The 72,089-nt window shown below is 33.5% G+C and overlaps 5 protein-coding genes across 7 annotated transcripts in view; 4 read left to right on the forward strand and 1 right to left on the reverse strand.

Moving 5' to 3' along the window:
• Window positions 1-3,336: 3,336 nt before the first annotated feature.
• LOC113717152 (probable aspartyl aminopeptidase) lies at window positions 3,337-10,406 on the reverse strand. Its single transcript, XM_027241820.2, has 11 exons — window positions 10,251-10,406; window positions 9,912-10,047; window positions 8,230-8,308; window positions 7,909-8,111; window positions 7,737-7,806; window positions 6,444-6,566; window positions 6,132-6,287; window positions 5,288-5,461; window positions 4,429-4,503; window positions 4,206-4,346; window positions 3,337-3,745 (listed from the first exon to the last, which is right to left on the reverse strand). The coding sequence occupies exons 1-11, from the start codon at window positions 10,318-10,320 to the stop codon at window positions 3,524-3,526; spliced, it is 1,449 nt and encodes a 482-aa protein (XP_027097621.1). The 5' UTR covers window positions 10,321-10,406; the 3' UTR covers window positions 3,337-3,523.
• Window positions 10,407-23,073: 12,667 nt separating this feature from the next.
• On the forward strand, window positions 23,074-27,275 carry LOC113715653 (glutamate decarboxylase 4). Its single transcript, XM_027239919.2, has 7 exons — window positions 23,074-23,461; window positions 23,755-23,959; window positions 24,715-24,915; window positions 25,580-25,794; window positions 25,913-26,166; window positions 26,272-26,324; window positions 26,499-27,275. Exons 1-7 carry the CDS (start codon window positions 23,283-23,285, stop codon window positions 26,976-26,978), a joined length of 1,587 nt encoding a protein of 528 aa, XP_027095720.2. The 5' UTR covers window positions 23,074-23,282; the 3' UTR covers window positions 26,979-27,275.
• Window positions 27,276-31,228: 3,953 nt separating this feature from the next.
• Window positions 31,229-32,082, forward strand: LOC113717312 (non-specific lipid transfer protein GPI-anchored 15). The gene is made up of 2 exons (XM_027242108.2): window positions 31,229-31,614; window positions 31,796-32,082. Exons 1-2 carry the CDS (start codon window positions 31,269-31,271, stop codon window positions 31,810-31,812), a joined length of 363 nt encoding a protein of 120 aa, XP_027097909.2. The 5' UTR covers window positions 31,229-31,268; the 3' UTR covers window positions 31,813-32,082.
• Window positions 32,083-40,602: 8,520 nt separating this feature from the next.
• Window positions 40,603-42,661, forward strand: LOC113716387 (uncharacterized). Its single transcript, XM_027240693.2, has 5 exons — window positions 40,603-40,768; window positions 40,863-41,032; window positions 41,124-41,211; window positions 41,308-41,487; window positions 42,165-42,661. The coding sequence occupies exons 1-5, from the start codon at window positions 40,669-40,671 to the stop codon at window positions 42,452-42,454; spliced, it is 828 nt and encodes a 275-aa protein (XP_027096494.2). The 5' UTR covers window positions 40,603-40,668; the 3' UTR covers window positions 42,455-42,661.
• Window positions 42,662-62,314: 19,653 nt separating this feature from the next.
• Window positions 62,315-72,089, forward strand: part of LOC113716050 (probable potassium transporter 17) — a 10,337-nt gene continuing 562 nt past the window's right edge. Inside the window, exons 1-8 of one of the 3 annotated variants that reach the window (XM_072070242.1) lie at window positions 62,316-62,574; window positions 66,959-67,169; window positions 68,745-68,963; window positions 69,082-69,132; window positions 69,534-69,794; window positions 70,417-70,469; window positions 70,556-70,925; window positions 71,392-72,089. The exon at window positions 71,392-72,089 is cut by the window's right edge and continues 562 nt beyond it. In XM_072070242.1, coding sequence (XP_071926343.1) covers window positions 62,470-62,574; window positions 66,959-67,169; window positions 68,745-68,963; window positions 69,082-69,132; window positions 69,534-69,794; window positions 70,417-70,469; window positions 70,556-70,925; window positions 71,392-72,089 — 1,968 coding nt within the window. In that variant the 5' untranslated portion in view covers window positions 62,316-62,469. Of the gene's footprint in view, window positions 62,575-65,323; window positions 66,880-66,958; window positions 67,170-68,744; window positions 68,964-69,081; window positions 69,133-69,533; window positions 69,795-70,416; window positions 70,470-70,555; window positions 70,926-71,391 lie in introns of those variants that run through there. The other 2 variants (XM_072070244.1, XM_072070243.1) reach the window with 2 other exon arrangements.

The raw sequence follows: 72,089 nt of genomic DNA on the forward strand, positions 1-72,089 counted from the left end.
TCACCATTGAGAAAGGTTACTCCTACGGACTCAACCTGCAGAGGAACAAAATTATTTTGTAATCAAGTTTAACATTCCTAAAACGTGTCGAAAAACACAATTCCTACAACATAATCTCCAAAAAAAAAAAACAAAGATTTCTTACTTTGCAGGCGATTGAACAAAACTTGTATGCTGGATCCATGATATGTCCTTCACATATCTCACACTTTTGGCCATTCTGCACCGACTTGTTAGCTTTTGCATGCAAAAAGAAAATTGGCCTGGAGTTAACTATATATGAAGGGCTGTATGCCATCAGTATCCATATCTTCCATTATATCATCTTTTGGCACTGCTACCTGTTTAGATGCTTTGTAAACCTGCAACATGATGATAGGTAAAAGATTACTCAAACCTGAAAGATGGTGAAGTACACATCTTCAAAACAATCAATATGTTGAAATAAGGACGAAACATACTTGCAAAACATCATGATTTTCATGCAAATCTCTGCAACATTTTCCGCAAATCGGTCCATCCATACAGCTTTTGCAAAAAACTGTTTTCCAACGATGGCCTTCTATGTCACAAGTATCATTGTCTCCATAGAAATTTGCTTGAAGCAAATTTTTCATCCATAGTGGTCGAGCTCCATGAGGTGGTGGCATGATGACGACCCTTTTTCAAAAATTTTGCAGAAGGAAAAGAAATAATCACAAACTAACTGATTGTGAGTTCTCAGAATCTTGAGTTCAATGAAAGTGTAAGAGAAGAAGTAGAAAATTTTCTGTTCTTTTATAACTGGTTTATGCTATAAGTTTTTGGGAAGTTAAGAAGAAATTGGAAGTCTTACTATTAGTTTACGATTATTGACTTGTGTCCATAGTGTAATATAATTGGAATTTTACATATTACCAAAACTGATTTTTGAGTGTAATATAGAAATTGCTAATTGGTTTCCACTATGTATAATTTCATTCTCAGAAGGCGATAATACTATAATTGCACTCTTTTTTTTTTTTGGAATAATAATTCGGCTACTGAATATGGCAAGCTTACCTTGCATGGCGTTGGACTGATTCGTTTTTAGGCATCCTCCAAAAAAAAAGGTAAAAGAAACCATTGTTAGGACCTTAGTAATCAAGCCTGATCTAATTAGGAATCTTTAATATAAGAAGTCCTTGTTGGGACCAATACGTCTACTTGTGGTATTTTTTTCAAAAAAAAAAAAAAATTTCCTTAAAAATTTTTTTCAAAAAAAACTTTTTTTTCTACAAAAAGAAAAAAGAAAGTGTGCACATAGGCACCAATACACCATTAGGAAGCTTTTTTTTCTAAAATTTTTTTTTCTTAAAACAAACTTTTTCCTAATGGTGCATTGGTGCCTATGGGGACACTTTCTTTTTCCCCTTAGTTTAGGCTTTTAAGAACTTCTTCAACCCAAACGTTGCCAAATAATTAAAGGTTACAAACCCATAAGAAAAAAGTAACAATCACAATCATATTGTATTAAGTATCCTATATCGCTCTAAGTAATAATTAAGAAAATGTTCTTGGAAAATAAATCGTTACTTTGTCTTGGTTATCAACTTATTTCTTTAAATGTTCTTGGAAAATAAACTTATTACTTTGTCTTGGAAAATGTTCTTGGAAAATAAATCATTACTTTGTCTTGGTTATCAACTTATTTCTTTAAATGTCTTGGTTATCAACTTATTACTTTGTCTTGGAAAATAAATCATTACTTTGGTTATCAACTTATTTCTTTAAATTAACAAATAAAAGACTTAAGATTGTAAAATTTGTAAAATTAGTCTAAATGTTTACAGGATTTGGGTTTTTTTTTTTGTTCCCGTAACGACACATCTAATCTAGCCTAATCTATTCCCAACTGAGTCGAAAGAACCTGACGGGAACTTGAAACACCATCAAACCAGACAGGTACACCATGCACTCGTATGGATTTAGAACAATCATCATATAAAGACACATTGATGGGAGACAAGATTAAAACCCTTGATTCCTAACCACAAATAATGTGGTAGCCAACTTCTATAAGGGGAATTGGCTAAAGGGTTTGGTTTTTGTTGGTTTAAAAAAAAAACAACAACAACAAATACCATCACATTTAAAGTCATAAACTATCCCATTTATTGCTTGCTTTCTTGATAAACGGAAATACATATAAGAGATCATACACCATGATACCATCTCACAATACAATTAGAGACCAAAAAAAACGAGAGAAACCATGGCCAAGAATGCTATGAAACTTGTAGCAACTTTCACATTGCCTGCAAGAGTTATCTGCACTGTAAAATGTTATCTTGAATGTAAAGATCGGCCAGGAAGAGTTGTGTGGGAGAAAGAATGCTTCAAAAAGTGCATTAATCAAGGTTTAGAAGCCGTCTCTAATTGTGCATCTGTCTGAACAAATTCAAATTGCAAAGAAGTTTTCATCAACCTCGGGTATAATTTTTTTACTCTTTACACTAATTATGCTTGTAGTACATGCAATGAAAGCCTTGCCCGAGAATGAGTGTGTTTTGCTTCCAAAGAAAAAGAGAAATCCTATTGCCAAAATGTTTTACGTAAGATTTCACCATCTATGCAGATTTATCCAAATTGGAAGGATGAGGAATTTCCTGCCATGAAAACTGCAGTGATCATCAGAAAAATGTTTAGCAGCCATGTAAGGAATATTTAAGGATATCTATGGTGAAATATATGGGTATGGATTGAATGTATTCCAGTTGAAGAGAAAAATAAAGAAGGTGACAACTTGGGTTTTCCTGATCAATGATCACGTAGATGCGGGGCAGGGCCTGGTGCAATTGCGCGTAAAACTACACCATGCATTTCGCGATCCAAATCGGATTACATCAGCTCGATCCGATCTAGACAGTTCATTTGAAATGGACGATTCAAATCGGACTTAGCTGATGTGATCCGATCTGAATCGTGAAAAGCACGCTGCAGCTGCACCCAATCACCCAGAAACCTAAATAACCTATCTGCTTGTCAGATTCCAATACAAATTTCAATCAGATTCACTTTAAACAATATCAAGTCAAATGACCACGAGGAAACATGCTCAAGTATTTCTCAAGAAATGATGACAACTCTACATTGACATTCGATCTTGATGATTACTGGAGCAAAAATGCAAGAGATGTTTCCAGTATTGCACATCTACTCGAACAAAAGAACTTACTAACTACCAGGGCAATGAATTCATATACCAACTTCGAACCATCACACGCTCTGGAACATATTAATGCAAGAAAACGTAAAGCATGGAAATTCAGCATAATCAGTGTCTTAAAAGGTTAGAGATGCTATGAATCAATGGGATGTTTCTCAAAGGACTTTAGATACTAATTTCAATCAGATGGTTTTGCAAGTCATTCATACAGCCATAACTTTCAGGCCCTCAAAAAACCCCCCTGGGGCAAAGGTTTAACTAGAGCAAAATATTTTACCATAACAGACGTCCACCCAAAGTTAACATGTCTTGAACAAGAGGGCCAAGCTGTGATTTTTAAGCATCCACGGCAATTTTTGTGTCAAGATATGAGAATTCTTCAAAGAAGGACTTGAAGTGCTCGTATGAATGTCTCACGTCATCAACCGCACACATTTCCCTTATGCTGTGCATTGAAAGTTGAGGTGCTCCAACATCAACTGTTCGAATCCCCAATCCACTAGCCAAAATGGGACCAATGGTTGAACCACAAGGCATATCGTTGCGAACCACGAAATCCTGCATTGAATGTTTTTTAGAAACTTATAATTATGGCAATATAATCAGACTACTTGTTTCAGATGCCACCTAGTAGCAATGCTCAATATTTTCACATTGAAATTTGTTACTAGAGTTGTAACTACATACTTGAGATCAAAAAATCATGTTCAATAGCGAAACAGCTTGCAATATATCCACTTAATACTTTAAATTGTAGAAATAGGGTTGCCTATATATCTTCTCATGTCCATTAGGATGCCCTTATTGCTTGGTAACTCAATCTGAAGATTCAATTAAGGTTCTTTCCATAACTACCTAGCAGCTTCTACTAACATGATCTTTCAGAAATGTTAGTTCTCTCAAAGTTCATGTGCATAATACAAACTTAAAAAAGGCTTTCATAAATTGGATGACTTCTTAAAGTGATCCCTACTGCTACTTCATCTGCTGAACCACTGACAAGTATTTGTATGATTACCTGAATAGGTAGTTTGTGCCTGGCTGCTATTTCCCTGAATATAAAAGAAGTGACTGCATTTGTTGCATAACGTTGATTTGCATTATGCTTGATGACAAGGCCACCGTGCAATTTAGGCTGGTGGTTTTCTTCATGCTTATCCTGAAAAAAGAAACTAGTCACATAAAAGGGCAACAACTACCTAGATAATGGAATTTAACCAGGACTACAGAAGCAAGCATACCATATAATTAGGATGCAGAGCATGTGCCATGTCAGCAGACACCAAGAAACTCCTCTGGATTGCTTTTGTTACTAACTGAATTGCAGTCATGTTGTTGCAAAATATGAAAAGGTCAGCAATACAGAAAAAAAAGAAAAAAACCTTCTTCAAGCAATTTTTACAATAAATAAAAGGTAATGAAGGCATGCAACTTTCACAACATCAAAGGAGGAGAGCAAAAAAGTCAAACATCTATGCTGTAGCTACGACAATTAGCAGCTAGAGTTAGCATTTTAGAATTTCCCAGTAAACAGATTCTTGCTGGAAAAACTTGATTTACCACATAGCCTCAGCTAAGATGAGGGCACAAACACATGAATTACCAATGAATTAGTTCATCTTTTGACAATTTTGTGTTGTGCCTCCGACCCTTTTTAAGCATTGCAGTGGATGTAGAGAAATGGCAAGACCAAGCTACAAGAAAATTCATAACGAGAAAAAGTAATTTGGTCATTCTCCTGGTTGAAAATTCAAACAAAAATGGAAATATTTGTCCTTAAGATATGCTCACAGCTTGAAAAGTGAATATCCTTTTTCTATTTTTTCACACCAAAATTCTATGAGAAAAGACAGAAATATGGACTACTGAAAACAAATATAAGTACACAAAAAAAAAAGAGACGACTATTTGAAACAGCAAAAATTGCAAATACATTATGCTGCAACTTGGAAACTATTCTGTGTATCAGCATGGTGATGACATCGAAATCATAACTAGAAGGCTTCTGAATCATGAACCAAAGCTGACATGGAATTAAAGAATACTCCAAATTCAGAGTAAAACCAGAAGACGAACCAAAAGGATATGAACTCATTTTACCTTCAAATCTGAGCTGAAAGTACCAGTAATTCGTGATAAAGCATCAAACATAACAGGAGATCCAGCTCCTTGTGCTGAGTCTGACCCAACCTCCTCATGATCAAATAGGGCCACCATTCTTACACCAGTCTCATTGTCAAGAGAACTTTCAGAAGATGTAGCATCAACCAGTGCCTGAAATTTGATGTCAAAGGACAAGATAGGAGAAAGCCTACGTAATTAAAAAGGTCAAAAAGTATTCATCTTACATCTCCATATATTTATATATCCATACTATTAATGAAAAGAACCTAATGACTTTGAGTGACACTATAATTCAGAAACTAGATTTTTTTTTTTGAAGCACCACCCACGCATAGTGTTGCATGGAGTTTCTTTTGTTCTGAAACTGTATGTCAAATGACATGCAACATTTGAAAACTTGTGCAATTCCAAAATATGGATATGCAAACAAATATTGCTTTCACAGTGAATAAGTTCAACAAATCAATAATATAAGAAAAATCAAAGCCGAACTTCCAAGCATCCCTTTTTTTTAAGTTATAAATACTTCAACATTTTTTATAGTTTGACGTACTAAAATATTCTAGCAAGACTAGTGAACAGAAGAAATTCTGAATTCAACCTTTTCCCCATCTCAGATGAAGAAAAATTGGTAGAATCATTTGATATGAATAAAACCACTTTCTGTGAGATATCAGCCAAAAGAGTGATGAGAGCAACAGGCATTAAAAGCTGAACGCGTTTCAGATGCCAATGTAGGCTCCTTTGGAAGTATTCATGTATCCCAAGGGTCCTCGAAGCTAACTATCTCTTTTAAGATAACATCAAAAAACCATCATACCTTTAAAGAGCAGAATGACATGCAGAGATTATCTAGTCTTCCAGAAAAAACAAACTCCTTCATAGCCCCCGCAATAATGCTTGGTTGAGTATCACATGCTTGCAGCTCGAAATCACATATATCATCTGGCTCACACCCAACTTCATTTGCGAGAAGCTAAGCAACAATGGCAAAAGAAACAAGGAATATAAATTGGAGAATAAAAGAGTAAAAAGCTTTCAGTAATTAAAAAATTGCAAACAAAAGCTACAAACCAGATTTGCAAGTGGGAAAAAAACGAACGAAAGGAAAGTTGGATGTGATGTGGCTCACCTGCAGAAGAACAGAATGGTGCTTTTGGTGACCACTAGATGTCCTTCCAGTGGACTTCTTTGCATCAGTTGTAATTCCACCATCGACAAAACCATTCTCCGCAGCCACTTTATTCAGTTCTGCCTGCAATAATCAAAAAGATTGGATGATAATTTGAAATCAGGAGCACGTTCATTTATTTTTCATAGGTGTCTTCATAGCCCCATATTATTAATGCCACAGCTAAATGGAAGAAAACAAAGATGTATGAACTTGAAAACCAATATGACTAATTAATGATGCAACACAAAAAATATGCTGTCTGGACATCTAATATTGCTCTTTTCTAGCATACACATGATATTATGTGATGCAAGAAGAAGATTCACATAGGTGGTATAGTGATTTTCTTAACAAATGAATGGGTCATTTGGGACAAAACTGACAGCTTTATGTGAAGAACTCAGAGAAGAAGCAATTTGTACAAATAATGAACCGAGATTAATGATACAAACTTCACAAAAATATTTGTATTCTAATAATAGACTGGAATTCCTACTCAAGATAAAGATTCTATTTCTCCTAGACACTAGACAAAATAAGAACATTGGGATCCTAAATAACTAGAAAAAGGGATACCAAGAAAATCCTAATAAAACTAAAAAAATGCTGCAACAGTAAACTGCACAACAGTAATCGTACAAACATAGTTCCTGTTGTTATTTTAATTGATCTTGCCACTATGTCATGCAATTTTGTTGCCTTGAGAACACAGAGGCCATTATAATGTAGCAAGTGAAACATGTTTACTGCAAGCAGATAAGGAGGAAATGGATTAGGAACCCCTTTTTGGTGGCTCAACTTTCTGAACTGTTGCAGCTGATTATCAGAGCATATAACTATTAATGATGAACATGCATAGAGTGCATGTGCATGCCCCTGTCACTGAGTTTATTTTTGGGTTTGGGAGCGGGCCGGGGGGGAGCAGGGCGGTTGGTCTGTTTATGCACATAAAAAGGGTCTCAAACCTATTGATGGACATTGGCATCAGCCTGTTTTAATTTCTCAAGTGACACTAGATACTGTCCACCATGATAGTTTCCCGAGTTACAGGTGTTAATGTTAAAAGCTTCTATCAATGTTTTACAAGCCAAAAGCCTGAATGAATATTCCAGCTTTAATATTAAAATAATGTATTATTACCTTGGCCAACTTCGTTGCCAATAGCCAAGGGCACTTGAGATACAAATGATTGAAATTTACAAGATTATTGATGCATGGAAAAATATATTTACTTGTAAGTCAAATACATACCTTGATCACTGTAGCCAATACTGGAACAAGATGAACATGTTTGTTCACCTTAAATCCATCATTGACCTCCCTGCCCAAAAAAAAAAGAGAGAGTACAAAAGTATTCCAAGAGCACCAAGAAGAAGCTGAGAATATCTAGCAGTTATTGAGAATTGCATTATAATAAAGGTACCTATCCAAGTGAATTGCCAGAGTAGGAATTCGCATTATAGGCTCCCCAATTTTAACAAGCTTATGTGAATAAGACTCAGAACCCTCTTTCTGTTCTCTTATAATCATCCTGCCGGCAACAGTTAAATCACGATCAAACCATGTGTGCCACAAACCACCTCCATATGTTTGTACACCAACTTCCAAATACCCACCTTTGGACACCTAAAGCCATCAGAACCCAGACTAAGGGTTAAACTCAAAACTCTAATTCTAGATTTCAACTCAATTCATGGGGCAATTAAATACATGTGCAAATCAAAAAACAAAAAAAAATGATAACCTTTGAGACAGGCTTTAGTTTCAGACACGGACTGTCAGTATGAGCACCAACAATCTGAAATCCATTACCAGCAATGTATCTGCAAAATTGCAGCAAGTTAAACACAACTCACTTGAAGTCCCAAATGTACCATGTCATCGGCTAAGTTTAGTTCAACCACCCTTTAAATAGATTCAGAAACAAATGTAATCACTGTTAGGTACCAGCCCCGACTAATACATAGAAAGTATATCTAGTCCAACTGTTCAAACAACTAGTATGGTTTAGAAGAAGCTACAAAGTTCATGTACAACCCAAATCCATGAGGCTGTAGAAGTCTAGAATGTTTAGGAACTTACCTTTTAACAATGACGCTTAACTTCTTTCCCTAACATAATAGAGACTCAACCCAACATAGTAAAGAGTCAATAAAGACTTGAAGACACAATTCTAGAGATTTTCAGTAACTAAAAGACCAAAATACCCCTTAAGACCTAAATGATAGAAACTTTAAAACTATGATGAACATAACAAAAGACACTATTCTTGTACCTAGCTGAAGCATGAGGAAGATATTAGAAGCTTTAATCTCAGATTTCTTGCAACTCTTTGTTGACTGCATTACTATGAATGTGTTTGGATAGCAAAATTATTCTAAATATTATTTTGCTTGCATCACGAACACAATTTCCAATCAATTTTTTATCTTTGCAATCACCTTTTTATCTCACATACATCACATCACAAAATGTGCTACAGTAATTATTCCAAATTATATTTCAAATAATATCCTATCCAACAGCCAACAAACCCAAGCATGCATATTGCAGCATAAATTTACATTCAAGCATTGTGGTCTTAGCATGGTGAACAGGTAATTTATGAACTTATTCATTTGAGTAAACATAACCTACTCCTGATAATTCATCAGTGCAAACATTTGCATTTTCCAAGTAATGTAAACGAGGAGCAAAAACTACCAAACAGCAATTTTCAATTTAAAATGAACTCAAAGCAATTGAGAATCACCTTGACAAAGATGTCCATTGGTAAGGTGAAAACTTTAGAACAGCAGAAATAGTATGACTAGCAACATGCACACAATATGCCATGCTCGAAGACAGGAATTTGTGTCTGGTTTAAATCAACTATATAATTCATGCATCAAACCAAGAAAAGAGAAAAGAAAAACTTATATTACAGCTTTTGGCCATTTCAAAAAAAAGCATGGCATGATTGATGATGATTTACCTCTTACTTGGCCTTTTTACTTCTTTTGGTTAATTCAAATTTAAAATTTGACGTACTGTATGGCCTTAGGAACATTGTTGTGTATAGTGAAACTTCCATTAGACCTCACCTTACTGTTCTCACTTTTATTTAAGGTTTATTCCCACATTCAAATTTAATATGCATAGATACATGTGTTAATTACAGACATAGAATTAATAACAATGCTCAATTTTATCTCCCATTGGATTTCTTATTCCAGTTATTTTCTCTGTAATTATATTTCCCCTCCTTCAAGGCAGACAAAAAGATCAATTTTCTTTTCCTGACGTGGTTTCAACATCTAGTTTACCAAATGGCAAATTAAAGAGCCCAGAAAAAAGAGTAATCTTGAAACAGAACCATGTATACATAAATAGAATCATATATCTTCAAAAGAAATAAATAATTCAAGACAAGAAGAAAAAGCATACTTTTTACCAATAGCAAAAGCAACAATTGTTGAATAATTCCTAGTGAAGTAATATTTCTTTCCAGCTTCCAATTTCCAGTCCTCCCTCTCCAGTATTTGCTCATAACCTGCACTCTTCAGTCTCCTCTTTGCTTCCTCTGACAACAAAACCAAAAATCCACAAAAACCCATGAAGGAAACATCCTAAAAACGAAAAATTAAGTATTAAAAAATTCAAACTTCATTCAGAAACCCAATCTTGAAAAACTTTAGCAATCAGTACAAAAAATGACAATTTAATCTAACTTCCTATTATTCTCGTTTTCACTTTTAATTTTCAGAGGGGGTGAAGATTATTTACCAACTGCGTGAAAAGCTGTTGGTGAAGCGTTCAAGAAATCAACAAGATCGGCTGCCACCGAATTTGCCATTGAGCCTTCTCTCTGCTCTGTTTTTGGAGTGTACCTTGAGTGCGGGAATAGAGGTAATTGCTTTGTTCACCCACTAATAAATACCTTGAGTGTGGGAATAGAAATTAGTAATATTTACTGATTAACCTCAAGGGATATAGTTAATTGCAATTTATACCTCTAAACTATCACGGATTTGTAAATTGCGCTTTAAACTATAAATGGTAGCATTTACCTACCTCATATTTTCTATTTTTAGCAAATTACTCAAATTGGTTAAAAATACCAATAGAATTTTAGGGCCAAAAAGTCCAAAAGATCGTAAACATTTTTTTTCAACGAAAAATTGATAACATCCTTAATGTATAGGAACAGCAATGAGGTTGAAAAATCCACTTTCATCCTCACTTTCTTGTCCTGTCCTTTAATAACCCAAACCCACTCCTCTTGCAATTATGGATTTCATACTTATCTTTTAATCTTTTGTAATTTGGCCATTTTAGGAATCGAGTTTTGGGCATTTAGAAGTTTTAGATACTTCATACCAATTCAACTAGGGAAAAGAAAAAAACTTTTTGATTCAACTTAAGTCACATTCTTTCATGACTAGACGCAACATTTTGGGCTGCTTACTAACAAATAGATCCAAATTATCCGTAAATTGCTCATAATAGGTGTGTTCAGTATGCATGTGAAGAGAGGAGAGAAATATTAAAAAAAATTAAAAAAAAAAGTCTTTTGTGATAGGTGTGGATGTTTGGATAAATTTATCTTCCATCCCTCTCCTTCACCCTCGCTTTATTAAAGGTTGGGAGAAAAAATATTCCCTTCATTCATTTCCGTTACAAAAGATCATTTCCGTCACATTGATACTTTAGTCTAAACTATGAGAGGATTATGCGTAGTTTTTGAAACTACAAAGAAATCATATAAAAAATCACTAAGTCACGGGGGGTAAAGTATAATTTATCCTAAGTATTAAGTTATTTTCATTACAAAATAGGAAGAACAACTCATCGATTTTATCCAAAAAAAAAAAAAACAATTCATTGATTTTCAACTGTGTTGAACAAAATGCCATAAACAAATGTTTAGAAGTAACTAAATTAATGGTAGTTGAAGGGTGCATTTCATAGTTAACGAACCGTACTACATTTCCCTGGAGTACAACATTTATCTTCAAACTTTACCTTAGCATTCCTTAAATTAAAAAAAAAAAAAAAAAAAAGAACTTCACCTTAGCATGTCGTTGAAGGAGACAACAGATGGAGCGAGCTGAAATAATATGAACAGATGGAGCCAACCACTCACTAAGACTAATCTATCTTTTTCTATTTTATAAAATCTAATCTATCTTTTTTCTCTTTTATAAAATAGAAGTTTGGCTGAATTCAATTCTGATCACAACTCCGAAACCTTAAACGATTTATACGGGTCATCAATATAGTTCTTACATCGACCTCAATGGAGATTCGAACACGGAAGACTAACCTAACTTTAACTAAATTCTCGAGCGACAGGCAATGCGTCCGTCCTTGTCTGAGATATAAAGCTAATGCACCGGAAAAGAAAAGGGAATTGGGTCTATTCTATGTGGCGAAGCATCCAAATATACTCAAAGAGTCATCGTGTACCTTTTTTTTTTCTTCAAAAGAATAATACATTAATAATTATGATTATGCTTTACACTATAATTTGATAAAAGTAAGACATATGTCTCGTTCTATTCTTTGTCCACAGGCTTAATCGGACAAATCTCATGCCCCTAATAATTGATGAATATATCTCATAATAAGATAAGATATTTGTCATATTCTTTGTTCTCCATGTCTTTTCTTTAAACGTTTTCTCTCGCACCTGTAATTTCTCAGTAAAGATGTATCGCACCAAAGTAAGGACTAACTTTTTTATATATTGACAGTATAGTGATTTTTTTATGATAACAATTTTAAATGTATACCACACGTGCATGATTTGAATTTTAAATTTGAATTCATATTATTATGTAACATAATCTGAACTTGTTAGTAAAAAAAAAATTAGGGTAAAATACACTTTACTCCCCTATGATTTAGCGATTTATGACATAACCCCCATATGGTTTTAAAAATTATATATAACTTATTTATAATTTGGATTAAAGTGTCAAAATGATAGAAATGATCATTTGTAACGAAACCATGAAAATTTCGAAATTACTCTTGTTCAAAAACTAAAATGACTGAAGTGACCAAAATATATAAATAAAATATGCATGACACTCTAACCCCATATGGTCTTATATTTTGTTATATAACCCCCTTTTGATTTAATATTTTACCATATAGCCCCTTATGGTTTTCAAAATATATACATAACCCCTGTGGTTAATAAACTATTTTCAACTTTACATAAGGGTACTTTTGACATTTTAATTGACTCGATTATGAAATGTAAATTCTGTCATTTTGACACATTAATTCAAATCATGAGAGAGTTATGTATAGATTTTAAAATCATATGAGAGTTATGTGAAAAAGTGTTTTGGCCAAAAAATTACAACTAACAGCATGTAAAAAATCTATTCATATAGTAATATATTATCATGTTGTGTTAGCAATGTTGTGCCGTTCTTGGTAACCCAACTTCTTAAAACTCTAGTGAGAGTATTTTGGTTGTGTGATAATTTTTTTTTTCCTTATCTTATCTTGCACTTACAAGGTTGCAGTATAAAGTTAAAGGAAGCATAGGAATTCTATTTTCATAATGTCAAGCTTGAGTACCAATTAAGAAAATCAAGAAATCCAAAGAAAGTTATTCCTAATTACACTTAAATATATGTTTACACATAGAAAAAATAATATCCATAGATGGTTTCCTGCTTAAAGTTGTAGCACAGTCTTCCAATAAAAATTAGTACGGCCCAATCTCTTGATGACAGAAAACCAATGAGCCTTTATCTCAAGACAAAAAAAATAAAAATAAAAATAAAAATAGAAAAGGAAAAAAGTAATCTTCTTAAGAAGCTACGATTCTTCACAGGATGAATAATAATAGTTAAGGGTAAAATATCAAAAAACTCCTTGTGGTTCATTAAATGTTTAATTTAACTCCCTATGGTTTCAACTAATTTGAAAATTGGACGGCAAGCATCCAATCTAACGGTTATACGTGAAATGCCAATATTACTCCTATATAAATGAACTCCCTATAGTTTGTCGAATGTTCAATATAACTCCCTCTAGTTTGAAAAATTACACTATGACTCCCAGTGATTTCGACTAAATTGAAAATTGAATGGAAAACACCTTATATATAGTAGGGACAATATTGGCATTTCACACACAACCGTTAGATTGGATGCTTTCTGTCCAATTTTCAATTTAGTCAACACCACAGGGAGTTATAGTGTAGGTTTCCAAACTAGAGGGAGTTAAATTGAATATTTATCAAACCAGAAGGAGTTTTTTGGTATTTTACCCAATAGTGAAATATGAGCTAGCATCTTCATGACTAAACAAGGGAACACACACGGAAGATTATGAACCAAGATTGTATATAAACGTGTTTTATTCCTTACCATACAAATTCTTGAACCCAATTCCACTAGTACCATAACATGAGTTTTTTTTATGACAAAAAAGAATCCATCCAAACTTTTTCTCATAAAAAATTCTTGATTATTTGGACTTCCTTTACTTTTTTGAATCCCAAAAAAAAAAAAAACCCACTGAATAATCTCTGCTTCCGAAAAAGAACATACTATACCAACTGCCGTTCCCAACATTGTACTGCTGTGTAGCCGGCCCAAATTGTCTTCTACATAGAAAATTCAGTATTAATGCCGGGCCACATGGTACAATCACAAGGTAACAAAGGCTACTAAAAAAATTTTTTAAATAACTAAAAATAATTAAAACATCAAACCAGCTTCTTCCATGAGCATAAAGATCATTAGTTAGCACAACCATAATAATCCCTAACGAGGTTAGGGTCCACAAGATGAGGTCGAAGATAGAAGAGCTCGCCCACAAAATGAGAAGCGACTGGGGTTAAATCCTCCAATCTCATTCCCATGTTGAAGTCAGAAGTAGTTCGGGAGTCACTTGGGATGAGTTCTTTTGCGTCCCTCTCAAGTGAGTAAGGAGTTAGTATTTATATCAAGAAAGATCAACAGGGTAATGATGAGATCTATTGATAATCTGATGTTGTAGAACAATGTAGGGTGACGATATCAGATGTAGAATTGAATTGTAGGACTATTGACTGTCACATCAATCCTATCGGTCGCTGATTATGTCGTATTAAGCAGTCGATATCTCCGTCACATCAATTTTATCAGTCACCGGTGATATCGTGTCAAGCAGTGGAGGTCTCCGTCACCTCAGATAGGTAATAAAGCCGAGATAAATTCTCATGAAAGGGCAAGAAGGCCGAGGTATCCGCAGGCCAAGTTGATCGAGATGTTTTTTCATCCGGAGTAGCCGAGGTATCCACAATCCCAAATATTTATCTATATTTAATCACGAATACATCGTTTCCTTATACAACAAAAGCTGTCACGTTACTTTAAACAATGGACCAAAAATATACACAATGTCATCTAAGTTCACCTAAAGTGCTCCATAGCTGCTACTGCTCTCAAGTTTGATCAAAATCCTCTTCTGAGAAATCATTTACTGCAAAAGGGTTTATAATGCAGTGAGCAAACGTTTTGCCATGTACGTGGCTTATGTGCTTCTTTATCGATTTGAATTTGTTACAGTATCATTGCTGAGGGGTTCTTCTAGGAAGCTACTAAGAACAATAGCCTCAAGAAAAGCTTATTTGGGTTGATAATCCTTGATCCACTGTCGTGGAGCACATATGATATTGTCACTCAAACCACAAGTCTAGGAGCACATCTGATGGATATTGTGGAATGGGAAATCTTGGTCACCAAATTGTCTATAAGCAATGAAAGGAAATAAAAGGAACTCAAACCAGCTAGTAAATGTCTGAGAATGAGGATAAAAAGACACCAAAAATCTCTAAAAATATTGAGCTAATGAAGACTGCAAACATAAAATAAAATAAAATAAAAGGGAAGAATGGAGCAAGAGTGCTGGAGTGAAAAGTGAGCTAGGAGAGAGGACCATAGCTAGTTTTTAGCTTGACATTTTCTTTCCGTACAAGTGTTGATTGTCTCAAAAAAAATAATTAAAAGAAATGCTTTGGGAATTAATCTCTTCTTGGAATTTTTTTTTTGATAACAAAACATATTTCATTAACTGATTGTTGGAAATCGTCTAGCACGATTGATATATATTGTTGCTCTAGTGGCAGATAAAACATGCAATAAAATTGTAGATCTGTAATTTAACAGATGCAAAAGACTTGAGAAATTAAGAACATATCTAAAAAGTACCATCAATTTTAAAATTATCTCCTTATAGAATAAATCGTTGTAGTTCACTCTGTGCATGTTGCAATCATTAGATCTACTGATCAACAGTTGTAAGTTCCAATAAAGATAATAAGATCTGTCGATATAAATCCAAATCTGAAATAAATTCAAATCTGACAACCAGATCTAAAGTAAATTTAAATTTAAACAACAAAACAAGGAAAAATAACACAAAATCTCATTAGGAACTCATAAGAGAACAAAAATTCTCACTAGGAACCCTAGGAGAAATAGAGATCTCCCACTAAAAAAATTTAGGAGAAACTTTATTAAGAAAATAACAAAAACATAACCTATGAGGGAGACCATCCTCTGGAAGAGGAAGGGATTTAGAAAAAAGAAACAATTGAGAGAAGTTGAAAAAGAGAAACAGTAGAGAAAAGTTATCTCTTCTTAGAATTTTGGTATTGTTACTCTGTGGCATTGCCTAAGAATGAATTGAAGCAAGATAATTTGACATTTTATTTAATGGTTTCTCTTAGTTTATTGTTGTTGTTGTAATTCTTCCGTATCTTGTTCGTCTCTTGACCAATTTAGCAGTTGACTTTTAGCCAAAAAATTTTATTGGAGTGCTAATATCTCCCCCACATTTTAATTAAAGAAAGCAAGTACAAGCACACTTGTTTGGCAGAATTGGATTGTCAAAGAATTTACATTCAAACTTGTACCTGCAAAGTTTAGTTGTTTTGGCCACTCTTCGCCCAAAAGTCCCGAGGTTGACCAGAAACCAGCCATAATTGTCAATTGCAATCTGCCATTACATCAGTACTTACCCCTTTTTCTTTGGGTTAGTCGTATAACAATATCACCATTGTTGCAATATTATGATGGTTTTTCTTGCAACTTCCTTCGCCGCGTCCAGAGCTTTGGGGTCAACGCCAACGGAGGCGGCCAGCAAACGGTTTTTAATTTTGTTTCTGCTAACTCCCCTTTGGTCCCCCGAAAAGACCACAATCAAAACCGCGTGCGTTGGAACTTTGACCACGGACTTCCGACAACTATTGGCCCAAATCTGATGCTGGGAACTACAATTTCAGATCAAAGGATGCGATTAAGCGATAGATATGAATATAGAAGCTCTTAAATGTTAGGAGTTGAGCTATTTTTTAATTTATTTTTTGTCGTATAAGTCACAAGTTGTATATAGTTGAGTATAGGATTTTTCTTAAAAATATGAAAGAAGGAATAGGGGTCAAGAAAAGAATAACAAATTTGACAAATTTTGGAAGTGATCATCCAAACCAAAATAACCAATCCAATGATCTTTGCATAAATTATTTAATAACGATCTTTGGAGCTTAATTTATACTCCCACTGTTCCGATTATTTTATCATGTTTCGAAAATGGTTTGATTGCGATGTTTATGTTTTTCTTTTTAATTTTATCCTTATAAATTCAAATTTTGAATTTGAATAATAACATACATATGATTAAAGGGAGAGACTATTTTGGAAATAGAGACCAAAAAATATTTTGACTTTTTCAAAATGACAAATATTTTGGAACATTTCAAAATGAAATGTACGACACTTTCAATATGACGGAAAAAGTAGCATAAATATGTCGAATACCTATATGTATGTATATATTTATAAATATATGTATATATATCATACTGCTAATCCAAAACAATGACCCTAAATGTATTGAGTTACTTTTCCACTAAGTGTAGCTATAAGGTTTTTAATCCAATCCATGTTTCATACCGCAAATTCCACCAAAATGTTCCCAAATAAGTTGAACATGTCACTTCTTACGAGGCAGTATCGTGTAAACAAAAAATAGATTTGGATACATATAAGTTTTACAGGGATTATTTTACTTGTATCATAAACACGTTTTAAATTAAGTTTTTATGTTCCTAAGCATCCATTATTGCACGCACGTCACATAAGAAAAAGTGTTTAAGCATTATTATAAACCTTTATACGCTAACAGTATAGTGATTTTTTAACAGTAATAGTTATAAATATATGTTATATATGCATGATTTAAATTTCATATTTGAATTCATGTTATATGATATAATCTAAACATGCTAACATAAAGAAAATTATAGATTGACAATGTATAAAAAAATCTATTATATTCTTTTTTTTTTTTTTTTGATGTAAACAAACAGACCAGGTGACAGTTTTTAATGGTGGGAACAAACCGTACAAAGAAACAAAGGGCACATAGAATTCAATTTAAACGGCCGCTGGTATTTTCATGTGAAAGTGCAACATTTTGCACAAAAAATTGACAGGAGGCTCCTTTACACCTCGTAGCCCGAGCGCGTAGAATAAGACAGAACCTCATTCCGGTGGCAAAAGAGAATAAACTGGTTTAATAACCAAGTCTCGGTTAAACCAATCTGGTCTATCTGGTTTGGTTAAACACCTCAAGAATAATAATTATTAGGTTTGTTAAAGCATAATAAACTTTTGGAACCAATTCGATGTTATATTCCTCTCCCATTTCGTTTTCAGTTTCACGGTTATTTACTTCCTTAATATCTCAATCAAATCAAGATCGAGCAGCCCTTAAACTGTCTCGTTCCTACTCATCGAACAAGTTCGGATTGTCCATCCAAAGATGCTTTATAATTTGATTCTTCTCTTTTAGGCTTCTTGCTTGTGATTAGTTGTTTCCCCCTCATTCTTGGCCCAAAGGCATGGAGGAAAGGGATGAATTTGCAAAAGTTACAAAGTATTCATTTGGAAATATATCTGAACTAAAAATTGATCAAACCCAAAATGTAAATAAAGCAAAACTAAAAAATTTATAGTAAGCAGTCAAATAATCTCCACGTAATTTAGGGTAACCGTGCACTATTGGTCATCAAATCATTTTAAAGTTTTATATTGTCCTTGAGTTTTTTCTTTTTCTTTTTTTTTTGGTTTATTCATATATTGAATTATTTTTAAATGCACAAAGCTTTGGTCACGCCCTACTTCAATGGAGATGCACTATTTAATTAACTTCTTTAGTGAATTTCTTTGAGATAATGGTGGTAAATCAACATAACGACCAAAATAGAGCACCTTTAGAAGTTCAATGTGCGAGTTGATGCAAACAATTTTATGGATAAAATCAAACTTACAAATAATTTATTGACCACTAGTGCAATTGATCACAAAGAACTCCATTATGGGGGGGGAGGGATGGGTTGGGTGGTATGGAGGGAGGGAGTGTAAGTGAGAGATCTCGGATTCGAGTCCTCCCAGTTACACTAAAAAAAAAAAACTCCATAAACCAGCCACTCAACTTGGTTGGATTGCTAGTAGGATCGGATAATGAAGCAACACATTGAAAAATCTATGACCCACCAATTCATCTAGTGACAATAAAAATCAATCGATTTTTGTGTAATTCGATAATTTTGAAAAAATTCTCAACATCAGGCTAGTTAGGTTTGAACATGCAACCTCTAACTTAATTAGCATACTAGAACTTACGAAGTAACAACTACTAGTGTTTCAACAAGGTGTTTTGGCGTTTAGTGGAACATTTTATTTATTTCATTGTACTTTTAATACTTTGAGTATGTTATTTTACTTTATTATAGAGTTCACCGGCTCAACCAGTCCACCTATGGTTGAACTAATTCCCTCGCCTAGTTGATTACTTGGTTGGGTTAGTAACTGCCGACGAAAGTCATTGTGCCGTTTCAATAAATATGAGTTTTCCTTCTAGAATTGCAATCTCTTTTCCTTTTTCTTCTTGCCTGACACTTTAAATAGTTTCTCTAATCTGATTATTCAAACGTTCGTACTTCTGCGTGTCCATGTTGTGTTTACAAAAGCAAAAGGCATACAATGAAACTGTGAAAGAATTTATTTCTTGTTCCGGCCTCATAGTCTATGTTCCTTTCGGCTTCAATGCCAGACAATTCCATAAAGTGGAATAAATCATCATGACAGAGCTGAATTTTTTTTTTTTTTGGTAAAATAAAGTTTGGATAGATTCGATTTCAGTTACCATTACGGATCAGAGAATGCCTTTGGGACTATAGATTGTTTACACGGATTCTTACAAATCACCTATTAATACAGACCTTACATCGACAGCGGGATTTAAATACACGACATTTTATGAGAAAGTGACCCGTTTTTATCAATTAAACCAACTTGTGCTGGTAGAGACTATGGATCAGAGAATGCCTTCGGGACTATAGATTATTTACAGGAATTCTTACAGATCACCTATCAATACAAGCCTTACATCGGCAACGAGATTTAAATATACAACATTTTACAAAGAAGTGACCCGTCCTTACTAATTGAACCAACTCGTGTTGACATAGTTGATTCTTTTCTACATATGTGGCTTTTTACTTATATTAACTTGATCGAGTTCAACGTACAATAGCTAGGATGGAAGAAACATATTCGTTAATTACCTCATATCACCAAGAAGAAATTGCAAAGAAAGAATGAAAAAGTCAAAAAGAAAAAGGAGGCCTAGATTCTGCATTTGTTTACTTTCAAGCCAAGTCCGCGAGAAAATATGCTACAACTGTCAAGCAAATGCTAAAAATTTTGGAAGTTGTTTCAATAATAGTGGAATACTGCATGAGTATCTTCCCTTTTGTCGCTCGACATGATATTATTATTCCGTTTATAGTAATTGCATGGTCTTAGGGGAGGCGTTTTAAGACACTGATTCATTGTTAGGTTTAGGGTTCGGATTCTGGATTTGATAGTCGGAGGTGGGAAGGGCATGGAATTGGTGGGAGATGAAAAAAAAAAAAAGCATGGTTGCTCAGGTTTGCTTGGAAGTGTTAAATATTCTTAGCATAAAGGAGCCAAATTTGAAAAATGAGAAAAAAATTACTAGATTGTACAAAAGTTATGATAAAATTTAAGAAGCTAATTATAATTTCCGAAGATGCAAAATCACACTTGTTTCACATCACAATATATTCCATTTGCATAAGTCTTGCAATTGCACGGTTGCCCAGGTGTGCTTGACAAAACGAATTATTCTAATCAGCAAAAAGAGAAGAAAATATGAAAAAGAGAATTACTAGTTATTACAAATATTATGATAAAATTTAAAGAGGGTAATCATAATTTACCAAAATGCAATATTTTGCCCATTTTGTAACGAAGTAAATCACAGGTAATTTTTAATTTTTTTTTGTACATATTCTAGAAAACTAGAACGTAGAAGCAACAGGACATGTAAAAATTAAAACCACCCCAGATAAATATGCCAATTGTGTTTTTCAATTATATTGGAAGCATCTTCAGATAAAAAAAAAAAAAGAAAAAATGAAAAGAAATAGTGGCAGCTAAAATTATCTATGGTGGCAGATTATTCATTCCGTTAGTCACCGCCTTCCCCAGTTGCACCTTGCAAACTTATCCCCAAAGAAACCTCCAAACACTAACCAATAACCTGTTTGTATCGTTCCATAGCTATTCAATTATTCGCACGCAAACTTCAAACGAAATGTATATTTTGTTGGACTAGGATAACTTAGTATGACTAATTTGTTCTCCATTCCAAAATCTTAGAGTCTGTTCGGATTGCTATTTTTCAAAATTATTGTAGAAAAATGTACTGTAACAATTTTATGGATGTGAAGCAAAAAAAGAATGATTGAAAAATCTATTCACAAAAAACGTAAAAATTTTTAGAGAAAAATTGCAATTCAGACAAGGCCTTAGATGCAGAACATCTTTCGTACACGCAACTGCTGAACCCCAATTGAATAACTAAAGTTTATATATTTGTCTTTCATCCCAAAAAAAAAAAAAAGTCTCTAATGACCGAGTCCTGAATCCCTAATGAAATTAATGTGGTCCTGATTTTGTTGGCACAAGTTATGATCAATTCTTGAATTGAGAACTAAATAGTAGTAGTATCTATTTCTCTATGCTCTGGCTTTCTGGCTAGTTAAGTCATTGGATCATTTTGACTTCACATGAAAATCCCAGAGAGAAAATTGTGCTGGTGGACCATGCCCTTACTCATTTCACGCGGGTTTTAATTTTAATATTATGGATGCTGGTTTTATGAAGACAAACTGCGCCCATGTTTAAAATATGGGAAACAATCCTCACTGTCATCAATTCACCTTTTTGATAAAGCAATAAAAAAAAAAAAAGAGCTTGTTCACAGTTCACACCCTTAAATCAAGTATTCCAAACAATTCTCAACAACCAGAAAAAGATGTAGAAATCCACCCAGTTGGGATCCTCTATGCCACTATTCGGTGTCAAATTCAGTGTCAATCCCACTTATCATATGATGGTAGAAGAAATTTAAATAACTAACACGTGACAAATTAAATAAATAGAACACTTGGCATAAATATAGAAGTGACACTGAATTATCACTGGAAAAGTGACACTGAGGATCCCGAGTGGTAATCCACCACCTGAGAATAGTTTAAATTGTAATATCATTAAAAGGAGGGAAAAAAATCAAGGACCCCATTTGCAAAAGCTTGATCTCGTACTTTTGTAAGTGATTTCATTTGAAACTCTCAGCATGACACTACTATAAGAATTTTTCTGACATGTATTCAGGGACAGTGGGTAATATAAAAAAATTACTATGTCGATATACTCACTTGTTTTCCCCTTTGTAGCTAGTAGCTTACCTTGTTCAAATTTATTTTCTTCAAAAATTTAACATCGAGGCATCAATTAACAAGTGCCCTGTAAACAACTAAGCAAATCCACAAGGCACGCTCGAAATATTTCTCAGCTAGTAGGGATATTAATCAAGCGATTCTGAAGACTTTGTTCGACTATCAAATCTTTTCTTTTTTGCTTTTCTATTGTAAGAATTGAAGTCTCTCTTAAATGAAAAGTAGAAAAAAAATCATAAAAATTATTTTCCTCTATTCATGTTAACAACTACATAACAGCCCTCCGAGACTTGGTCTGGCGGTTGAGGTTGCTGAAGATGGAGTCTTAGATCCCTGATTCGAACTTTGCTGCCAGCAAGTTGTGAAGGATGGGGAATAATCTGCGAGATCCACTCCCTGCGGGACACAAAAAAAAAAAAACTACATAACACTACTGGACAAAAACACTATTACAAAATACCATATGCACTTTCTTTTTATGCATTATACGGTCAAATAGATGACAAACATAATCAAAAGCATTTCCAAACCACGGTCTATATTAACGTTGGCGCTTATGTTTATCAAAGAAAGGAAAAGAAAAATAGATATTGGATGTTGAATGGACTGATTCCGGTTCCACCATGTTGACTAGTTATGGTCCAAAAAATAGACAATGCTCTCTTGACTTTTCTATTTCATTCCATGGCATGGTCAATTTCGGTATTTCAAGACATGCTGCTTCACCCCAACTTCTCATGTTCCAAACTTCCAATTGCTATCGTTCTAGAGTTCCCCAAAAACCCAGAACCTTGAAAGGAAATCCTCTTGCCGCCTTCATTTTTCCCACATACCAAAACTTTTTATGTCCATTTCCTAATTAACATGCACTTCCCCGTTGTTTATGGCAAAGAACATTGGCCCTTTTACCACACCTATATATACCAAGACGTTTCCTCCCTTCCTCCCCAAGCAATCAACTGAAGTTATTTATGGTTCATAGTTTCTTTCTTTCTGTCACCAAACCTCCCTCTTCGTTTTCTCTTCCTCTTGCTTCTTTGATACCATCACTACCATCATCAAAAATGGTTCTCTCAAAAACTGCTTCAACGTCTGATGTTTCAATTCACTCTACATTTGCCTCTCGCTATGTTTGCTCTTCCTTACCAAGGTAAAGTAATGAATGCATATCTTTATTATACTCTCTCAGCCTCATACTATATGTTCTGCATAATTTGTAATGTAAGTCAATATTAAAGATGTTTCCATGGATCGTGTGTGATTTGTTCTTAGTAATCTTGTTCTTAGAAATCTTGTTGTATACTTTTTGATTGCTGCTTGTTAATCTTGCTGTATACTTTTTTGTCTCAAATTTAATCTTACCGTATATAACTTTGGCATTAGTGTGGAAACGTTTTTCATGGCATGTAGATTTAGCAATTGATGTTTGTGGCGGCTGTGTAGGTTCAAGATGCCAGAGAACTCAATACCAAAGGAGGCAGCTTACCAGATCATCAATGATGAGTTGATGCTTGATGGGAATCCAAGGCTCAACTTGGCTTCTTTTGTGACAACGTGGATGGAACCAGAGTGTGATAAGCTGATGATGGAAGCCATCAACAAGAACTATGTTGACATGGATGAATACCCTGTCACAACTGAACTTCAGGCATCTTCAATCTTCATTATTTTTCTTGTATTCAATGTTCAGTAAGTTATTGGAAAATCAGACATCAAAAGAGATCCAAATATTGCACTATAATACTAGTACTTTTGTTCATATTATGATGTCTACTATGTGTACGCGTTTCCACTTAGCACACTTTTCTTGAATTAAACGCGTAAACGATTAAAGTTTGTAGCCCTAGAACTTCAGGCCCCTAGTAATAAAGTGGGCTGAGGCTCAGGAGGCATTTGCGTAGAAAATTTTGGTCAAAAGCACGATACTACTTGAGGACTTTGTGGAAAATTTTTGCTCACCTTTCTAATCTCCTTTTGGATGTAAACTAAAACTTCCACTTCTTATAATCTCCTAACAAATATGTGTTAGTGAGTGTCTACACACACACACACACAGAGATAAGCATTGCTCTTCATGATACTTATTATGTAGCTTTGCTTTATTTACAGGATGGCATTCTTGGTATACACTTACACACACACACACACACACACACACACACACACACATATATACATACACGTGTATATATGTATATGTGCAACGAAATCAAACACAAATTTGGCCTAATATACATGTCATGCATTTAGTTGATTTGATGGTATAACACAAGAAAATTGAAGAATAAAGAAGAAGAAGAAACCAAAGTAATGAAGGATGTGTGATTTTATAACTTTCCCATTTTTGGTTGATCAAAGCCATTTGTTACTGTATTGCTCAACATTGTACAAAACTCTATGCAGAATCGCTGCGTAAACATGATAGCACACTTGTTTAATGCTCCACTGGGAGAGTCAGAGGCAGCTGTTGGAGTAGGAACAGTAGGGTCATCAGAGGCCATAATGCTAGCAGGGCTTGCTTTCAAGAGAAAATGGCAAAACAGAAGAAAAGCAGAGGGCAAGCCTTATGAAAAGCCCAATATTGTTACTGGAGCCAATGTCCAGGTATGAAGCATTTCACAGTCCATATCTTGTTACTTCTCATTCTATGGATCTATTATATATATATGATTATCTACTTGCAGGTAAAAAATATCACTTTCTAATTCGTACAAATTTACTATTTCATTATGTTGTGTGCAGTTCTAAAAACTTACATTTCCTTCTCTCTTAACCATAATTACTTTTTATGGATAATTCATGACTTTAGTCAACTATTCTTGATTGTTTATTTGAGAACTTTCTGTTATAAACCATGATCTACATGGATCATCTTGCATATATTGTGACTTTGACAAATAGAATATATCTAGAATTCTAATTATTGCGAGAATTTCATGTAAACCCTACCTACTGTTGAGAATTCTTTATCTACCCCCTCCTTCCCCTCTCCTCCCCCCCCCCCCCCCCCCCTCTCTCCAACCAAGAAAAAGGGGGAAAAAAAAGTTTACCTAAAGTTGGGGCAAGTTACACACAAATGTAGAAAGTTTTGAAAAATCTTATGCATGAGGTTCCTTAATTTATCCTCTCTTCTTTTTTTTTTTTTAGATTTTTTATTATCATGACATTTAAGAGGAAAGAATGCACTTAAACATCCGGTGAAGTTGACAAGCTTTTGGTTCAGGATGGACGTGTTCTTAAATTGACATATGCTTCTTAACTTCTGCAGGTGTGTTGGGAGAAGTTTGCAAACTACTTTGAGGTGGAGCTTAAGGAAGTGAAGTTGAGGGAAGGCTACTACGTGATGGACCCTGTGAAAGCAGTTGAAATGGTGGATGAAAATACCATATGTGTTGCGGCTATTTTGGGTTCAACACTCAATGGAGAGTTTGAAGATGTCAAGCTCTTGAATGATCTTCTCATTGAGAAAAACAAGCAAACTGGGTAACTATAAACATTCCCTTTTTTCCTCTTCTCTGATTCAAAATTGTTCAGCAAACCAAGAAAATAAGTAGGCTACCTTAAACATTAGAGACTAACACTCCTCCTTAAACATTGGCAGTTGGGACACCCCAATTCATGTTGATGCAGCAAGTGGTGGATTCATTGCTCCCTTTCTTTATCCAGAGCTTGAGTGGGATTTCAGGCTTCCACTTGTGAAGAGCATCAATGTGAGTGGGCACAAGTATGGTCTTGTATATGCTGGAATTGGATGGGTTATTTGGAGGAGCAAAGAGGACTTACCAGAAGAACTTATCTTCCACATAAACTACCTTGGAGCTGATCAACCAACCTTCACCCTTAATTTCTCCAAAGGTGACTAAGGCCACTTCCCATGTATATATTTCTTAAATTTCCTTTCTCCTGATATGCTCTTTAACAAGGTCTCACATGACAAAAATTTTTCCTTCAATTCTTTAGGTTCTAGTCAAGTCATTGCTCAGTATTATCAACTCATTCGCTTGGGCTTTGAGGTAAGAACCTGATAGAATTATTGCAGAATGCTCATCCTTCATCATCCAGACACAAATATATGAATGCCTGGATGGCGAAAAGTCTCAAATTCAACTTCCACTAGGGTGGATGGAGATTGTATTCTTACTATATGAATAAGAACCAAGTATTGATCTTGAAATTCTGATCTACAGGGTTACCAAAATATCATGGAGAATTGTCGCGGAAATGCTCTTGTGCTTAAAGAAGGATTGGAGAAGACAGGTCGATTCAACATTGTATCCAAGGACGAGGGGGTTCCCTTGGTTGCATTTTCTCTTAAAGACAACAGCTGCTACAATGAGTTCAAGATCTCAGAAATGCTGCGCAGGTTTGGATGGATTGTGCCTGCATACACCATGCCAGCAGATGCACAGCATATCGCCGTGCTTCGTGTTGTTATAAGGGAAGACTTCTCTTGCACCTTAGCAGAGAGACTTGTGCTTGATATCACAAAGGTCCTGCATGAATTGGATACACTCCCAGCTACATTGAGTACTAAGGTTTTGAATGCTAGTGAGGAAAAGAAGGTCAAGAATGGCACTGTGGTTAAGAAAACAGAGATTGAGACACAAAGGGAAATCACTGATTTTTGGAAGAAGTATGTTATGCAGAGGAAAACAAACGTCTGCTAGATTTTTGCTACACAGCCAAGCTACCATTGTTCTAACTGAGAGTTGAAGTTTTTCTTTTCTAATTATTGGTCTTTCGAATTAAAGAGACATTAAACTGTCTCCCTTTCATTCTTTTATGCTTTTTTGCGTTTTCCTTTCATTTTTAACATGAAGTAGCGCACGATCTTGTCAAGGTCTCAGCAATTTTTAAGCATTACTATATTGTTCAACCTATGCTACTTTTCTAACATATTGTCATATTTGTAATTTTCCTTTCTTGTTATAATGAATGCATGATCTTTAATTCTAGTTTTCCAATCAGTAGCACCAGTAATATCCTTGTAAATGCTTGCACTTCATAAATGGTATGATGCTAAAGGCATCAAACATTAGTTTATAATCAAATGAAAATTCTCTTGATAATCATTTTAGAAACTGGAAAAGCGCTATGTACCATCCACAAAAGCAAAGCAAACTACCTTGTCCTAAAGGACTTAGTTTACCATCCAAAATGCAACCAGCTTGGCATTAGCCATATAATGCTTGCGGATCATTTATTTCTGCAACCTGTTACCCCCGGTAAAACTACAATTCTGATTAGGCTTGAGGCCTAAAAAGGGGAAATGTGAAATTTTCATTGCTGGAAGTTCTCCAACAGGCATACGGGTCTTCAGGGACCAAATAGGTAATGAGGAAGGGTGAATTTCAAGTACCATATTTCAATGTTCCTCTGACAAGTTCAAGATTGACTTTTTCTTACCATAAAGTCCTGGTTGATAAATTTTCAAAGTAGAATCAAAGGCTGGGGGTGCTAAGATTTCAACATATGATGAAAGATTACAACTAATTAAATCGTCGTTTATTAGGTTGTGATCATATTGGAGTGGTATCTTTATGAGTCCTATAAAACAGTTATTACGAAAACTGAAAATATGCTAGATGCATTTCTCTGTCTGAGATTAAACACGTAGCTGCTAGAGCCAAGTGGGAAGATACTTGTAAACCTGTGAAATCAGGGGGCCTTGATTGATCAGTTTAGAACTTTAGGTAATTGAAATAAAGCTTTGCGGTTAAAACATGCTTGGGATATCTGTGTTCGGAAAGATTCTTTGTTGATAGCTTGGCTTCACCCTATAAACTCAGAAAATTTTATCTTTCATAGTCTGTGCTGTGCTTAGGGATGTAATCGAATCGAACTCCTCACGAGTAGCTCAGTTAAAAGCTTGACTCGCACTCGGTCAAAACTGAGTGCTAGTCAAGTACGAGCAGCTCGATAATTATTCAAGCCGAGCTCGAGTATTGTTTTTTTAAACTCGATGGCTGCTTGAGCTTTATCGATCACAAAGTAATTAATTAAGAATTATATATTTAGTTATTACAATTTCACTCTTTTAAGTTTGACAGTTGTATAAATTACCAGAATTACTCTTTTAGTCGAGTCAAATACTTGAGCTTGATCATACTCACAAAAAAAATCGAGCATAATCGAGTCGATCTCGAGTTTTCAAACTATTCTTCGAGTTCGAGTTCGAACTCCATTTCTGCTGCTTGCTCGAGCTCGAGCAATACCTCTCTATTATCGAGTCGAGCTCGAGTATATTGATACTCGTACACGACTCGACTCAATTCTTGAGAAGTATGTTTTAGCATCTGATTCAGTTGTGATAACTCTGGTCTAGTCATGGACAAAAGAACGACTTGTCAGATGGGGCTCTACCGCTGCTCTATTATGCTGCTTGTGCTACAGAGAAGTGGAAATCACGGAGCATTTGTTCTTTAAATGTGACTTTACTTCTTATGTCCTGTCAAGGTTTACAGGCTTGCAGCAACATATGGGTCGTTGTTCAGGGGAGAGCATAAATGGACAGGAAAACTTGCTTGGTTGTCCAGCTTTTGGTGGGTGATTCATTTCTGAATTACTAGCTCTGGAATGAAAGCAATAGGCAATTTTAACAAAGGAGTAAACTAGCTCTGGAGTGAAAGTAATAGGCAATTTTAAATCATTTTTGTTTGTAGCTTTTGCTGTGGCTGTGGTAATTTTGTAGCAGACTACAGCAGACTGACAATGGTATATAGTTAAAACTGTCAAATGAATAATTTGATTCGCTCGCAATTCATGTGATTGGAAATACGAGGGGCGTTCAATGTCAAGCAAATAAAATTTATAAAAGGTAATAAAAATTGCATAGTGTAATATATTTTATTTCAATCTATAAAATTCAATCTTTGGGGGGCAATAGTGGAGATGGATTGAATATTATGAAAGTTCATGCCCCTAGAATCAATGTAGCTCCACCCCATGATCAAAATTACTCCCCTAGAAGATTTTGTTTCGAATAACACTATAATATTTATTTTATATGACGTATGTGAGATAAAAATATGATTCGAAATCGTGTTTATGATACAAGTTAACTAATATTTTAAAAAAATTTTTTTCCAAATATGGTATCCAGACATAAAACAAACAAAACTACTTGACCAAGTGGCAAATCTACAGTAAGTTGGTGATATTAGATTATTAGTTCTATAGGACGGGTGGTGAATGGTGATGCTACTTTTCAGTCTAGTAATCTTTTGATGTCTTCCACTATTCCCTGCAGGATTGTGGAATTCTACGTGGACTTGTTCTTTAACAAACAGCTATGGAACTGTCCAATATCACATCAACTTTAAGATTTACGCCCAATACCCACTTAAGAAGCAATACTGTCACGCCTGAAAGCACCAAGCACGTCTACACAAAACACTATGGATGAATTGAAGGTACTGGATTCTGTACTTGGCTGCAGAAAACCAGCTGCTCGCTGACCAAAAACAGGGCGATAATGCCATTTGAGGTTTGAGGCAATGTGAAAGGACAATTTAATATTGAGAGGCCAAACTCTAAAAGTATATTGCTCTCAACATTCTATAAGAATCACATTTCTTTTGTTTTTCTTGAAAGCAATTTTTCTTTTCCCCTCTTTTTTTAAAAAAAAAGAAAATACAACCGGGGTTAAAGGAATTCAACACATTTCATATTCCGGCCAATGCTCTTCAAAAGCAATTATATGCTTGTAGCAATGTTTTTAAATTTGAACCAATAGGTGAATCGGATGAGCTTTTGGCTTGCGGTTCAACCGGTTCAATTACGTGGACCGATTATCCAACAAATTTTTATTTATTTGAATGTTTAACAATCTGAAAAATACTAAACTAAAAAAAATAGTTGCAATCGGTTCAATTGTCTAGTTTTGACCGGTTTACCCGGTTCTTGATGGAATTTTTTGAGTTTCTGAGTTTAGCATAGATCAAAATGGTGCCTATGATCGGTTCGCAATTCAACCAATCGAATCGGGCAGTTCAATTAATTTTTCAAAACACTGGCTTGTAGTATTTGGGTGGTGAGCTTTTAGTACAAGTTTGATATGGAAGGTATTAGTATATGAACTATGAATTAAGAGCTACCTACTAGTCATATTTGTCTTTGGAAAGTCCTGTACATGGATTGGGCTTTTCTCACTGTGCCCAAATGATATTGGTTTATTACGCAAACTTTTCTACATAAAAACACATATTAAGATTTACCTTACTGCTCTCGTTGCAATTGTATATTTTTTTAATTTAATTTTACTTTTCTAAGAAATTAACAGTTGGGGCTCTTCTTAACAGGTATCCATTAAAACTGGTTAGACATACCATGATTATTTTGTTAAATATACTAAAAATTAGTTGTTGAACACAAAATACACCAAAAACATTTTGGTAAATTAACACATCATAATAGGCTATGTATTTGATATATTTTGTCGAGAACATTTTGGTCTAGTGGCTAAATTTTAGATCTCAGGAATTAAATATTTTGGCTTTAAATTCCTTTTTCATCGCTTTACTTCTTAAATCACATCTCTCCCTTTAAAAAAGGCTATATAGCTTATGCTTCCATGTTAATATATTAAGAAAAAAGGGAATCTGAAACTCAAATTTATGCATCCTAAATCCTAATTCTATCAAAGTTATTGATGTTAATGGTTACAGTCATTAACATATAAAAGGTGTGAATATATGAACAAGTATATTTAGCCCTTCCAAAGAAGAAAAAAAGATATTGAATGTTAATCTCTCAATCATGAATCCTGCAAACAAAGTAAATCATTACTAGAGCACTAAACTTAAGACTCTTCCACGTTGCCAAATCCAACCACCCCACTAAAGCTCCAATTTTCCCACCTTTCACATTTGAACTCCGACCCTATAAATTTGCAAAAATTAGTTGGGACACCAAACCAATTTCACCAAGAAACTCAAGCTGAAAAAACTAGCAAAAAAATGGTGTCCAAGAATGTAATTTCCATTGTCACATTGCTTGTCTACTTGGTTGCATCCCATGCAATTTTCCAGCAAGCAAGTGCAGCGGGAGAGTGTGGAAGAACTCCGATTAATGGCGCTGCAACCAGCTTAAGCCCTTGCTTAGGTGCTGCTCGTAATGCTAGAGCTAGGGTAACCCCAATTTGCTGTGGAAAAGTTAATGCATTGATCAGAACTGCTCCAAGATGCCTCTGTGCTGTTCTGCTCTCACCTTTGGCAGGAAAAGCTGGTATTAACCCTGCTGTTGCCATTACTATTCCCAAAAGATGCAACATCAGAAACAGGCCTGCCGGAAAGAAATGTGGACGTAAGTACAATAATTTTCATGCTTTTTCTTGTAAATTGGCCAGTCCCATTAATTTCTTTAGGCTTAAATTATTGGAGACTGGTTAGACTAATTCAGGCATTTATCAAATTGTTGATATAACCAAACCTATTACAGTCAATATTTGAATACTAATTCCTTGTTGCTGTGGTGTAAATTGCAGCTTATACGGTGCCATAAATCAAGAGCCAACGCACAAGAAGCTGAACAATCTTATATGGTGTCTTCAGATGGATGATGTTTAATAAAAGTGGTGCTTGTTGCGGAAAAAAAATTTTTATTGCTAAAAAAAAGTGGTGCTTTGTTTTGAGAAAATAAAAGGGTTGCTTGTCTAGTGGGTCATATGTTACTGCAATGATCCAAGTCAATGGCAACCTTCTTGTGTTGAATTTCTATGTAATTCTCTTTCAGTTATAATGATAATTTAATGGTTTCTCTTGTCCATTGCTATATTGGTGGATTTGCCCTAGGTATAATACCAATCATTAGAGAAGGAAAATTAAATACCATGTTGCCTTTTTGTTTTATCTTCTATGATACACTAGTTTTCTGGAAACTAATGGAATGAATCAGGATTCACATTGTTTTGGTCCATCAAAGTAGCCAAAATTTTTAAATTTGCACAACTTGACAAATTTCAGCTTGATCCTCCAAAAAATCAAATGCGTTTGAGTTGAGCCCCTCAAATGTAGTTCCATTTTTAATATAATGTCTATGTATCATGAAGGGACCAGTGCACCAAAGGAAAATGGCTGGCGGCCTTTCCAGTAATTTTCCACTCTTTTCCACCTCATTCACCCTTAGAAAACAGAAATCTGGAATCTGAATCCATTAAGTTATTGAATTGTTAAGTACTAAATCTGATCCATTTAAATATATATCACATTAAATGATAAATGAATAGCTTATCACTTATTTTTGGGAGTAAGTTTTGTTTACAAAATTCAATGCTATTTAATTAATTCAGATGTTCAAATTTTGGTTATTAAATACGTTTGAACATGTTAAAATCTAAATCTGTTAAATTTAAATATTGAATTGGATTATCAAACAGACCTTCATTTCGCACTTCTCAATTTCATCTACATGAGATATTGATGGCGGGCTTTCATCAAATGTGAACTATTCGGAAACAAGCACATTACCTTAGATATTATTCTTTTTTAATGGCTTCATTTTAACACTAAGGGTCCGTTTGATAACACACAAAAGTGTTGAAATTGAACTTTTTCAGACATTCAGATGTTTTGGGTGTTTGATAAATAAAAATTCATCTACTAAGCAGTGCTGAACTTGTGTGTAGTTTTTTCAATACAAAAATCCTAACTGAATGCTTAATTCTGATAAGAATCAATAGAATTACTACAACTACCTTATCTTATCTATCAAATCTACCCTTGTTTTTTTAATTATGTTTAAAATTTTTATCTAATGAAACAACATGATATTTTCTATCTAATGGTTTTCTATTTCTCTTTTCTCCATTTTTAATGACTTTCACATTTTCTCCATACTTCTCATATAATATATTTCATCTTTTATATTAATTTGATTTAAAAATAAAAATTGTCATTTTTCATACCTAACAATTTTAAACTAATTAAATCATAGGTTCTATTTCTTTTTTGAATGAAAAGATATAAGGGCAAAATTGTTAAATTTAATTTATTAAGTATTCAGCTATAAATGTTTATCAAACAATATAAATAGGTTCACCATTAAAATTCAGACATTCATATATTTTTTGCAGTGATTAAAATTCAGCAAATTAATTGTTTCAGTATTCGAATTTTAGAATTCAGATTCAATTTTATCTAACAGAACCTAAGTGATAAAAGATTTGATACCAAGCATCAACTTTAGATCACTTCTTTTTTTTTTCTTGGGCCGAAGTGAAAATTTTTACTTTTAAGAGCTCAATCAAAAATTTTCATTACCTAGAGGTGAATAGAGAATCAACCCACGTTAGATCAGATATTGAGTTTGATTGGCCACATTTAAGGTTCCTCCGTATAGGAGGCAGGCACCACCATTAATAATTTGATTGGATTACATCCCATATTACAAATGCCTAATGTGGAGGCCAATTGTGGATTTGTCCACCTCGGCACCATCTTGGGGTTAAGGGTGAACCCTTTAAATCCTGGTAGCGCTTTTGGAGGGGCCTCCCTAGGATTCGAACCCTTGACCTTTAAGGTCTTTGGGTTGGAATGCCTAGTACCACTTGAGCTACTATGAAGGCCAATTGTGTATGGAATGCCTGGTACCACTAGCTCAAGTGGTACCAAGCATTCCAACCCAAAGACCTTGAAGGTCAAGGGTTCGAATCTTGGGAAGGCCCCTCCAAAAGCGCTACCAGGGTTTAAAGGGCTAGCATTTTCAACTAGCTTGAAACATCAAAATGATGTTAGCTAAATGAAAATCCAACTCATACCACAAATACAAACTAAATTATGATCCACTTTTTTAATTTTAGAAATTTTCATATTTATATTTATCACTTAGACATCTTGTAATTTTTTATCACCATTTTTATGTCTTTTTTCTTTTGTTTTTGTGTTTATAGTAAAGTCTCTTTGAGAGTTTCTTAGTAAAAGTTTCTTCTCTCTTAATGATTCCTAATGAGAGTTTTCTCTTCTCCTAAGGGTTCGCAAGTGAGATTTTCTTTTCTTTTAAAGACTTCTGGTGAGAGTTTTATCCTCAATTAGGGATTTCTAGTAAAACTTTCGGTACTTAGACTATTTCTTGTATTAGATCTAAGTTTTTCCAAATTTGATTATCGAATCTAAGATTTCTTATATCTCTACCTTGTAAGATTTCACCTTAATATTTGGACTTGAATAGATCTGAAAAAAAGCAGCCAGTATAGTTAAAGAGGAGAGCGGTGGATTGGGTGATACGTGGGAGGGAATGTAAGTGAGTCGTTTTGAATTCAAAACCTCTCACTTACACTAAAATAAGGTATGATTGGAAGTATGGATTCAAAACCTCCCACCTCCCATTTACACTAAAAACTAAAATAAGGTATGATTGGAAGTATGGATTCAAAACCTCCCATTTACACTAAACCCATTTACACTAAAAAAATGTATGGTTGAAAGCATGCATAGATTTTTTTGGGTTATAAATACTTTATCTATAGATTTTTTCGGAACTGATTTTCTAGATTGTAGGACCCCTCGTGTAATGACCCAAATCTCCAAGTAATTTTTGGACTGAAATGATTAATCCAAATTACTAAACGGCCCAAGCACCTAAGCTTTTAAACCCATTTCTTTCCTCTTCCTTTACCGATGTGGGATACTACACCCCGCTTGCACTGAAAGAAAGGATGGTTGAAAGCATGTATAGATGTTTTGGGATTATAAGTATTTTATCTTTAGATTTTTTTGGAACTACAGTGTAACATTCTATTGATTTTTCTAGATCTGTAGGATCAAGTATTTATTCCTCAGATTTATTTGTATCTGTACATAGTTGATGTAATTTCTATTATTAGTGCAGATTTAATGAAATAATAATTTTTTTAATCAAAAAGTATTAACCAGATATTTTATATTTATAATCCTTATCAACTCGACTAGTAAACAAACATCTTAACAGAATATACCTTAGCGTGGTCGGCCTTAAGCCTGTTGCCTGAGCCTTATTAAAATGTGTTGGGCTAATTTTGGGCTCAAATACCAATCCAATTGCAATCGAGGTTGAATTTGGGTGGCACATAGCTCCTAAAACTTAAAGTTCGGCTCAAATACTGTACCTGTACATACATTATACAAAGCATTGTACAGGATGTGCATACAGTAATTAGATTCTACGTTTAATGCGGCTTTTTGTATTTCGATGGTTTTATTTTAGGGTTAATCACAAAAACTTCCCTTAAGGTTTAACTAGTTTTGCACTTAATCCTCTAATGCTATTTTCTTCTCACTGTATCCCCTAAATCGTTAGTCAACTCTAACTTTGTCTAAGGAAAATGTCAAAAAGACATTTATACCATTAAAGGATTACTCCAATAAATCCCCTTAAGATATAGCGTTTTGCACTTTACTCTTTGATATCATTGTTCTCTTAATTTGTCTATTTGTCTCTAAAACCACTCAAGAGAGATAATATTTAAAATATCAGTATCCCTAACATAATAATAAAAGTTATTGTATATTTATGGATATAGGTCTAGTTCAATTGTATCTCCATAATTACAGGGTTTTAGATAGAGAAAAAAATCATGCTCATTTTCCATGATAAGGGGGAAAATAAAAATTATTAGTATTATTAAAGATATATAGATTGGATTTGTTTGGATAGAAGACTATTTGGAAACTTTTAAAAAATAATACTGCAATACTTTTTGTGATTTGATATTTGTGAAATAAAAAGGTAATTGAAAAATATTCAAAGATGATTGAGATATATGCTTATGATGCAACAAAAAAAATTTAGACAAATTTAGCAATCCAAATAATTTTTAATAGCATCTAATCATTCAATATTAAAAAAATGACCATAGAAACTTTGAACCCAAATGAACCATTTTTTCTCTTTTTAAGTATCGCAAACAAAAAAATGTATACTCCAATAAAGAAAACATCTAGTTATTAAAAGAAAAGTGCAACGATATGCACATTTATAAGAGAAGCCGACAATATTCAAGCATTTTTAGCCTTTTAATAATAATTTCACAAATTATTTTTTAATAACAAGTTTTGTTATTTTTTCCAATGATTACCTGAAATTAGTAAGATATTTCTCTCAATCTAGAAAAGGTATAATTATAGGATGAAATTTAATCAAGAACATATCTATAAATATATATTTTTTAATAACTATGTTAGGGATATTGATTTTTTAGACATTATTTGTCTTGGGTATTATAAAGTATTGGAGTTGACTAACACTTACAGTGACAAATAGATAAATTGAAAAAAAAAATGATGTTAGGAGATAAAGTACAAAATAAGTTAACGAAATTACTGCATTTAACTATTAAGGATATAAATGTCCTTTGATATTACCATTACCCAATTTTGAAGTTAATTAACGGTTTAGGGGCAAACGCCTACAAACAGATCGCTTGGATTTATCCATGGTTTGTTTTAGTTTATTCCTATTCTTGAAAATCCTACTTCTTAAGTCTAATTCATTTTAACGCTATTGTAAATAGAATTTTTTAATTTTCTATTTAAATATGTTATATATAATGCCATTTTGTCCCTTTCCTTTAAAGGATAAGATATAGATACTCAGTTTGATCTATTTCTTTATCTCCTCATGAATCGTATGCTTGTAACAATAGGATAGAATTTTTTTTTTTTCAATTCTAATCAATTGGACGTATTGTGCCAGTTTTTTTTAGTAATATATTTGGAAATCTCTGTTGATATCTTATTAACACTATTTCGAACACAATCGGCATATTCCAAAATCACTGTTACTCATACATCTTTACCCTTGGCCATGATTTTTTATTTACTCAATTCGTCTATTTTCGATTATATATTATATAGAAAGGAAGGGAAAAAAATAGAAGTTACTAACTCGAAATCCAATTATAAAAACTATAGTAAATGAAGGTCATATTGTCTAAACTCTATTTCAAATCGAAGTCATAGTATGGTTTCAAATGTGAGGTAAATTTAGCATGCCAAAACTCTTTCACAAAGAGAAATTGGCGAGATAGAACAAGTTTTTATTGATACAAAAACGAGAACTCATAATAGGGTGGAAGTTATACAATCAACAAACTAGCTTATGAATGGTACGAATATAACTCAATTAATACCAAAAATAAACTCACAAATAGTTGGAGAAGAAACTCACATATAATCAAACTTGAACCTAAGAGATCAAATTTGACTACTAGACCAAATCCTTGTGATTAGTGGACAAATGGTATAATTTTCTTTAGCATGTTCTTTTACTTATATTGAAACTTGTGCAATTGTTATTTCTTACCATTAACAATTTGTTCATCATATTCTTTAAATTTTATGCGGTTGATAATGCTAGTTATATGTTATTGCCAATTATAATCAATGTGATTTTTCTTTGAAGTTCTCAAAAGGAAAAAAATTAAATTTGGTTCACTCAATTTAGTCTTGTTACTAATGTTTTTCATTTGGTCAACTTAGATTTATACAAAACAACTTAGATTTACTAATGTGTATTTTTTTTCTTTGGTATATTTTACCGTATATTTTAGTCTAGCAATTAATTCACGTAAATGAACAATGATGAACCAATTACAAAAGATGAAGAAAAACAAATCAAAAGATTATAATAACAATGGGAACAAGGAAGTACACAAAATGAAAGGCGAGAGAGAGAGAAAAAGAGAGATGGAACGAAAACATAAAATGGAGTCCGCCATTTACTTTGCAACCAATATATTGTCCCACTTTTTATCCCGCTTTCTGTCCCATTTTTCATTAAAGTGTCACTTCTACTTCATAAACATCCTATTTTTATTTTTATTTAAATTGTCACTTCTACTTCATAAACATCTTATTTTTATTTTTATTTTTGTTTCCTTAAACTCCAATAACTACCAACAAGGTAAAAAACAAAAAACAATAGACCAAAAAAATTAATGTGTGTGTGTATGTATATATGATAGAAAAACAAAAAGTAAAGCAAAAAATTCATACAAATCCCATTTTTCTATGATACTTTTTTTAATCTATTGAGTTTTCTGTTTTGCCCCATAAATAGTTATTGACACTTTAGGAAACAATAAAGAATTAAATTAGGATGCTTGTAGAGAAGAAATGACAATATAATAAAAAGTGTGATAATGTATGAGATAAGAAGTGAGATAGAAGATTCATTGCGTTCTTATTAAGGGGCATAAGAGGGCTTGCTGATACTCTCTAGTCCTTATATGGTGTGTTTGGAGTTTGGAATGGATTTTTAAGGCATCGTAAATGAATGCAGTTGAAATGAATTGATTTCAAATTCACTTTCATTTCCAATATCTTGTTTAGGTAACAACTGTGGCATGTAAAAGGATTTTCAGCTACCATTAGACTATGGCATGTAAAAGGATTTTCAAAAAACCCCAATTACTAATTGAAAAACAGATTTCTCATTTAGATTGCACCGTAAGACTATCGGTATGGAAGGAGGAGTAAAAAACATATCAACCTAAAGCTCTATTTGCCTCACAAAAGTTGATGACAGAATGTATTTGTACAACTTTAAAATAGCGGTATAATATTCTATCACTATTGCCAAGTTTTACAAATAATTATATCTTACAATCTCTTGATAAGATGTTACACCGTTCAAGAACAATTAAACTGACAAGCGTTCTTGTCCCCTGCTTGATTGCCACAAGGATCTAGTTAGGTCTAATTGAACTACTAATCCTATAGAACAACTTATTGATTTTTACCCTGAAAACATTGGTCACCGGGTAAATACCCTTTTTCTTTTAAATTTTTATTTTTTTCCCCTTTTACAAGGAGGAGATCACTTTTAAGTAGGGTTCCTTTTATTTCTTTCTTTCCTTTGCACAACATACCGTTAGTCCTCATTTTTATGTACTTTTATTCACCATGGAGTGTATATTTATATTCTGCCGTAGATCCATAGCTTTTGCAAAGACCAAACCAAAGCAAATTCCAAAGTCAAATCCCTATCAATAATATACACTCACTACACAAAATACTATGTCACTACCGGCATCATAACACAATTGTCGTTCTGGATTCATTAAAAGGCAATGAATTCCTCCCACACAAAATTTGATGTTACATCTATAAACAGTACAAAGCTTTGTTTGGTGTTTAAAATTTTATCAAAATGACCCCATTTTCCCCGAACAATTTTTCCACTTCTTGCATTAGGCCCACCAACCCAATTGTCCCAAAGCCAGCATGCAATATGTAGTGGTCCCACCAAATGAATACTTCCCATGGAAACTCTCAAAAGATTTTTGAGGTGGGGTGTGGGGTCAAACTGATATGACCCCACAATGGCAAGAATGTGAAGGAAAAGTCCCGCAACAAAACCAAAAGGAGAAACAGTTGGGAAAGAATCAGTGAGAAAAATGAAAAAAAAGAAAAGCTGAGTTTGAATTCTGTCTCTTAAGCATGTCTTACTGGTCTTTCATGCACTGCCTTTGCATGGAAAAACATGATATCATAGCCACTGCAATAATTTAGTTCCCCACATATCCACTCATCCAGCACACAGTAACCCTTTTCTTCACCCCCCCCCCCCCCAAAAAAACCCAATTTATACCTATACCTATCTAAACTGTGCAAAATTTAAATTTTCTGCATGCATGTACAGAAATTCAAATATATATGTCATAGGTAATTTAATTTCTTAATTATTCGCCAATTTGTCACCTGTACAATATGTTGGTTACCTATTACACCAAAACTTATTAGTGTTATGCACATAATGGGAGAAGGGCAGATGTAATTAGTTTGCATATCGCTAATCTTATATATATTGTAAGTGTATACACCATCACTGTTAAATACATAATAAATATGTAAAATTTAAATTTTAAATTCAAATTAAGATTAGTTATCACATATGCAATGGTGATAGTGTATACACTGTCAATGTATGAAAGATTAATTCATATTGTTATTGTATTTATTACAAATTTAGTGCAAACTTATAGTCTCTGTGGTTTGTTTGAATTTTATTCATGTACATTGATTTGTAACAAGTACAACAATCAAACATAATTGCACTAAATGGTACTACTTAAATCCTTGTAAAATAATGTACTATCCATGTATATGTGTATATATACACAATACATATAAAAATTGAAAAGGGCAATATTGAGAATCCCAAGAAACAAATCCACTACTTTTCCCACTCTTGCTGGCAGTTGACTGACTGATTATTTCTTCCAAGATCATCTGATTTTGTCACTTTATTCTTGGACATTTCTCTTTTCTTTTTTAACTTTTTGCAAACTCTTTAAATACAAACCATCCAACTCTCTTACACCCAAGAACACTGCTGGAACACATATCTCTTCCAAGTTTCACCTCACACAGAGAAAAGATCATGGGTGACCTTCACTCCATTCCTTACAGCACCCTGCACAGTTCTTCCCTGGGTTGGGACTTCCACAATCTTGGAGTTTTCAACGCAGACATGCCCCAATGTAACATTACTACCTTTTCTTTCTCCTTTTTTTCTTCTTCTTCTTCTACCTTTTTTCTGCAGTGTTATATTATCTAATTTTTTTTTTGGCATAGTTTTGGAGAGCAGCATTAGTACCAGTACTCCACCGTTGCTTTCACAACTTGAATCTGATTTTTCTACGGGGTATCTACAAGATGCTTTATTTGAATTTAGCTCTAAAAGAAGGAGGCTGGAATTCTGCAACACAGATGATCAAAGTGAAGAGTTAGATAATTCCACCAGGGTATGTGAATTCTTGATTCTTCTAATTCATTTTCCTAGATTAAACTCTTTGTTATAGCTAGATTCTAACGAAATAGTTTCTTTTGACACAGAATTCTTGGAGTTCTACGTATTCACTGGACTACTACAACAATTATGATTATTTGAGTCAGATAATGACAAATTCTGATAGCATTTCAGGTGATTATACCCCTGGTTTCTCAGTATTTTTGTACTTGACTTGGTAATAAATGTTAAAGATGCATTATTTTCTTATTAAATATGGCCTTTTTGCAGGTGAACCTATGAGTATAATCAGTGAAGAAGCATCCCTATTCTCAGAAATGAAAACCACAGAAGAAGCAATATCCAATTGTGAAACTTTTGATACTTCATCTTCTCAGAAGGACTCAGTTAACATTCAGTCCACTTCAGGGAAAGAAACCCTACGTTCCATAGACTCTATTTTTCCTTCAGGTACTGCATAGTGCATATACTCTCTCTTTCATCCATTATTCATTGATGCCTACATGTGATGTATAGTTAATTGGTCAGCAAATTCACAGAGTTCACACACTTGAGAATTTTCAAACTGCTTTGTCAAACGACCAGTTGGTACCAAAGTGTTAATAATTGCAAGAAATATAAAGAAAAAATGATCTAAAGGCATTATATTTTAATGCTTTATTAATTACTTGTACAGTCACTGGTAAAAGTAATCAAGATTAGCAGTGAGTTCTGTAGTCTGAACTTTGTTTTCTTTTTATTCAAAGTTAAACTGTCAGAATTCAAAATATTAATGAGTTTATATATGAGTTATCTGTCTAGAATTATAAATTTTTTTTTCTTTAGCACATCATGAAAGATGATCAGAAAAGAAGTCAAAACTATGACTGCTGCAATAGCAGTGATCAAGATCTCTAGCATATGGCTTCAAGGAATTCTGTTTTTTTGTACAACTTTAGTCAACCCCTAATTCTTAATAAACCAAATTCCTGTTTTATTGTGCCATAAGGGAGGGGACAAGAATGTATAATGTACAAACATTAAGTCATTAATTAACATCGTACCATGACTCAAATCTATTTTTCAAATCCTTATAACATGTAATATGTACTAAAGCAAATTAAAATTTTGAAAATATGTTGTTTCAGGAGGAGGAGGAGGAGGTGAGAAAAGGAAAAAGAGAATTCTAAGCAAGGTGGTTTATCCATTTGCATTGGTCAAGCCAGGAGGATTGGAAGGAGATGTGACACTAAACGACATCAATGAAAGAATTTTGATGCCACCAACAAGGCCAGTGAGGCATCCGGTTGGTGACTTTGCTTGCAGGCCTCTAACCTCCCCAGATGGTCCTGGTTTATCAGGGAAAGCAGTGGTGGCTCTCACTAGAATTCATACACAAGGGAGAGGCACAATTACAATTATTAGGACTAAGGGTTGAGTACATGATCATTATTCATCAATTTTACATATTGCATGTATAAATTTTAAAGGGATGCTTTGATTGATTTTGGAGAACCTTTTTTTTTTTTTTTTTTTGGTTTTAATTGTAAATAGAGTGTGAGAGACAAATAGAAAAAGAAAGATGCGTATGTATAAAATAGTTTATTCTCTCTTTAATTATCAAAGTATTATTTACTTGTTCAAATCTTGTGGTTGTTAATAGTGTTTATGAAGAACATGTCAAGTGTTTGACAACCAGGAAAAATTTATAATTCTTACCAAATTGACATGCCACAACTACGTTGGTGGTTGTGAATGTCTTGGGTCCAATTTTCTCAATTTGTTTGGTGCAACAAAGTTGAGCACTTAACCTAACAGTCTTTCTCAAGCAAAGACACAATAAATGTTCTGTGCAATACCTTGCTTCTTCCATCTAAGTTTATGTCAGAAAATTTAACTCAGATGTATCACAGTCTCAGTGGAAAAATGCTCCAACCAATTCTCTAGATCTGTAGCATCTCTTCTTCAGATCAACTATATCTGTGTATATGCGATGTAATTTCTGTCATTAATACGAGATTTAATAAAAGTACGATATTTTATTAAAAAAAAAAAACTGAGGGTTTGATAAGTTCAACAAAATATAAAGAACTGAAATGTATGTCACCTAACGTTGAAAAGGAATATTGCCGAGTTCTTTAAATTTGCAGACAAATAATTCGGTACAATGTGTTATGTGAAGGTTAGGTTAGCATTTTTGGGACATGTATATCTTTTGTGGACTCCAGAAAATATCGAATGCGACGTGCATGTTTTTGTTCTCTATGTGAGAACAGTATCCAAATTGACATTAATATTGTCTTCATGTTAATTGGGTCCAGCCAAATTCCCAGAAATTTGGGGATATTTTATGTCACCTATATTCAAGGTTGGTAGACCTTCAAGCTCTCCTATCCTTTTCACTAAGACATAAGCCTTACGTAAAATGTTCTCTTTTTCCTTTTTAATAATGCCTATAATATAATAAAGAAAATTATTGTATTCGAAATTAGAAATTGATGTTTTAAGTCCAATAAAAACATGATTTTGATTAAAAAAAATTCCAATTGTTAATCTAATCTACAAATTGGCTCTAGGAGATTGAAGGTTGAGGCTTAAGCTATGAAAACAACAATGATAAGAACAATCTAAAAAATCTTCCGTCAATGTAAATGTAAAATTCCATAATGGTAAACTAGCTACAATTATTGTAGAATTAAAACTAGGGGTGACCAATTATATATGTGTCAAGTGAGGGTTGATTCAAAGCTACGCAAAGGAGCAAAATTCAGATAAAAAGTTGAGCCATGCTGAAGATGGGGACAGTGCATGTGACTAAAGTTGATTATTTTTCCCTTTCTTAGCTTTAGAAAATAAAAGTGCCACAAATTGAAAAAAAAAAAAAAAACTCTGAAGTCAATGTACTATCCTATCATCATTTGCGGCTTGGGGTTTGAAATTATGTCATCATCAAACCTTTCCTGTACAGGCTTTTATTGCCGTCAAATATAATCACGTAAAATAAAATAAAATAAAATAGCATAAAAGGTAAAGAAATGAAAAGGAAAGAAATGGAGTAGAAGCATAGAATGGAATAGGAAAAGTATTCTAAAGTTCTTAGACTGCTTTAATGTAGTGACAGATTTTTCCTTTGTGACATGAAGGACAATATGTTAAGATAGAGACAGTAAATTATTTTCTCTTTAAGTGTAACATATGCCCTAGATTTTCATGAACTTATTGTCCTCTGTGCTTTCTTCACGTTAGATTTTTTTTATATAATTTTTATAAACACACACACATATAAATGTATATTTGTGTCTGCTGTATGTGTATGTGTATATATATAGAGAGAGAGAGAGAGGGTAGACACAAATACTTTTAATTAGAGCAGATGGCAGGCAATATATTTCATATTGTTTGGCATGGAAATAATTATTGTAGCACCTATTTAAGAATTAAACTAAAGAGTATTCTAGAGCTGTGATGTAAAACTGATAAAAAAATGGTGTCATTTTGTCTAATAAATAGGTTCTAGACTACAATTCTATATGACAACTAAAGCATATACTAGTTAAAAATATATATATATTTCTAAGATAAATATGTGCAACAATTCTGAAATATCAATAAGATTACATTTCATAGCATAAGGTAATGCACAATAAAATGGAACTTGAATCAGATTGAAAGGGCAAAGGAAATGCAAATGCAGACAAGAAACCAAAAAAATCGAAATAAGAAGTTCAAAAACCATATCTATTTTTAGCTAGTACACAAAATGATTAGTCCTGATCACTTCTCTTGTTTTTGCTTGCTGATGAGGATGTTTGGTTGAATGCCCAGCAGTGTACAATATCTAATTATGTACTGATTGTAATGATTGAGAAGATAGTTAAAGCAATTTTCATCAAAGAAGCCGAACCCTATCAAGGCCGTATCATTGAATAGGGAGTTAGCTTTATCACATTTTTCAGTAAAAGATGACAGCTTCTATCAAATTTATCAGAGCCGTAGAAAGATGGACCTTCCTCAAATTTTGTTTGAGTATGGGAAATGGGTACTGCTATAAAGCTTGAAAACCTCTGGTTAGAAAACGAAAAAGACTAAATGCAGAGGAGGGCCAATGTCCAATCATTAGTCAAGAATGTGCTAGCATCTTAGTAAAGTAATTAATCCTCTTAAGAAAAGTCTTCTAAGTCTACTTTTTATTTTAATTTAACATTTTAACTAAGGATAATTAATTTAATTGTAATGCATTGAGTTCACAAGGGCTAGTGTGTCGTTTTCTTGATAGGTCAACATGGGTTCGTTAGCGTAGCAAATTTCAAACTTTAGCCATATGGAGACAATATCTAAGCTATGGGACATCTATGGAAGATCCATCTATCCTTGATGCTTTATCTTTCTTTTTCTTGCCTTGGTTGTTGAAATATAGGACCCATCTTGGCTTTTGTGACAAGAAGGGAAAAGGTGGAAGGAAATAGTGCTCAGGTATTAATTCCTGCATGTTCTACCAATTGCTCAAGAGTTTGTCTATAATAGGTGATTAGTGAATATGGTTAGGAGGAATTAATCTCGAATGATAGTAACTATTAAGTGTTTATTTGCCACCTTAATGTTTTTAATAGTAATAAAGAATGGATTGATTTGAAGATAGTTTCTCCACTCCTTTTTATGGTTACACCATGCACTGAGAAGCAATTAATTTTCTTGGAAATTCTTCTTGTTTACAAATTTACATAATTCAAAGCAATTTTTCATTTTATTTGTCTGTATGATGACCTTTGATTTTAATCAAACTTCAAACCCTTCTCAAAGGAGGAATTACCCTCTTGTAATTATAATGTGTATAGATGGATGATGAATGTGCTTCTAATAGGGCCCTCAATCTATCATGAAAATCAAGAACTTTTTAATCTCGGGATTTATGGCAAGCAAACTCTTAAGCAAAGGAAATGTGTCACAGCTGTAGAGCAAAACTTAGCATGTGCACCCACCTAATTATTTTTTTTTCCTTTTTTTGTTGCAAGTGCACCTACCTAATTATAATTAAACCTCGACACCTTTTAGTGGGGTTAGTGAGAGGGTGATATACATATGTTGAAGTCGATCTAGGTTTTGTCCCTTTAAAACAATCATTAGCTTGTGTAAGTGAAGAAGCTTTTGACCTGTCTTTGGCATGCCACCGTTTGAATTAGCTATTTTTAGAGGTGTTTTTCAAAAATTTTACTGTAGCTGTGTATATGAAAAACTTTTATTGTAGATGTTTTTTAGATTGTTTTTAGAGGTATTTTTAAAATATATTTTTGAATATTTTTATAATTTATAATTTTTTTGGGATATTTTTTTTTAATTTTACACAACCCACCACTATCCTCTCCCTTTTCCTCCCCCTCTCTCCTTTCTCTTCCTCTCCTCCTCCCCTCTATTTCCTCCCCCCCCTCCTCCTCCCTCTTTCCTCTCCCTTCTCCCCCTCCCCTCCTTTCCCCCAACCCCCAAACCCCTCTTCCGCTGGCGGTGGTGACTGTGACTTTAGTCACCACTCTAACCACGACCGTCTTGTTCGCGACTTCTGGTCGTGATCAGATTTGATCGTGACTAGGAAGGTTGCGGTCAGTCGAGGGAAAGGAAATTGGGGAACAGGGAAAAGGAAAGAAGAAAGGAGGAAGGAGAAGGAGAGAGAGGAGAAGGAAAACAGAAGGCGGAGGAGGAGAGAGGATCGTGAATGTGGGAGTGGTGACGGTAAGGTGGTGGCCGTGGTGGTGGAGAGTGATGGGTAGTTGTGTATTTTTTTGTATATTTGGAGTTGGTTTTGATATATTGTATGGATATGTTGTTTTTGGAATTATTTTTGTTTGTGTATTACTGTAGCATTATAGATGAAAAAATTATTTTTAAAAAAGGTCTAAAACCAAACAGAGCCATATTTTACTAGTATTATAAAAAAAATCCATTTAGGTCTGCACATTAATATGTGTCAACAACATATTCATACAATATCTTAACGCATTTTCCTAACAAGTGCAGTGCTCAATTGACACCCGTTGACATATTTAAAATTTGTCTAACTTACCATATATATATATATATATAAACTAACAATTATTACTTTCCTTTGCATTTATAAATTTTTTTTATTTAATCTCATCTATTCTCCTTTGTATTTATTTACTTACCCTAATTAATTTTACATTTCTAAAAATATGACATATGAAATATATTTTAACGAGTATCCAACATGTACTTGTTAGACAAACCCTATCTTAATTGAAGAATTGATCATTTACATATATATATATACATTTGAATACCCACATATATAATCGGGGGTGTGGCATTTTCAAAAGATTAGCTGGCTGGGTTTATGGATGAAGGTTGGCACTAAACTCTTTATCCGTTGTCCTTTGCTTTCGCCCTTTTGCCTTTGGCTGTGGTCCGAAGGAATCTATACAATTGATGAATAATCTGGCCCAGAACTTTTGCACCTCCTACACACTAGTACCACGGTCGGACCATTCTCAATGGCTTAATGCTGCTCTAGAATTCCAAAGTGGAATTTAAAGAATGTTAGTTATAATGTAAGGAAGGTTAATTTTATATATAATGTCATGTCAGTACGATAAAAAGAAAACAGAAAGTCAAGAAAGGGATGTAATTGTTTCTAATTTTTAGTGGGCAAGATTTGACATTAAAGTAGGAATATGTCTCAAACATATATATATATATATATATATATATATATATATATATATATATATATATATATATATATATATCTCTCTCTCGCTCTAAGGAATACAATTTTCATTATGGATGGATTTATAACATTTCTGTTATAAAGTTATACAGTTATATGTGAATATTTACAACCTCTACTAAAAGTGTACTTGTTACACCATTCCTTTGGAACGATTCTTGCCGCAAATTTAAAAAAAAAAAAAAAGGAAAAGAAAAAAGACTAGTGCTCTAAATGTTTTTGACAAGGAACTTTAGAAACAAATTTTAAATGTTACCAAAACTCAACTTAGTTAGTAGGGATATTGGTCAATTGATTGTGTTTCTGATTCGACTTTCAGGCTCTCTCTTTTTTCTCCTCTCCTTTTCTCCTGTAAAGCTTAAAATGTCTTTTTTTACCAGGAAAAAAAAACTTTAAATAGGAAGAAAGAGTTCGTTTGGTGTTATGTTAAAATGGCCAGTATATTTGAAACCTCTTGCATCTGTCCAACATGTAGCGTTAAAAACAGATCTTCCTCTATTTGGATGGGAGTGTTTTTCAAAAACTAATTTTTCAAATACAGTAAAAATTTTTAAAAAGTACTCTAAAAGGTAATCTAAAAATTAGTTTAAAATTTTTTAAAATTTTAAAAAATATCTCAAAATATATTTTAGAAACTCTTCTACTCTTAAATATCTCAAAATATTTTCTGAAAATATCCCAAAATATAATCTAAAAACTATGTTATAGCAAAATTTTTAAAAAAACAGCCCCAAAATTGACTGCATAGCAACTATTATACATAACCACAGATGGGGAGATTGGATTAGGTGGTAAGGTAAGAAAGATTATAAGTAGGAAGTTTTAAATTTAAAATCTCCCACTTAAAAAACTAAGGAGCATAACCACAGATAATGCATTGATTTGGGTAGTTTTGTCATAATATGCCTATTGAACTTTGGTTATTAATAAGACAGCTGACTAGTTATAGAGCATTTAATTCATCTTCCCTCAGCCTAATAATTATTTCATTAACTAACAGTAGTGGGATTTTTTTCCCTTAATTTCAATTAAAATATCATGACTTTACTTCATTCCAGGACACATTTCGCCTTTTCATTTGACATAGATAGTAGAAAACAAAACTTTATTCAGAGCAATTGTTGTCACCACCTTAAAGGACTAAATAAAGGACACATACATATCAATTTGGAAAAAAAGACATCAAAATTGGTAGGTCTCATTAGAGTAGGTATTGACTTACAGTAATAAATTAGAGGTAGAAACTTAATCTTTGAACTGCCTACACAAAAAATTGGTAGATCTCATTAGAGCAGGTATTGACTTACAGTCATAAATTGGAGGTAGAATCTTAATTTTTGAACTGCCTACACAAAAAAAAAAAATTACTCACATCTGAAAGTTGTATAAAATCAAGTTCAAATGTTAAAGGAGAAAGGAAAAAAAAATTGCTTCTGTACTAAATTTTCAAAAGAATTCTGGTGGTATCACATACACTATAAACTTCAAAGTTACAATTAATAATTAAAAGGATTATATGATATAACTTTCAAAATTACAGCATCTTTAACTTTGCTAATTTTCATGCAAAATTATTATGATTATAATAAAATCAGTGCGAGTGGTAAGGTATACTTTTTGGATAAATCTTATATACACTGATAGTATATATACTAGCGGGTCTAAATACATGTCACCTTTATAAAATTTAATGTTTAAATTCAATTTAGATAATGTAGCATTCATTCAATTACATCAGTTTATTTACTAATAGTGTAGGAAAGATTAATCTATAGTTTTTACGGATCAAGTTCGAGCCAGTACGGGTGTATAGAGATCCCTCTAACTTGATAGGTTTCCACTTGAAATAATTGAAGTTGCTGTTTTTTCAAATGAAAAATAATAATAAAATTTCACCTCATATAAATCGACATTTGTATTGGTTTGACTCGCTATACAACCCTTACGTCATGACAAATGATATTGCCACAAACATATCCTTCACTAGTGAAAGGCTAGGTCCACTTTGAAAATGGAAAACTTGTCAAATTTTTTTTTTTAAAAAAAAGCTCTAACATTAAAGTCAAAATTGTAACATTATCACCAGCAGAAAATCCCATATTAAGCAATGAGTTACTAAAAATGGCCCACCTTCTTGATTTTAAAATTTTTCATATTTGTGTATGTTATTTTCAGTCGCTTTTTATAGGTGGATTCTTATCACTAGTCTTATATGTTTATTCAAAAGTGCCTATTTATTGAGTTAAAGGGATAAAATGTAACTGGGATAAAGTATAGGGGGAGGGGGCATAATGCTTTTAATCAGACAAAAAAAAAATAAAAATGGTTCACCTTCTTAATTTTCCAAATTTTCATATTTGTGTCTATTATTGTCGTAGTGGCTTTTTCCTATAGGCGGACTCTATCACTAGCCTTATATGCTTCCTCATATCCAAGCCCAAAGACTTTCGGCATTTTTTTACTAGCCCTAACTCCCGTGAAAACCCCAAAAGCCGGTATCTTTTGAGGTCTCACAGGGAACTAATAAACCAACCCCTAACCCCCCAGAACCCCGATGTGGGACAAAGCCACCACAATCGGAGGAAGACTGCTACTAGGCCCAACTAGAAACCCAACCGCCCCCCCCCCCCGGTGGCTTTTTCTCATATCCAAGCCCAAAGACTTTCGGCATTTTTTTACTAACCCTAACTCTCGTGAGAACCCCAAAAGCCGGTATCTTTTGAGGTCTCACAGGGAACTAATAAACCAACCCCTAACCCCCCAGAACCCCGACGTGGGACAAAGCCACCACAATCGGAGGAAGCCTTATATGCTTCCTCAATGTCCCTTTTTTCATTCTTTTCAGAAAGTGGGACATCAGAAATTTCAGAAGTTACAGTTAAAAGGATTAAGAAACTGTAAAAAGAATACAAAGAGAGGACCTATTGCTGAAGCGTAGTCAGATACACTGAGCAAATGCTGTAACAGGACTTCCTGCATGGACTGACGAAGGGAGCAAAATGAGAGAAGAATCCTAAATCATTCTCTGAATGGCATTCTGGTCGCATCGCGCGGAACCACACACAACCAGACATGCAGCACCGCGTATGAGAACATTGAGAAGCAAGCGCTTCTGCTCTCGTGCTGCCTTTGTCTCCATTGTCTCGTACTGAAAGTTGAAACAGAATATATTTAATTATAAAAAAAAATCAAAAAGCATTTCCATTTATCCAAAGAAAAGAATGGAAAGAATTTATATATAAAAAAAAGGAGATAGAATTCCTAGAGGAACGTGAGAATATTTTTGGTATCTGCCTTTTACTTTTTCCAAATCCCAAATGGGATAGAGAATTGGATTCTCTTGAATATTTTTTTTATCTATAATTGTCCTTGGGATTTCATTGTCTTTTGCAAAGTTCTTTACAGTTAATCCGAGATGATGAAGTGAAAAAAATTACATTAATAAAATGGATAAATTTTTATACATTCACAATGTATACACTAAAGAGTCTATAAGCATGCCACAGATACAACCCCTTTAATGTAAATAATGACAGTATGGAAAAGATTAATCTCTAATACTCCCTCCGTCCCACTTTGATAGTCCCATTTTTCTTTTTCGTCTGTCCCAAATTGTAGTCCACTTTTTAATTGAAAAATATAGTTGTATTTTAATTTTCGTAAAATACCCTTATTCAATGTAAGTTATTGTTACTATAAACCTACCCTATTTAATGAGAATTGATTTTTTTTTTTTACCATCAATTCAAGTTCCCATAAAGTTGTATTCTAATTAATGTGAGGGTATTTTAGAAAAATACCTATCTAAAGAATTGATTGTTCCAACAAAATTAACTACTTTTTATTAAACTATGTGAAAAAAGAATCAGAACTATCAAAATAGGACGGAGGGAGTAAAATATTTTTGTACAAATACGCCGTGGAAATTAGCACGTGTAAAGGTAAAACTTTTGATGACGCCAGCAAAACGTAGTTGCAACGTTAGCATGCTTTAAAGTTTAAACCAAGGAAAAAAAAATCCCAAAAAGGTTAGTGAGGGTCCACAAAGTTTCAGTGAAGACAATTTGGGTCCCCAGTCCCCACTATTCTTAATTATAACCAGAATGGTCCATAAAATTTTAACAAAAACAATTCTAGTTTCTTTGCTTTGAAATTTGATAGTATTCTACCTTTTATATTTTTCTTTATCCTCTCATCCTTTTTTCACCTCCAACTATCAGGCACAGAAACCAAATCCTAAACCTGACAGCGGGAAAAAGTTTAAAAGTCTTTCCCTGACTACTAAACCAACCCTAATGATTGATATTATTTTACCGGTTACTAATAGAAAAGTCACGTGTTTTGTTACATATAATAATGGAATAAAAGATCTAAATTAAGTGCAAAAATTGCTTTTTATATTACTTAGGAAATCCAATCCTTCTAAAAGAACGGACAAACCAAGCTACGATTAACGTTGTGTTATCTCGTGGAAGTGAAACATACGCATCCAATGACTTTAGAGATGATTCTAATGGTGGTAATAAATTTTGTTTATATATTGTCCTAATTGCATGATTCTCACTATTGTCGGCATTGCAGCTTTTGTCATTTTTTTTTTTTTTTTTGCAATCGCAAGAGCATTAAATATCAAATTATCTTAAATCTCCTATTTTATTTGAAATTTGAAATACTAAGCTCCAAATTTGTTTCCTTTGAAACTTCAAGGAGCTTAGGTCCGATATTCGAATTCTGGCGACCAAAATTACAATGCTCCTAGCCATCCATCCATTCTTTGGGCCCAATGCAGGCCTTCATCACATTTTCAAATTTCTGATAGGTTTACACTTCAAACTTCCATTTTCACTTTGTACACAAAACGTTCCTACAATTCGGGCCGGAAAACTACCATTTGGAGTATAGTACAGTGTGGGCTAGCCGACTAGCCCATTAAGAAATTGGCTGATACAGATAGTTTGTTCTACCTATTCGCAAATATTTGGCAGAATTTTTTTTTTGGGTGATGACCAACATATATGTTGGCATAGTTAGTAAGAACGGATCACTTTATCTAAAATAATCGTGTGCTAGAATCTCAAAGTTGCATCACTAGGCAATGTGTAAGTACTCTATATGGTCTCTAGAACATTCTTTGATTCGTGATACTGAACTCAGTCCACAGTTAGAAAAATATGAGATGGGTATAATATGAAATATTAACTTATGTATATTGTACAATTTTTCTTTCAAAATTATGATTTAAAGTTTGATACAAAATTACTCATATAAATTCATATGTGATTAGTACGAATATATTTGAAGGTTGCAAAACTCGGTGGCAAGGGATGGGTTGGGTGATAAAGTAGTAGGGATTGTAAATAAGAGAAAAAAAGTTACAAAACGAAAAAAGGGCTAAAATTCCAATATGTTTCAAAGATATACTACTTTTTTTTATCGAGTTTAACGCTCATCCTTGTGTATGAGATGTTAAATTTATTTAAAAATTTATCCTCTTAATTTTTTTTATGTGTATAAAGCAACAGAATTATGTTACATGTCTCTATTATTTTGTATATAAATAAGAAGATAAATCATTGTCCTTACTCAAAATTTGAAAATTATTCAAAAATTAAAGTATAATTCGTGAAGTCTAATGCGTTAAAAGTTTATTACATATTTATATGTTCAATTAAAAAGTATGAATATTTTCAAAGTATTTTTAAAATGCACAAAATATGGAAGTCTTTTTTGAATTGTACATAAGAACATGTATTATACGAATATAATACGAGTACTTACTAACCATGCTTGAGTTGAATCCATCCAAATTATTATTTTTGGTTTAAGACATTAGATAGAACATCTGAATGTTTTTTTTCTTTTTTTTTTTTTGTTTTTCCTCTTTCCCCTTTTGTTTCCCACCAAAGGAAAGTGTTTGATGGTATTTTATTTTTGTTCCATTCAAGATTCTTGCTCTGATCCTCTGCTCCTTTTTTGCTCCAAGATCTATTACCTAATTAATTTCTCTATGCCTAATTTTTTTTTTCTTTTTCTCTTGGGCCAGGTAACAAGGTTAATTGCATTCCAGTGCACTTTACAACTGCATCCCTTATGGACATTAATTAGATAATGGTAAAACTCCTACTTTGATTTTTACTCTTTCTTCCTTTTTCCTTTCTTCCTTGTAAAGGTTGAGGTTTCCCTTGAACTCAAAAAAGAAAAATAGTACTATAGAACTACAATTAAAAACAGTGAAAAGGAACAATGTCAAAACTATATTTTAATACCCTAATTTAGATGCATTTGATCTATAATTGCTCATTAGTGCATGTATGTATTCATTACAAATGTTATTAGTCTTTTCAGCTTTATACTAATAATTAGTATTGAAAATTTATTTTTCAAGAAAAATTTCACATTATCACCCAAACACCAATAATTGAGTTGAAAATGACACTTTTCAATTCAAATGTTCTTCTCGGAAGGGTATCATCGCAACGACAAAACTTTGTACTTCAATTAAAGGAACTCCCAAGAAAACCCCAAACTTTATTAAAGAAAGAAAAAATAAAAAATTTTGAGTCAAATCAAGAATCACATAATCACCTAACTAAAAAAATATTTATTATTTGTTTGTTATGTCAAAACCATATATAATTGATAGCTATACACTCTTTCCATGAAATAGTAAATCAATTGCAGCTACAAAAATAATAATAATTAATAACAATAACAATAATAAGTGTAAATCTTATATATATTAACCACGTATACACTGTGGCTTACCCGCAGTAATGCATGAACTGGGAAAAGTTTAGCCTCCGAACCCTCGCTTACAGCCATTCAAAGTTGACATTGGGCATTTGTTTTAACGGTTTTCAGGCATTAAATTAGTTTGACCGGTTCAAACAGTTTGACCATTTTTTTTCCCCACAAACGGTTTGACCATATTCAATGCTCATATATCGTGTGGTTTGACCATATTCAAAAAATAAAAAGTTTACAATTTGACAAAATATTATTTGATGATACCACGTATGCTTTCTTGATCAAAAGTTTTTTTTTTTTTTTTTTGGAGAAATGTACCTCCTGCAGAACAAATTCTCATCGATTTTAAATGAAATATTTGGTAAAATGAAAAGTAGGAGAAGTGAAGATCCAATTGAATTTGGTGCCATTTTGTTCGGTTTATATGATTTTTGCAAAATTCAATATGAACTAGTACAATTTTGGTGTAATTAAAAATACTATCTGAATAAATTGGTTAAGTGGAAATACAACAAACTTATAAGAATTAATTCCACCAATTAGATATATATAGAACCAAACAAAACTCAACTCAATTTGCCAAATCTTTAAGTATATACTTAGCAATTTGCCAAAAAAAAAAAAAGAATTAGTCTAAAATAAAACGGTATTAACCGAACTTAATTATATGAACTTCTTGATTATTCTCTAATGATTTCAGTCGCAATTCCTCAAGCAGAGACAAACACAAAAAGAGCACAACTATTGATTGCAATTTCATTTTCAAGATAATCACCCCACATCACATCATTTTGTTATTATGAAATATGTCATCATCATGCTGTCGTCATCCAGGACACAAGAGTTGACTTAAAAGTAATAGTTATCTAATTTTTTTTTTCTTTTTAAGAAAAGGACTTCAAAATTTTTCTCTGCTTAGTAGTTCTACTTGATCTTCATTAATTTGATGGCTTATTTTAATTGCCTTACCCTGAGAAATCTGCTTCAACAAATATATATATATATATATATATTTTTTTTTCTCCTTTTTTTCTTTTGTTGGTTGTGTGGCAATTAATAGGAAGGAAGCATTTAGGAAAGTGAAGGTTCATAATCGATCTTGGAATAGAATCTGATTAGACAGAAATTAAACTTAATTAATTAAGTGTACATATTGAAAATTATTTTCGAATTCAAAAAGCATACATATCAAGAAATGAATGTGTGATCTTAAATATCTTAAAATGTTAAATTTTTTTTAAGGGATTCTTTTGGTCCACGTCTCCATCACCATATATAAATTTAATCCGTACCATTCCACATGGGATGCTGGACCTTTGATCAATGATCACCGCTGAAAAGAAGTTGAAGGAATTCTGAAGCTCGGGAAAAACAAAAATGGTGGACCAAAAACCATAAAAGACCAAGAATCTTTTGTTGCCTACCAGAAAAAAAAAAAAAAAAGTTTAGAAAAGAACGAAGGAAGAAGAACCTATGTTGTATGCCTCTCATTTGTGATATACATACACTTCTTTGTACCCTATAACAAAGGAGAAAGAGGACATAAAAGCTACAAAAAGTACTGGAATAAGACATCCATCCCACACTACAACGACGAGAACAAGAAGAAAAGCAGCGCCAGTAGTGCCCACCAAAACGGCACCGCATTTGAGCTGGTGGAAATCAATGATCAGAAGAAAACACTTTAGCAGAAGGTGATGTCCTAGACTGGCTTTGCCTCTGCTCTGAAGAATCCGAAATAAAACATGAAAACACCTTCCTCACCACATTCCTAAGAACCTGACCGCGGGGAGGAATCCACCGTGGGGCCGTGGAGGCGCGAACGCGTCGTGGTGGCTGCTGCCACCGGACTTCCACACCCCTAGCGGTAGTAGTGCGAGCCATGTTATTTTTTAGCAATTAAAAATGTTCAAATGTATGTTTAGGTGCAAAAAAATAATTACTGAAAAAAAAAAAATATAAGCTGAGGTGAGTAATATTCAGAAAAAAAAAAAATTTTTTTTTTTGGTGGGATTCTGAGAATTGAAGTGGGCTGAGTGATCATGGAAGAGTGCCGACGTTAATTATATAGCAAGAGGTGTCTTAAGCGCGTAACCGTGTGTGGAAACGTGTTCGGGGATATGGCACGAGAGTTTTGGAACTTAGAGAGCCATTGGTCCTTGCTATTATACTTTCTCTATATATGTTTGAACGAGTCTTTCCAGTCAAGGCCTCTTTTAACATTTTTGGCCTTGGGGGATTGGTTAGGGTTAATTTTTCTTCAATGTATAGAGCAATATATGCTGTTATTTTCGTGTGTTGATCTATTGTGCACGAATCAGATTCATGTGTACATCGAACTTATATGAATGTATAACGATTGATGGTACAAAAATCGCAATTACATTTACTCGGATCAATTCTCAACAAGCAGCCCGGCGGTGGCCGTGCAACTCGAGTCAGGTGTTCTTTTAATTTGGTGTTATTTCTTATTCAGCTAATTTTCGAGACATTGCCAATTTAAATTTCTCTTATTCTCTCCATTACAATTCATTGTTTATTGATCGAATTTGACAAACATTTACTAAATTTTGTAGAGTCTCAATTTCAAACATCATTTATACGGAAATCTACCAGAGGGCGTGGTTAATGTTTCGGAGGATGATTTTAATTAATCGTTCTTGTTGGTGTATATATCTTACGGGTTTAAGGTCCAGGAATTAGAGATTGATTCTGGATTCTAATCTCCTTATCTTCTTCTTACTTCTTAAATCTCACCCTTCTTACCTGCTAGGAAAAAAAAAAATATTTACAGGCACAATCATATATCATGTCATGATACGTTGTCTCTTGTTTTTCATCAGTTGTGCCGTAAAAATTTACAAACCATGTACTTCCCATCATTGTTTGACCGAGTCTTGGGTGGGCTAACGAGGCAGGGCGTATTAAGGTCCAACCGTGTGCTCTTTCAAGTTTCAATCAGGTACTTCTTTTTCTCCTTGGCGACCTTTTATGACAACAAGGTTGGATGATTTTCCCCATCATGTCTTCTGCTCCTGCAGAAGATTTTGGGTACTACTAAAATGCTTTTGTTTTGTAATTTGCTGCCTGTTGTGTCGTATAAAATTTGTTGATTGATTTTGACGTATAGACTTTTTTTTTTTTTTTTTTATTCGAAGGAAGAATCCAAATCATACAATGAAAAATGAAAGAAGGAGAGGACTTGAGAATTGAATCAGAAACCTTATAATTACCTATTTAATATCCTTATTAGTCAAGTGGTATTTGAATTTGAAGATGATTTAAATTAAGACTTCAAATACCAAAAATGCACCATCCAAAAGGGTCATCTTACACGCTTCAAGTAGGTAGACAGATTTCTATCGGATACACTGAATCATCTAAAAATGATATGGCCCATTAAACTCTGCAGATTCAAGTAATTTTGAGGCCCACTGAATAATCCTAAGGCCCATTGAAGCTCACTACATCTCTACAGGTAGGCATGGCCACGGTTCCAGAACCACACCATCTAGTTCTGGGTCCGGTTCTGGTTTCTTATAGTTCTGATTTCGATTCCTTATGGTTCTGGTTCTGATTCCGTATAGTTGTATACAATTTTATGTAATTTTTTACCCTTATCAATTTTAATACGAATATAACAATATATTTAAAATTTTAAATAGAATGTAAAAAATAAATACAAAATAAAGATCATATTTTAATTTTATTATTATTCAACAAAGTACGGAGTAATAAGTAGATAATACAAATTTTATGAAAAATACGTCACATTGTCAAATTTAAAAAATACATTACGCTATCAAATAGTAATCATTTTAAATGGAAAAGAAAATACTTGATTTTTTCATTGAAATTGAGATGAAATATCAAAACAAACATTAATTATTTAATCATCTCCATTGCTTGCGACGGGACTAGAATCAGTTGTATAATTGAATTCTTCTTCTTCATCTTTTTCCATTTCTTGTTGTCTATATTCTGCTCTAGTCCAATCATCCATGCATGCTTGAATTTCTAGTGATTTTGGGTTTAATCTCGATCTTGTCTCATCCAAAATGCTTCCACCGGCACTAAAAGCTTGTTCCACTGCTACTGTTGATGCTGGAGTTGCTAAAAGTTGCTTAGCAATAAGGGAGAGGATATGATAATTTTCTCATTTTCGCTTCCACCAGTCAAGGACTTTAAACTATTTAGTTAAGCTACTATCATCATGCTCAAACTTGGTTGTTAGATGTGATTCAAGTTCCGTATTAGTATTAAGTGAACCCTTTTGTCGTTTCAACCTTTCAAAAAGTATTCTATCACCAATTTTGACAACCCTTTTAAGACTACTATCAGTGTTACTAGAGGGTTCCAAAAAACTAGTAGGAAATCAATCACCATAAGTAATAAAAAATTCATTATATAAAGAACAAATAAGCTCTTTAACTTCAAACATTTTTTATTAACATCGTGGGCATAATTTTCACTACTATATATTTGTTCATAATATGATGATAAATACTCATGCAAACCATCTAATCTAATACGAGGATAAAAAACAGAAGCAGCTAATTCTATTTTTATCTCATTACTTATATTAATTATTTTTAATTTTTTTAACTGTTCTGGAACCGGCGGTTCTGGTTCTGATTCTATTTTTTAGAGAATCAGAACCGGAACCTTTATCCAAGGTTCTATCATGGTTATGGTTCCACGGTTTTGATTCCGCTTCTGATCCGGTTCGGTTCGGTTCGATTCGGTCCGGTCCGGTCCGGTTCCAAGTGGAACCATGGCATATCTACAAGGCAAGGGCAGAGTTTTCATTTTGATTGATTTGTTTTTTTTTTTTAATGTGGAAAAGGTATTTTATATGACTCATAACACATACTCTACATGAATTGGACTGTTTTTGACATGTATGTTTTTATCTTTGGAGTCTATGGTAACACATTTTAAAAACATTGCAAGATTTCCAAATACACCTAATAAAAAATAGAGAGCTAAAGAATAGAGAGTAGTTATGCATGTTCTAGCACACATGGAGAGAAGGCAACAGAAGCCCAGATTGACTCACGAGGGCATGCAACAGCTCAGATATGTTTGATCTTCTTAGAGAGGAAACTTCTTAGATTTGGGGAAGACGAAAATGAAAGGGAATATTTTCTCAAAGTAAAGAGTTTTTGATAAATATAATACAGTTGATTAAGAAAAGAGTTTTCGATATATGGTAAGAAAAGAACAAAAAATAAAGGGTACAAATTTTTTGGTGCCTCTTTTTTGCTTTAAAAAACGATGTGGTTTCAGCTGTCTAATTGTCAACGTTTACTAATGTGTCCAAACTTCACCACAAGAAACCAAATATGTGGTGAAATTTGGGGCGAAATTGGAGTTGCGCTGCTGATTTGGGACAGAATCACTATGTACCGCATCAAAAGTACCGCAATTGACCATATTTGTTGTAGTGATCAGTATGTTTTTCAGTTAATCTTTTTATGTTTTCAATCATTTTTTAATCTCAGATACATCGCAACATAAAAAGTACCATAGTAAATACTCTAAATAATATTTCAAATAATCTCCTATCCAAACATATTAACAGGTTAGGGATCGTTTGGAGCTTTTTATCCGGCATCTTATCGCCCATAGGGCTTTCTTCGCAATTATTTGCAGATAACATATGTATCCAGCAGAATTGATGCTTACCAGTGGTGATGGAAATAATCCAGGCTAGGTTAAGGAAATGCAATTGTGTTTAAGATCCAATTTTATGAGTCAACAATGTAACTCTCTTGTACTAGTTAGTTTGTTGTGTATAGGATCATTAGGCTGCACAAGTATAATATAACATTGTCGTGAGAAGCTTGGATCTACCAAAACTTTTAACGCTTTCGATTGATGCATTTTTCTTTTCTCATCCTTCTTTTCCCACTTCAAATCTTTCGACTAGCTATTTTATAAAGTTAGTTTAGGTTCCATTTAAAACTGAATCTGAATTCTGAAACCTGAATATTGAAACAATTAATTTGCTAAATTTTAAGCACTGAAAAGAAATATATGAATGTTTGAATTTTAATACTAAACTTATTTATGCTGTTTGATAAATATTTATAACTGAATGTTTAATAAGATTAATTTGACAATTTTGCCCTCATATATTTTCATTCAAAAAAAATAGAACCTACAATTTAATTAGCTTAAAATTGTTAGGTATGAAAATGATAATATTTATTTTTAAATCGAATTAATATAAAAGATTAAATATATTATATAAGGAGTATAGAGAAAAAATAAAAGTCATTAAAAGGAGAGAAAAGAGAAACAGAAAACAGTTAGATAGAAAATATCAGGTTATTTAATTAGATAAGAATTTTGAATATAATTGACAAACAAGAGAAGATTTGGTAGATAAGATAAAATAGTTGAAATAATTCTATTTATTCTTATCAGAATTAGGCATTCAGTTAGGATTCTTGTGTTGAAAAAAATATACACAATTTCAGCATTGCTTAACATATTCAGCAGATGGATTTTCATTTATCAAATACTCAAAACATCTAAATGTCTGAAAAGATTCAGTTTCAGCACTTTTTTATGTTATTAAACATACCCTTAGTCTATGTAGTTAGTTTTTAGAACCTTTACGTCCATATATATATACTTTATTTTTTCCCCATTAAATTCATGTCTAATAAACCACAAGCTAATAAATCTTAAACTTGTGATATTTCTTTCTAAATTATGTACCAAATCTTCTTTCCTACCAACTACAACATTTACGTTCATCTTCTTCTTTTACAAGACCCAGGCCTCCTTGTCACAATTGGTATTATTCGTTTCTTAGTGCAACTTCGTAATTGCTGAATGATGGAATTTTGCGTACATATTCCTCCTGGCCACAACAAAGCCAGTGAGATATCTCTTTGCTTCGTGAAAAATAATGAGATGCATGGCTCATCGAGATTTACGACTTCTTTGTTTTGTCTTTTAAGTCTTCTTCGTCTTGAATATTCACCAGTATATTCTCGGGGCAGCCTATCTTTCCTATTTGGCTCTTTTGTTTTTTAATAAGCATGTGTATTACCTGCTCTTTTCAGTCTCCGTTTGTGGCTGTTCCCTAATTGCCCTGTTTCATAGGATGTTGAGTGTGTGTAACAGAATAATATGTTCTTTTTCCAAATATTTTATCTTTGGAGATGAAGTTTTAAATCAGAAGGTTGGATTTAGCTGAGATTTGACCAAGAATAAGGGTACTGAATCAAGAAAAAATTGTCTATTTATCGTTCTATCAGCTTTTGAATTGAATTAAAAAATTTGACATGATATTTGTCTTTTTAGCGATATTTCTTAAGTTTCAAACAGAACCTATACATTTACAAAAGTTTGAATCTCAGTTTTTTAAGGAAAAAATTTTACGTTTTTAATGAACGCATTTTCTAATCATCTGTTTATTTCACATATATTAAATTACTATAATATATTCTAAAAAATAACAATTCAAACAGGACCTAATATTTCATCGCTAGTTTCGGTTCACTGGCGAACAATTAAGATCAACAACTCTAAATGTTAAATTCTTGTGAAACAAACGTAAGCTATGAATATTATCGCCTAATTGATGATTTTGAAAACTAAAATCTCGAAATTTTGACACGTAAACATGGATAAAGATTGAATAAGCCAGCTAGCGCTAATTTTAGATTTGACACGTTGGCAAGCAACATTTGAAGGCAGCATTTTTGTAGCTTCTCAATTGCACCTTTTGTTTGGAATCACTGTCCTTCACACGAAATCACCCCTTAGGCAAATTTCCCTAGTCACTGTCCTCAACTTTCTCTAAGAGCTGATAGTATAAAATGTTGTTGAGTTTTCTTAAGATTTATGTCTCATTTGTGTATGGAAAAGAATCTCAAACTTTTCCAATACTTATGTGGGATTAATATTGAACTTGTCTTTTGGAGCATTATGTAGTACTTGTGAGAAGGATGCAGCTAATGGTAATTAAGACAGACTCTTGTGAGAAGGATGCAGCTAATGGTTGTGTTCATGTTTTAAACAATTCAACTCCATTCCCAACATTGGACCACAAGGTACAGATTACATTCTCTTCTAGCAACAATCTTAATTCAATGTTGATTTTCATAGTATGATTGCCAATCTGCATAATCCTAAGTGAAATTAGCATGGTACTATATGAATTGAGACAAAACAAATGAGTTTGTGTGGATTTAAATGGCACATATTGTTGCCAATTTCAGGGTCTTCTGAATTCCTTCTTGATCACATGTACTATTGTTCCTTCTTCTGTAATCCCCCCATTTTGGCCTTTCTTTTACTTTTTAGTGGTGCCTTTGTTATACTCTTTTAAAAGGGGGGCTTGAACATAGTCTTGCAATACTATTTTGTTTGAATATGAGTTTATTTGGATGATTTATTTGAGATAATTATTGTAGCACTTTTTATGATGTGATATATGTGAGATAAAAAGTTAATTGAGAAGATAAAATGGTGATTGGAATTTATGAAGCAAATTATTTTATCTCAAATCATCTCAATCCAAACACACTCACTTTGCTTAAGTTTAGAATTTTGTTTTTTTGATAAGCTAAGGGTCTGATTAAATTGCTTAATTTGGAATTCATTTGATTATATAGGGTTTGATACAATTTTGATGTGAAACTTGAGTTGTAACTTCTTTTTTTAAATTGTTTTAAACCCTCCTACCTCTTTCATACCCTTGTCACCTACAACTACAAAACACAAGATTGGAATCTTGAACTTGATAGTGGAAAGATTCTAAAAGTCTCATAGCCACTTGACCGATCCTAGTGGTTTTGAGTTTGTGAATCATACGTATAACTAAATTTGTGTAAAAATCACAATTACACCAAAATTGGATAAATCTACATCTGATGTTTCTAGATTTACACAACCGGTTTGAATTGAAATTTGTTAGGCTCCAAATTCCCGAAGATTGCTACTAAGAACTCGTAATTTCGAAACTTTTGCAACATGGTGTCAACACTTTGCTCGAGACAGTCAAAAAGCGTTCGATACATTTCGTGAAACTGAGCACGTTTTCCGAAAATAAGAACGAGAATTGAATGCGAGATGAAATGTGTTTGTTTTATATCAAACATGCCAACAATAAGCAGTATCCAAGAGAAGTCATTGTGCATATCGATGATTTGGAGTTCCCAGTTCACAAGATTGAGGAATTCAAGCAGGAACAAACAAAACACCATATCAATAACAGAAAATGCAACAAAAAGAGAAAAAGATTAAAGTTGGCGGAAATAATCGCCTCTCTTATAGCATGTTGCCTCTGAATAAATGCAGATTTTTATGCATATACTCCTCGTTTCTTGAGGCAAAAATGTCAATAAATTATGTGCACCATGTAACATATATAGTACTAGTCGTAACACTACTCACCATATTGATCTATTAATACTAGTACTTAATAATTAGTACGTCTTACTTTGTTAGACTCGTTCTCATTTTTTATCCGTTCTAAATTATAGTTCACTTTTCTAAATTTATTCTTTCAAGAATGTTAACTAATTTTTACTGTGTGAAAAAAAAATTAAAACTAACAAAGTGAGACGGAGGAAATAATATTTGCACAAATAGCAATTAATACCATCTCATTTATTGAGTCAATACTCATTTATCAAATTCATCAAGTAGTATGTGGTGGTTAATAAGTGCTTTGGGTCAGAAATTCCCTGCTAAGGGGCCAGAATTTTTCTGCTTTCTTAAGAGCTACCAAAAACTAGATTGGGTTAATTGTGGAAACCTAGTAACCCCTGTCACAGATGTTGAAAATTCAGATTTGCTTGCCATAAATACTTTCATATATATATGTATGTTATCAGAAAACCATAGGAAGTCGTTGGTTTGAAGTGAGAAAAAGTATGCTAAAGAAATGTACTTGCGGAATTTTTTTTCTTTTTGGTGATATGAAATTTAGACTGGCTCGAGACCTTCAGGCATATTGTTTTGACATTTCTTGCATTTTAAACTGTGCTCCTCATGGATTTTTTTTTGACTTCTGTGGATGACTTTACATTACTTTTCAACTGAAAAAACTTCCATCCAAAGGGGACCTACCCTTATTCAGAAATTTTACTTTTAATCTACTAATTTGTAAACGTGCCTCCACTAACTAGAATAAAATGTTCAGTTTAGGTTTTAGGTTTTAGAAAATTTTATTTTTATCCAGAGTAAATTATTAAAAGTCAACACATATATATGTGTGTGTGTGTGTGTTCCTAAAACTTAGTTGATAGCAATTCCTAACAAAAGCAAAAGTAATATTATGTAAGCTATCATTATAATTGGTAGCATTTTAGATACACAAAGAATTGTGCTTCAAAGAGTCATAGGATATTAGTGGATTTCTGGTATCCTCGTTTATTAGTTGTTAAATGTTTATGTTGCTATTTGCTACAAATTGCTACATAAATATTGGGTTTGTTCTTCATTTCTTCCTTTATTTATTTATTTTTTTTTTTGTAAAAGTTGATTTTTGAAGAGTCAAAATTAGAATCCAAAAAGTAGGTCTATTGTACCTTCTCATTTTGGCCCCTTTTTTCCCTATGAAGAAAAGTCAAAAAACGGAATAAAAAAAACAGTTGAGAACACATGACAGATTTTCTAGAATCAAAAGTTAAAAGCAAGTTCGCAAAATCAATTGAGAATAGATTGGCAAAGCTAGAGAACTGTACACCAACTGAAAAATTATTGCTCCGCCACTGCTTCCACCAATAAATTAGGACCAATTAATGTATATGCATGTTGGCTTGTATATTGATACCTTCGAAATCTTTTTAAAAAAACCAATTTTATTTGCCAAAGAGTTCCTTAAACAAAGCAAAATACCATTAAAAAAAAACGATTTTCATTCAAGAATCCTAGAGAGTAGAAAGTAATAACGTTGGGAATGAATTGAAGAAGGTACGCACAAATGCACAAATACATTTTTATTAAGCCCGCACATGTACGTGTGTTGAGCTCTGAAAATTCTGATAAAACTCTATTGCATGAGATTTTAGAACTGGGCAAATGTATATGAATTGAGGGTGAATATCCTTTACGGGAGAAATGGCTTCTTAGCAACAGTTGGCTGTTGTTGCACTAGACAATTTGTGGTTGGAATCAACTTAAAATTGTCTACTCTAGATTAAAATTCGAAGGTTTTTAACAAAAGATTGTAAGTCAATTATTAGTGTCTATATTTATTACGTTGCATTAGTGTCTATTTTACATTTCCTTGAACAATAAGAACTGATATTTGTTGAGGGTCTTGATTCCCTTATCGTCCAAGAATCTTGGGGTTAGAGTTCGGATTCGAGAAAGAGCAACGGTTACTCTTTTCATTATTAGATTTGAGGGCAAATGCATCTAGAATTATCTAAGTAGCTTGGAGAGACAAATTTTTGCCTCAAAACCTCAGAAGTTTTATTATGAAAAACACCAAAATACTTCCAATACTGAAATATGTCTTGTCCTCCTTCTAGGTATGTATTATGTACGTGTTGTGAGTTGCTGTGTACTTGTACATGGAAAAGATGGGAACCCATAAATTTTCTTGAAGGATGGAACTAAGTTGTACTATGTCTGACTTGATTTTGCTTTATTAATCTTAATTAGTTGCCTAATACTTGTTATTTCCGTGGTGATTAGTTACCTAGTTGTTTGAGTAGCACGGAATCTTAATTTTTCTACTTCTATCTGCAGAACAAAACATGTTAGTTAACATTTTTCTTTTGTTACATGACTCCTTATTGATTTATTTTTATATGATTGTTTTTCCATTCTGGTGTGGTCCTTGTGCTTTCTTTCACAAAATGCAACTAAGGGGTGATGGGAGCAAGATGCTTTATATCCTATGAGAACTCTGTCTTTGAATATAGTCATCAGTTGTAGCTAAACTTTGGAGAAGTTAGTTGTTTGCATAGTTGCCATGTGGAAGGTGACCTAGAAAATTAAAATCATATGCATAAAGAAAAGATGATATCTGATTAATTTTGGTCTAGCTAACTCATTGAGTACCATATTTTGTATGATGAGTGATTTGAAAGTAGCAGGGACATGATCATAAGGATGAGGAGCAGTCCAAGCTATGACTTTTTACCAAGGACACTGATTAGACAAATGCCCTTTTTGCGGTTTGATGAAAACCCAGCTTTACTTGATCTTCCATTGAACTTCTTCAGAATTTGTGTACAGCAAAATATTTTCTTAACTGTAAGAGCTTATGACAGATATGACATGCTTATGGGAAGAGGGGTTGAGCCGTTGGGGAAAAATTATAAGGCTAACATAAGATAAAGTTACATGAAAGCAAGAAGAATTATAAGCACAGATTGAGAGAGCTTTAAGTGTTCAGGGTAACCACGGGCTCTTTTCTCTGCATTTCTTCAATCTTTTGGATTGGTTTATGTCTTAACACGAATGTATTTGGTTTAGGGGCGGACTCTGTTTATTGCTTACAAGACATTGGGGGTCGTCTTTGGTGGGCTTGTTACATCTCCGCTTTACGTGTATCCTTCAATGCAACTGAAATCTCCAACAGAAGAAAACTATTTGGGAATCTTCAGTATTATGTTCTGGACTCTCAGTCTAATTGGACTCGTCAAGTACGCTAGTATAGCTGTTAGAGCTGATGATCAGGGTGAAGGTATACATGCATTGACGTGGTTTATATATATATGATGACTGCAATTGTTTTAATCTTGAATGTTGTTCATCATGTCCTCAACTTAGCACGCCCTGTCAAACAAATTATTTCACTCTATTTTTGACATCTTCTGCATTTAATATCTAAGTTGTACACTGAATATACTTTACTCTTGGCGTCAGCATGCTCAATTTTCCTTTACAATTTGTATGTCTTGCAAATGCTTAAGAACCTCCTAGCTAAATTTTTCATTTTTAGATATTTTCTAATTTAGGACTTATAGGTTGCTTTCAGTTTCGTGAAGGAAATCATAGAAAGTGTAGAAGTTGTTGTACGGCTATGTTGGGACACTAAAGTCAGATCAGACTAAGTTTATGTGCCTTTGAGCTTTGGCTGCAAAATATTCTGATAAAGTTGAATGACTGGGCATTGCTGTATGGGAGTTGATTAATGAATGTAATTTCCAGTCACAAGATTCCTACCAAGTCCTACTGCTGGACTTAGGATATGTTGTGTTTTATGGGCCTAACTGCCATGAAAAGTTTATGCTGCCACTTCTACAACCATTTTACCATCTGCAACTGATGAAATTCGGGGCAAAAACTTAATTGTTTACACAAGCAAACATTAATGCATCCATAAACATTTCTTCTTTGTTTATTTTCATGACTTTCCTCGTTTTAACTGTTGAATGATGTTGGAGTCAACGCAGTCGCTTCCCTTCTCCTGCATTTTGTCAGCAATGACTTTACCCAAGAAATCTATCTTTAATTTCTTCTGTAGTAGCCATATAGTTCTCTGCAGTGAACTGTGTTTTTCAGATTCATCCAACGCATATGGTTGTAATATACAGCATTTTCCTTTTCTCTTATTTAATTTTTCTTGTGGCACATGTGTTGTAGTTATTAGTGAGCCGAAAGTCAAGCAAACCTTTAAGAGTTTTCAAGTGTTTGTTGAATGTACCATTTCCTGAACTTGTATCAGTTAGGTCCTGTTTTTTTTACTTCTCCCACTTCAAACAGAAACAGACGACTGCCTTTGTTTTTAATGCATACTTTATAAGTTGAGTTAAAAACAAAATGATTTGCAGAGTGCCTCTAACCTAAACTCAATGGTTCTTTATACTTCAATGGCTAACCGACGAACCCTCCTTCGCTATGTACTTTTCCATCTACAATTAGGCCAAGCTTCACACAGATGTCTTGGAGAAGCAAATGAGAGTAGGGTTTAACATTTTGATTTTCTTTCATCAATCTGGAGATAAAAGTCGCAGGTGGGTGAAATGCAACACAGATATCAGATTCCTGTTCTGATTTTGCCTGAATTGGAGTTCAAAAGAGACGAAATAATTGTTGTGTTCTAGCTTATTGATCAGGATTAGATTAACAAGCAGAGACTTGATGATGAGTACGGATCAAAATTCAGAAGATGAATCTGTGATATTCTTATCTTTAAGCGAGTATTGAATTCACACAAGGAAAACGCATCTTTATTGTGCAGAACTTTAAGAGCTTGCTGCTTTCACCTACCCATTCTTTGCCTGTGTCATGACTTGTGGGGAATTGTTCTTTGCAGGTGGAACTTTTGCCCTCTATTCATTACTATGCAGGAAAATAAACATCAACATTCTTTCTTCAAAACGTTCATGTGCAAATTCTTGCACTACCGAAAAGCAAAGCAAACTTGGCAAATTTTTTGAGGAGAGCTTGGTTGCCAGAAGGCTGTTGCTTTTTATAGCAATTTTAGGCATGTGCATGCTAATTGGTGATGGTGTACTTACTCCTGCAATTTCAGGTCGGTTGGCATGTAACTATCGATCTGAGGATTCAGCATATTTTAATTTTTTTTCCCCTTTTTGAGAGTTTATTTCTATCATTCCTATATTTACTTTTTTGCTGAAAACCTGCCTCAGTGTTGTCAGCGATGGATGGCATCCGGGCACCTTTTCCATCGATTACTAAAAGTGAGTAACAAGCACCTTTGCTGCCTAAAATTTAACTGATGCCTGTAAAGTTTCCTGAATTTGTAAGTCTGAAGAGGGAGAGCTAGGTTCCTAAGTTCATAGACTACATTTCATGCATGTCTACAACATGCAACAAAAAACAATTAATAAACATGATTTATACTGCATATCAGATTGACCATTTAGTAGTTGCACAAAAAAAAAAAATGATCGGATCAGGAAACTTAGAACTCGAGCAGAAGGTAAAGAACTACTACTAATTGTTGAAGCACTCAAGGAGAAAGGTGAACTCAAGCTAGTTACTGAAAACCTAAAGAGGATGAAAATTTGGACTTCCATTACCAGCCAAATCAGCAACAAAATATTTTATCATGTTGAAGTTTTAGTTTTTTGACTTGCAGCATGGGTGGAAATCCTCTCAGCAGTGGTCCTCATTGCTTTATTTCTCCTGCAGAAATATGGAACCTCCAGAGTGAGTTTCCTTTTCTCACCTATAATGGGTGCATGGACCCTCACTACTCCTCTTGTAGGAATATTTAGTATCATAAAGCACTACCCAAGCATATATAAGGCAATATCACCCCATTACATATTCACATTCTTCTGGAGAAACGGGAAGGAAGGCTGGCTGTTGCTCAGTGGAACTATCCTTTGCATCACAGGCAAGCCTCATACAACCATCTGACTAGATTATGTGAATCCAAAGCTAATGCGTCTCTTTTACTTATCACTATTTTTAGCTTCAACTATTTTGACTGTCTGGGGGTGGGAGTGGCAGGGGAGCTTCTGGAAATACTTATGACTTTTCTAGGATTTCAATAAATTTAAGTTTCAATTCAAGCAATGCTTTTGACTGCAGTAAATTCCAGGAGCATAATATACATTGACGTGCTAGAAAAGACTTGTTCTCAGTAAATTGTTGGAAACTTAACTGTTTTACAACTGATGCAAATTATTCCTGTTATCATCACGAATTATGAAGCAGGATTTTTTTCTAAATGAATACTAAGCACTATTGTATCACAACTTCTACTAACCATATTGCAGGTTTTCGTTCCAATCAAATTACTGATCATATATTTCTTTTTCCTCCTTGGCTCCTTTTTCTTCTTCGTCTGCTTCTACCTTTTTTTTTTTTTCCTTTTCTGGTCTTGTTTTCTCCCTAAACTTTTGATAGTTTTGCGACACCCTGCCGCCAGGCGCCAGTGGGGGGAGGGTGAAGGAAGGCCGAGGAGTGTGGATTAGGTGATCATTATTTGAAATCTCATTGTTGCTTCTATGCAGGTTCTGAGGCCATGTTTGCTGATCTTGGTCATTTCAACAAGAGTTCAATCCAGGTGAAATTCATGAAAAATCTTCTTGATCTTCAGGGCCAGTTTTTTGCTTTATATCGATCCTAACTCCATTGAAAATAATCTGGCAGATAGCTTTTCTCTTCACAATATATCCATCCTTAGTTCTGACATATGCTGGACAGACTGCTTACTTGATCAGAAACCCAAATGACCATAAGGATGGGTTTTACAAGTTTATCCCATCTGCTGTATACTGGCCTATGTTTGTGGTATCCACACTAGCAGCTATTGTAGCTAGCCAATCGTTGATTTCGGCAACATTTTCAATTATCAAGCAATCTGTAGCACTTGATTATTTTCCTCGGGTCAAGATAGTCCACACATCGACCAGACAAGAAGGAGAGGTGTATTCTCCTGAAGTTAATTATATTCTTATGGTACTTTGTGTTGCTGTAATACTAATATTTGGAGATGGATCAGAAATTGGAAATGCCTTTGGTAAGACATATTGTTTACTCTATTTTATTGCTATAGTTGATCTACCTAGCACTCATAAGCATTGTTATATTAGCCTCCCTTCAGATCTAGCTATGCCAATCAATCTTCTCATTTGACATATATACAAATGGTTTGAACCAAGAAACTTGGCAGGATTTAATTTGTTTCATTTACAAAGTTACTTAGAATAAGGAGTTCCAGCTAGTAGGGTTCAACTATTCTTGTTTGTTTTACATTGATGCCAATTTCATTTTTTTAGAAGTGTTTGCTCTTGTTATATTATTATATTTGACGAATTCAGTCTGTTTAGTTAAATTCAGAAAGTTTTCATTTGCAAGTAGGTAGGAGCCCTGAGGCATGTGACTAATCTGCAGCATAATGTTTTTGTAAAGAAAATGTTGATTATGATGAATTCTCAGTTTTGCTTATTTCTTCGATTTTCTAATAAGTAACAGCATCCTTTTAGGAGTTGTTGTCACCATGGTCATGCTCATTACAACAACACTGCTGACTTTAGTCATGATCATTGTTTGGAGAACTCCACCTGTTCTAGCTGCACTTTACTTTGTTGTATTTTTCGTGATGGAGGGTGTCTATGTTAGTTCTGTCTTCACCAAAATTCCAGAAGGCGGTTGGATTCCATTTGCCATTTCTCTTATCCTTGCATTTATTATGTTTTGCTGGTTCTATGGAAGGCAGAGAAAGATAGAGTATGAGTTAACAAACAGAATAGATATGGACAGGCTTAAAACACTGCTCTCTGATCCGGGCATCCAGAGGGTTCCTGGACTTTGTTTTTTCTATACTAAGATTCAAGATGGGCTGACCCCCGTATTTGGTCACTACTTGAAGAATATGAAATCTCTTCACACCATCACTGTGTTTACGACTCTTAGATATATAATGGTTGCAAAAGTCCCGCCACATGAAAGAATTATTGTCAGCAAATTAGGCCTCAAAGGAGTTTATGGGTGCATCGTTCAGTATGGCTATGCTGATTCTCTTAGCCTTGAAGGGGTCGACTTTGTTCTTCAAGTTACTGATGGTTTGCAGAATCAAGTGCGTGATTTATTTGATCAAGCACAATCTACTACTTCCTTGGATGAAGAAATTGCTGGCATAAAAGAGGCAAAACTTGCAGGAGTGGTTCATGTACGCGGGAAG

Source organism: Coffea arabica, chromosome 11c (genome assembly GCF_036785885.1).
Source record: "Coffea arabica cultivar ET-39 chromosome 11c, Coffea Arabica ET-39 HiFi, whole genome shotgun sequence".
Taxonomy (NCBI): Eukaryota; Viridiplantae; Streptophyta; class Magnoliopsida; order Gentianales; family Rubiaceae; genus Coffea; species Coffea arabica.

Bases quoted from the DNA above. Each gene is read 5' to 3' on its own strand.
- LOC113716387 (XM_027240693.2), top strand. From the start codon at position 40,669: ATGGGTGACCTTCACTCCATTCCTTACAGCACCCTGCACAGTTCTTCC. The intron at 40,769-40,862 runs GTAACATTACTA...TTTTTGGCATAG, and splicing joins CAACGCAGACATGCCCCAAT to TTTTGGAGAGCAGCATTAGT. The intron at 41,033-41,123 runs GTATGTGAATTC...CTTTTGACACAG, and splicing joins AGTTAGATAATTCCACCAGG to AATTCTTGGAGTTCTACGTA.
- LOC113715653 (XM_027239919.2), top strand. From the start codon at position 23,283: ATGGTTCATAGTTTCTTTCTTTCTGTCACCAAACCTCCCTCTTCGTTT. The intron at 23,960-24,714 runs GCATCTTCAATC...AACTCTATGCAG, and splicing joins CTGTCACAACTGAACTTCAG to AATCGCTGCGTAAACATGAT. The intron at 25,795-25,912 runs GTAACTATAAAC...AAACATTGGCAG, and splicing joins GAGAAAAACAAGCAAACTGG to TTGGGACACCCCAATTCATG.
- LOC113717152 (XM_027241820.2), bottom strand. From the start codon at position 10,320: ATGGCAAATTCGGTGGCAGCCGATCTTGTTGATTTCTTGAACGCTTCA. The intron at 8,112-8,229 runs GTTATCATTTTT...TGATGGCTTTAG, and splicing joins AACTAAAGCCTGTCTCAAAG to GTGTCCAAAGGTGGGTATTT. The intron at 4,347-4,428 runs GTATGCTTGCTT...TTCTTTTTTCAG, and splicing joins CTCTGCATCCTAATTATATG to GATAAGCATGAAGAAAACCA.
- LOC113717312 (XM_027242108.2), top strand. From the start codon at position 31,269: ATGGTGTCCAAGAATGTAATTTCCATTGTCACATTGCTTGTCTACTTG.